Source organism: Leopardus geoffroyi, chromosome D1, assembly GCF_018350155.1.
Source record: "Leopardus geoffroyi isolate Oge1 chromosome D1, O.geoffroyi_Oge1_pat1.0, whole genome shotgun sequence".
Lineage (NCBI taxonomy): Eukaryota > Metazoa > Chordata > Mammalia > Carnivora > Felidae > Leopardus > Leopardus geoffroyi.
In genome coordinates, this window is record NC_059329.1 from 99,566,759 (window position 1) to 99,631,695 (window position 64,937).

Below are 64,937 nucleotides of genomic sequence, written 5' to 3' on the forward strand. Positions count from 1 at the left end.
AGGAGGCCCCTGGTTCCCAATATCTTGCACCGGACAGGACCACCCTCTCCCACTGGGAAGCAGGTGTGGAAGGGCCGTGGACTTGTTGCATACTGGGACCCCGAAGCAGCCTGGCGCAGCTCCTTCCCAGACCCTATGGGCACAGAACCACATGGAAGTTCAGCACTGCCCCACATCCAGGCTGCTGCAACCACAGGTCCCCAGGACAAAGGCAGTACAGAGCACAGGGGACCAGGCGGGAGAGCCCCGGGTTTCCTTCCATCACAGCACCTCAGTTTCCTCATCAGAAGGACATACACAAGTGGGGGAAGGCCGAGGTTTCTTCTAGTGTTTTATGAATGTAGGATTCCACTCTCAGCTTCATTCAACTCATTCATGAGACAGAATACCTGGAATTTTGCTCTGAAGGTCAAGTATATTTCCCTGTGCTTTTTGTGAAAAATGCGTTGGACAAGAAGAGTCAGTTCCCTGTGACCGCACTGATCTTTTATTGCCCTTATACATTGAGAAGACATGGCAGGCCAGAAAGGCCTGTCCCCAACCACCATTTGCTGAGCCTACCACCCGTTTGTCCCAAAGACCTGAGAGCTTCCAGTGGGAGCTCAGTTCAGTCCGTGCTCCGAGCCCCCCAGGCCCGCTCACCTTAATTGCACTGCCCTACTGATGCTTCCACTAGCCCAACCCTAAGATACACACTTGCACACACATATCCAGCAGCAGAAGGCGGCTTGTCCAGCTTCCTTCCAGGCTCCCAGTACATGGGATGGCATCCTGTGGCACCTGTAACACAGGTTCCCTTGTGAATGAGCTGCACCGAAATCTTGCAAAGAGGCACCTGCACCCCCACTTCCTGATGGCTGCCCCTGAACCAAGGGCCAGGGCTCAGCCTCTGACCTGGGTGGTGGTGTCGGGGTGACTTGGAATACATACCTGGCCCTCTCTGGGAGCCAGCCGGATCACTGAGGCACTGTGGGGGAGGAGGAGGCCACGTCACATGTGTTTCTCAGCTCTGAGAGCAAAGCCCAGAAACCAGTACACGTGTTGGACAAGACAGGGTCATTGCTCTCAGTCAGAGCCACCGCATGGCCCAGGCCAGCACAGTCCCAGCTGGTTCCCTGCCTCCACCACCCTGGGCCCTGGCCCTGTGGGCTCCTCACCTCGTACTTCTAGGCGGCACTCACACTGTGCCTCGCCTTGTAAGTTGGTGGCCCTGCAGACATAGACGCCCCCATCAAAGGGGCAGGTCTTTCTGATCTCCAAGGTCAACACTCCCTGCTTGCTGAACATGCGGAAGCGGGCATCTTCTCCCAGGTCCAGGCCATTCTTGAACCAGGAAACCTTGGGCTATAAATCAGGTAACGGGAGGGAGGGAGACCATCTCAGGTTGACAGGAGACCTGGCAGGAACCTGTTTGTATTCTAGGGGTTCCCGCTGGAATCCAAACTATGCCTAAGCAGGGATTGAACAGGGAGCCAATGGAGAGTGCCGAGGCCCTGCTCAGGGAGAGGAGCCCGGCCCTGCGCCCTGGGCAGTAGAAAGCAGGGAAAGGCTGGGGAGAGGACTGATGGAGGTTGGAGCCTCCAAACCCTGCCTCCTGAGTCTGCCTGGACCAGGATCCCAAACTGTCTACCTTGGGGCTACCCCGGACAGCACAGCAGAGGGTAGCATTGTAGCCAGCAATGACTGAGCGGTTCACCAGAGGGCGAGTGAAGCTCGGGGCCTCGGAGAAGTCCAGGGCCTTGTAGTTGGGTGGCTCATATGTGATGCCTGTGGGTGATAAGACTTCGCACCAAGAGTGCCACACCACGCTAGGCCCCATCCCTGCTCCTACCGCCTCCCTGCCCCAGCTCCTCCTGGGGGTGGGAGTAAAGGTACAGCACCTGGTCTGGGGATAAAGACAGGCTCCTTGGTGGTGGCCGCGTTGTCACTGGGTCCCACCGTGTTATGGCTGAAGACCCGGAAGTAGTAGCCGTTGCCAATGATGAGCTCCGAGACGACACAGTGAGTGCGACGGTAATGTTCCAAGACAGTGAACCACTCCTGGGGGTGTGGAGGAAAGGGAGGGTCTCTGGGGGTCAGGCCCTACTCCCTGCCAGGGGCCTCTTTTGGGTACCCCTGGTGTCTGTACCCCAACTGTGGAGGGAACCAGATCAGAGAGGAAGGATGAAAAGCAGACCCATTCTAAGGTCAGGGGAGGAAGCTGGTGCCCGGGTGTGCCCGGCCCTGGGGAGGGTACATATGGGGGGGCCCAGAACCCCAGGCTCACCATGGTCTTCTTGTCAGCTTTCTGTACTGTGTAACCCAAGATCTCTGTGTTACCATCATCTTGGGGTGGCTTCCACTCCAGAACCACATTGAAACCCCATGCCTCAGTGACCCGAATATCCTGGGGAGGGCTTGGCTTGTCTGCAGGAGAGAGACCAGCCGGAACAGACCTCCTGAGACAGCTGGAGTATGAACAGAGGGCCCTGGGAGGCCCCCTCACCCCCGCCAGCCTGGACCTGGCCTGCCACCTTCTGCAGGGTCTCTGGGCATCTCAGAGAGGGGGCCCCAGTGCCACGCACCAACGACCCGCAGGACCAGCGTGGCCTTGTCCTCCATGTTCTCGATCCGCAGCATCACCTCGTAGGTGCCAGAGTGGGCGCGGCGAGCAGCCCGGATGAACAGGATGGTGTCCGTGGGGCTGTTGCGGATGCTCACCTCCTCGCCTGCCAGTGGCTGCCCCTCTTTGGTCCAGGTCACCTGAGGCCGGGGCTTGCCCTGCAAGGAGGGACAGCTCACCCCCAAGTCTGGCACGACTGGGTGGCATCTCAGGGTCTGGTCAGCCCCTGAAACTCCTCTACCCGCTAGGCAAGGACGACACACCAGGGCACAGAGAGGGGGACCAGCCCTACCTGGAAAGGAATGAGGAGGTTCACGGGCTCCCCGACCTTCCTCTGGATGGTCTGGCGCAGGTGCCGGGGCACCTGGAGCCGTGGCCGCTCTGCGGGTGCCAAGTGGGCAGCTCAGCAAGGGAGGGCTCAGCCCTGGGGAGCGCTACAGCTCCTCCCCTCCCGAGGCAGGGCCCAGAAGGCTATGGCTGAGGAAAATGCCCTGCCCTCAGCTCCCCCTATCCCAGCCCCAGATGGTCTACGGAACCCCTGCTTCTATCTCCACCTCACCACACCGCTGTAAGAGGCAGGGATCGGAGAGGGTGAGCAACTTGTTTGAGGTCACGCAGCTAGGAAGTCACAGGCCAGGATGCAAATGTAGACTTTTGGACTCTATCCCTGTCCTGCAGACTGTTTCTGCCCCAGTCTGCTGCCTCTTTCTGCTTTGAGAACCAATCTTTACATGATTGATCCTTTGCTGGGAATAGAGGAATGGGGAGTGGATCCCAGATGGCCCAATGACGCTAAATTATGAACACGGGGACAATACCTACCTGTTGAACTGAGAGGCTCAGAGAACAAAGCTCAAAGGCCTACATTTTCCCTGTCCCAGAACTAGGGGTTGATGCAGAAAAGGCCAGGGAACCCTCTCCGAATGTTTGCCCTGGGCCTGGGGCGTGAATAAAGGCTCAGACTCTCCTGTCCCTCTCTCCAGTAGGGTCTCCCGGGATGTCCCCACTTCCGCCGACCCCAACGGCCAGGATGTCAGCGGCAGGTCTGCCCTGTGACTGTGCAAGGGCCACTCACGCAGTATCTCCTGCACCGTCACGGGCTCCTTGGTGGCGATGGGGGCCCCGGGCCCCGCCATATTGTGCGCCCGCACACGGAAGAGCAGCCGGGCCCCCGTGGGCAGGTCCTTCACCAGCAACGAGGTGCGTTCTGTCAGCCCCTCCAGGGCAGCTACCCACTCCGAGCCTGGCCGGGGAAGCCCATGGGCAGCATCAACATCAAGGGCCCGCCCCACTGCCCGCCCTCCGGTGGCTGTCTGGGGCTTCTGCCGTAAAGAGGGGTCGAACAGGGTGACAGGTGCCGGTCCGAGGGGGGCAATTCAGAGGAGGGTGCTGGGTGAGGGCCCGGGGCTGGGCAGGGGCACTCACAGCCCTCCCGGCAATACTCCACACTGTAGCCATCCAAGCCTCCGGCTCCCACCCGCTCCGGGGGCCGCCACTTGAGGGAGACGGTGGTGGCTGAGACATCCTCCACGGCCAGGTGGGTGGGCTCACTGGGGGGGCCTAGGCAGAGGCGGAGTCAGAGAGGGGTCTGAGTGAGCCTACACCACTGGGGGAAACGGAAGGGCTCTGACCCAGACCCTCAACTGGCCACCGGTCACGCAGGGACACTTGCCCTTAGTCTGGCTTATTCGAGGGCTGTCAGAATTATTTCAGCTCCCACTAAAAGACCTGTCTCTAGATAGGCTTACAAACAAACACAGCAATTACAAAAGAGAGCCTAGGGCTGCCTGGGTGGCTCAGTCGTTAGGCGGTAGACTTCATTTCCGCTCAGGTCACGGTCTCACGTGAGACTGAGCCCCACTTCAGGCCCCACGCTGGGCATGGAGCCTGCTTACGATTCTCTTTCCCTGCCTCTTCTCTCCTTCTCAAAAAAAAAAAAAAAAAAAAAAAAAAAAAAAAAAAAAAAAATAGAGCGCTAAATAGGAATAGATACCCAAAAGAGCACAAACATGCTTAGAAGGAGTCCCTTCTGTCAGACAACACAGGAAATGCTATAAATGTAAGTTAAAGAAAAACTAGCTGAAAACGAGATTTCCTGGCACTGTATGATCGGGCGAGTTGACTAACAGCTAATAGTTGACTGACTGGAAGCCAGTCTCTAAAGAGAGAGGCCTGGACCCTTCTCCCCACAGTCCCCCCCACCCCCACCCCTTGCCTCCATCTCCCCAAGCCGTGCTGGGTCCTTGGGCAGGGGGTGGCTTCTGCCCATGCCACAGACAGCCACCGCCCCCCCCACTCCCACATCCTGGTAGGGACAGCTGTCCTTGAGAGCCTGACACAACTATCAGCATCCCTTCCACCCTCTCGACCCCCATGACTCAGATGAGGAAATGGCGACTTCAGGGCAGTGACCCCAGGTGGCCCTCCTGGGGGTGGTGGAGACAGACCCACGCCTCTTAGACCCCAAGGCGCCCAGTGCCCTCACCCTATCCCATATATGACAAACCCTGCTTGAAGGGAGTGGGGAAGAGGGGACAGTTAACATTTATTGAGCACCTGCTGTATGCCAGATGTTCTGCCTGCGTTATCTCATTTCACCCTAACCTCAGTTCCATGAAGTAGATACTGTCGTTATCCCCATTTTACAGATGTGGAGAGTGAGGCCTGAGAGGCACCAACAGAGTGGTGAGAGGCTCAGCTCCACCCCTACCAGCTAGGTGACCTTGAGCAAGTCTTCTAACTTCTCAGAGCCTCACTTCCTTCCTCTGTGAAATGAAAAGGATTATCCCCGAGGGAGCCTTTTAAAAAGGGCCCGGATGTAAATGCCTAGTGGGGTGGCCGCCCACAGAGCAGCTGCTTCTGACCAGGGAGAGCGTGGGGCAGTGCCAGGCCAGGCAGGCTCACCAATAGGCATGAAGGGCTGGGAGGCAGGGCTGGGCCTGGACATGCCGATGGCATTGACCGCGTAGACTCGCATCTCATACACCACGCCCTCAATCATGCGCCTCGCCTCGTGGCTCAGCTCCCGCAGCAGGTCAAAGTTCAGCCGCATCCACCGGAAGCTCTTCTTCTTCTTGCGCTCCAGGATGTAGCCTGATGAAGGGGAGACGGGAGCTCTGGTCTGGGGCCCAGCCTGCCCCACAACCCCGGCCCTGAGCTCTATCCCCGTGCCCTGCACTCACCCAGGACTGGCTGCCCCCCGTCGTAGGCAGGCGGCTCCCACTGCACGGTGCAGGAGTCCTCACCCACATTGCTGATCTTGGGGGCCGCGGGGGGATCTGGCACATCTGGAGGGATGGACCCACATCAGCCCTGCCCAGGGCCCAGGGCCAAGGCTGCCTGCCCCCACCACCCCACGGATGCTTCCAGAATGCAGTTCTGATCGTGTCACCAGCCTGTGACCAATGCTTTTCATGGCTCCCCACTGCCCACATTCACCCCATGTCCTCATCCCAATCCTCTCCATGGAGCTGAGAGCATGCCCGTGATGTTTGTCATGTGGCTAAACGAGTAAATGGACGGGCCTCCCTGGTGGCCCCAGGCCAGCCAGCCTCACCGATGACCTTGACTGTGAGGTTGACCTGGTCCTCGCCCACGGGGTTCTTCACCGTGACAACGTAGACACCCTCGTCTTCCTTCTCTGCCCCCTCGACAGTGAAGATGCTGCGGTCCTTGGTGGTCTCCACCCGCACCCGGCCCTCGGTCTCACACAGCAGCTGGGGTGGGGGGGGAGGGGAAGTGGGGGAGAAGGGCCAAGTCAGACACCACAGGCTTTGACAGTCCGTGCAATGGCCAGAGATAGGAACAGAACTCCGCACGGGGTCCCGGGAGCAGATGTAGCTTGAGTGGAAACTGCACTCTTGTGAGCACCGAGTCCAGACAGCTTTGTTTAGCGCTCGCCGTGGGCAAAGCACTGGGGCCAGGGGCTTGGGCTCTAGGTCTGGCTTTATCACGGAGCTTTAGGCAATCACCGATTTTCTCTGTGCCTCAGTTTTCTCATCTGCCAAATGGAAATCACATGATCTTACAGAGCTGAGGATCCCGAAAGACCTCAGGTGGGTGGAGGGGTCAACTGTGCCTGGAGGAGGAAGAGCTGACCCGAGTGGTGCCCAGGCAGCTGCTCTGACAGAAAAGTGCCAGGGAAACCCCCTCTCCAGTCGGGAAGAAGTACAAAGTCAAGGTCGGCCCAGGGAGACGGGAGCCTTGGGAACAGGCGGGTTATGAGGGCCTCCCAGCAATGTTCAGGGAACTCGTGCCTGACCGAGGCATGAGGATCCCACGTAGACCATGCCTGGGGCAGGAACACAGCTGGCCAGACGTGGTGGCTTCACGGAGACCTCACCAAAGGGTGGAAACCGTGTAGGCAGAAAATCACGGGAGGCAAACGAGCTGGATCCCACCATCAGCCTCACTCACCTTCTTGTCAAACACCCACTCGTCACTGTCACCTGCATCCTCCCCTGGGGCATCCAGGGATGGCCCTGCTGGGACCTTGTTCTTTTGGGAACAGAGCAGGAGGGAAGCAGGGGGAAGAGGGGCTGACTCAGCCTGGAGGGTATCATCCCTGCCCAGCGGCCCCTCTGGCCCCCCTTTGCCCACCCACATTCTGCTGCCCACCTTGCCCGCCTCCCAGCCAGCTGAGCCTCTGCACTCCCAGTGGGTAGCCAGTTGTAGGGTGTGCACTTGTGGGGTGGGGTGGGGAGCCGATGCCAACACCCATTGGTCCCACGCACCCATTTTACAGATGGGGAAGTGGAGGAGGGATCCACAGTACCTGTGTGAGGGTCTTCTGCCAAATCACAGTGGGAGCAGGGTCCCCAGAGATAGGGACATCCAGGCGTAGTTTGTTCCCGGCCACAACCACAATGGTATCCGGCTTGCGGCCCGGGCAGTCCAGGTGGATCTTGGGAGGTTCTGGGAGGGAGATGGCATAGGTCAGAAAAAGGGGCAGGGGCCCAAGCCCCACGAAAGAGGCGGAAACTGGAAGGAGTCCATGCCCCTGGTGGTTGTTTTTTAATCAATTCGACTGACATGTAATTTCCATTCAAGAAGATGCCAAGATTTGAGCATACGGCTCAATGAGGTGTCACAATTGTATACACCTGTGCAACCACCACCAGGTCAAGATCTAAGACCTTTCCATCCCCCCAGGAAGTTCCAGGGAGGTCTGTAACATCGGGTCGCCTACTGTAGCATTTCTCAGACTGCGCTTAGGAGGAACACCAGTGTCTTGCCAGAAAAAAGAAAAGGAAGTTTCCACGGCCAAATCGATGAGGAGGCCCTGGATTAAACAAAGTTAAGCACATTTCTTCACCACAGGATTTTCCAGAGCCTTTGAGATGCTTCTGAGTCAGCAGGAGGTGGCCCAAGTGTTCCGTGATTCTCAAACTGACTTCACCATGGAACCCTTTTTGTTTCCCCCCTAAATTCTCAGGTTAGTTAACATACAGTGTGGCCTTGGCTTCAGGAGTAGAATCCAGTGGTTCATCACCACTTACATATACCTTTTTTAATGCTTATTTTATTTATTTATTTATTTATTTATTTATTTATTTTTTTGAGAGAGAGAGAGAGAAAGTGCACGTGTGCAAGCGGGGAAGGAACAGAGAAAGTGGGAGACAGAGAATCCAAAGCAGGCCCAGGCTCTGAGCTGTCAGCACGGAGCCTGACACGGGGCTTGAACTCACAAACCACAAGATCATGACCTGAGCCGAAGTCGGACGCTTAACCGATTGAACCACCCAGGTGCCCCTCCAACCATGGAACCCTTTTTAAATTTTTTTTTTAACGTTTATTTATTTTTGAGACAGAGAGAGACAGAGCATGAACAGCGGAGGGGCAGAGAGAGAGGGAGACACAGAATCCGAAACAGGCTCCAGGCTCCGAGCTGTCAGCACAGAGTCCGACACGGGGCTCGAACTCACGGACCGTGAGATCATGACCTGAGCCGAAGTCGGACGCTCAACCGACTGAGCCACCCAGGTGCCCTTCCAACCATGGAACCCTTTTGAAATGGAGTATCCCTATTCAATGAATGAACTTAGTTTGGAAAGCCCTGACCTAGAGCATGCTTCAGCCCGGACTACCCTCCTGAAGTTAGGATAGATACTTGATGTTTAATCTAAAAGAAGGAGGGGTATTTCTAAAAGCAGACAATTAATAACGAAACCTCACATCTTCTCGTCTCATCTTTCCTACACCCCGTGGAGGAGGCACGTCAGGATTCCCACTTCAGAGAATAGGAAACTGAGGTGCATAGAGATTATAATTGGCCCACGGTTCTGACTGACAGAGCTGGGGCTTGGGGCTTGGGGTCCCCACTCCAGCTTCCTTGCTCTTCCCTCTGTGAGTGGAGAGGGACATGGGTGGAGTGGGCATGGGGAGGAGGTCCCGTGACTCACCTTGCCTGGGCACGAAGTCAATCTTGACCTCTGCAAGAGAAGGGAGAGCATGCGGCACGGGGCTGGGCACAGGCAGAGCCCGGCGACGGGGCCCCCACCTGGCCCAGGCGCCCGCTCACCCATGAAATGGAGTTTTGCTGACAGGTTGCAGGCGAAGCCCTCAGGCACAAAGCTGTAGTCCGCCTCGTCGGCAGGCGTGACGTCGTCAATGGTCAGTTTGTGGACTCTGCAGGGATGTGGTGGCTCAGGGGAGCCCACTGGACCACACACCCCAGTCTCGTGGTAGTCAGGGCTCCAGAGGGCCCCTGCCCCGCCTTAGCTCAGTGGGGTGCTGGTATTTTAAATGCTCTCTTTCTCTATTTTTGACTTTCTAGCTCCCTCGCGTGTTTTCAGAGGTAGGCAATGTACAAGTGCCCCTTGGCTGGGCCTTTAGAGACTGATCGGGGGCTGCTGTCACTAATCTCTGTGACCTTGGACCCAGCACGGGCCGGTGCAGATGCTCGAGGCATGAGTAAGAGAGTGGGAGAGAGTGAGGGCCCTTGGCCAGAGCTGGCCTGGCTGCCTCCTGCCCTGCCCTGGCCATGACCTGCGGGGAGGGGGCCGGGGGAACTCCCAGCCTGTCTGTCTCTCTCACTACTTCTCTCTTTCTGTCCTCTGCCTCTGCAGGATTCTCTTCTGTATGCTCCTGTCTCTCCCTCTCTCTCTGTCTCTCTATCTCAGTCTGTGTCCTGTGTCTCTTTGTGTGTCTCTTCCTGTCCCTCTCTGTCTCACTGTCTCTATCTCTCTCTTTCTCTGTCTCTCCCTGTTTTTCCCTGTCTCCCTATGTGTCTCTAGTGTCTGTCTGTCTGTTTCTCCCTCTGTCTCTCTCTCTCTCTGTCTCAGTCTCTGCTCTCCCCATCTGCCTGCCCCCCTTTGCATTGGGGCCCAGCTCTGCACACTCACCGCCCAATGTGGGACACCTTTACGCGGCTGTCAGGCACCAGCTCCTTCCCGTTCTTCAGCCACACGCCCCGCACGTTCTCATCGGACACTTCACACTTGAACACCGCCTGGTCCTTTGCACCCACGGTCAGGTCTGCGATGCTCTGGTACACCTCCAGCTTTTTCTCTGGGGGGCGGAGGGCAGGGCAGAGCCAGTGAGCCGGGGAGGGTGTGTGTGGGTGTGGGCGTGAATCCGTGTGGAGATCACATGGGCATGTGAAAACCCGCGTGTGCACGCGTGAGTGTGATTCATGTGTGCCTACGATGATGGGACAGGGTGCACAAGGAAGCTCAAGTGTGTGTGTAGTGCGGGGCGACACTAACCAGGCCCATCTGGCCCTCCCAGTACTCTCTGAGGTGGCCACCTCGGCACCCCCATTTTACAGATGAGAATGGCGAGGCTCGGTGTGTCAGAGTGACCTGCCCAAGGTCACACAGGCCTCCATCCTGGGTTTGCCTGATTCCCAAACACGGCCGGGGGTGGTGCTGGGGCCGAGGGCGCCCAGGGCCTTGCAGCCTCCTGTGCTCCCCCCCACCCCACCCCCCGGGGCCTCACCCTGAACGATGAGCTCGGCCAGCGCCTGGCCCCCGCTGGTGCGCAGCGCGTAGTGCCCCGCGTCCTCCAGCGTCGCCTCGTTGATGATGAGGTGGTGTCTCTGCCCGTCCTTCTTAAACCGGTATTTGAAGGTCTCCTCCCTGGTCAGCTCCACCCCATCCTTCAGCCTGGCCGGTGGGCGGGCAGTAAGTGCCGAGGCCTCCTTTGGGGATGCCCGCAGGCCCCCCAGCCCCGCCTCTGGCACTCACCACTTGACCTGGGCCCCCTCCTCAGACACTTCGCACTCAAACTCCACCCGCTGCCCCACCATCACCAGCTGGTCTTCCAGGGGCCGAGTGATCAGCACGGGGGGCTCTGGCGAGCAAGGAGAACGTAGATGGCCGAGCCCTGTGCACCCTCCCCGCAGGGTCCCAGCCTCCCAGGGGCCCCGGTCCAGGCCCACCTTTGACGAACAGCTCGGTGCTGCACTTCTCCCCGCCCACCACGCACTGGTAGGCCGCGTCATCGGCCAGCGAGCACTGGCTGATGGTCAGCGTGCGCTTGGCACCCACGGACTCGAAGATGTACCTGTGCCGGGGGCCGGGGGCGGGGCATGGATGGACAGCCGTCACTCACCTCGTGTGTCCCAGGTGCCCCGTCCAACCCCCTCCTCCCGTAGAACCGTGCCCCCACTCCCGAGCCTTCCTTCCCGGAGCTGGGCCTTACTTGCTGTGGAGCAGAAGGGGCCACGGGAGCATCCAGGCGGGAGGAAGCGAGACCCGGAGCAAAAGGGCGAGGAACAGAGACAGGCAGAAACAGAAAGATGGGCAATTAGACCCAGGGAGAGGAAAATGCGGAGAGACACGCAGGGCAGAAGCCGCACAGAGACAGAGAACACGGCAGCGGCCGGCCGTGAGAGGCACGGAGAGCAGGCTGGGAGCCTCCCTGCCCCCGCTGCTCCCAGGACTGCACCTGCCCCCCCATCCCCAGCCCCACCGCACCTGCCGCTCATCTGGATCTCCTGTCCATTCTTCAGCCACTTGACCTCGGCGTCGGGGTCGGCCAGCTCCACGGTCAGCCGGATCTTGTGGCCCTTGCTCACCTGGTAGGCGGGCTCCAGCTTCTTCTGAAAGGCTGAGCACCTCCGTCAGCACCCCCACTGCCCTGCCGCCCCTGCTGCCCCAGAAGGCTCACACGCATCGCCGTGGCTGGTGGCCGTGCCACTGGGCCGAGTCCTCCCACCACACTCTGCCTGTGTCCCCCATTTTCTCTATCTCCACTGTGCCTGTCTCTTTATTATCTCTGTTCTACGTGTCTGTCTCCTCTCTCTTTGTCCTTCTGCCTTCCTTGGGGTCCCCTCCACCTGCTCAGCTCAGGGATAGAGTTAGCGGCTCCCAGAGAGACAGAAGCTTGGCCGGAGAGGGAGACAGCAGCCAAAGGGACCTTCTCTCCTTCTTGACTCTGCTTTACAGCACCCCCCAGGCTTCTACTCAGTGAGGAGGGCCCAGCTGTGCTCTGTCCTCTTCTTGTGGTGTCTCTGGTCTAAGCTGACTCTTACCTTTTCGTGTGTGTGTGTGTGCACGCACGTGAGTGTGTACGTGTGCCCCCTCCTCTTGCATGGCAGCAGAGGGCTAACCTGTGCTCTTCTTCTCGTCTCGCTTCATGCCCTTGAGCCTCTTGAGCATGCCGCGCAGGTCGGTGATGCCGTGCTGGAAGGCGATGCGCTCATATTCGGAGGGGGATGCCTGCCGCAGGATCTCCCACACGTCCTCCTCGGCTGGTGCCTCCAGCCTTGGGTCCCTGCGTCCAGCAGAGAGGCCTCAAGGGAATCCCCTCTGGCGGCGGGGGGGGGGGGGGGGGGGGGGGGGGGGGGGGGAGGGGCGGGCAGGACTGTTGCCCCCTGCCCTCCCCTGGGATGGGGCTTCCTGAGGCCCAGAACCCCTCTGGTGGTGCCGCTTGGGCTGGCTTTGGACCTCGAGTTCAGTATGGGGGAGTCCTGGTGGAAGTGGGGGTGACAGGGGCGCAGACTTCATCAGGCACTCACCTTAGGTTCCGGAAACTGCTGCTCCAGGCAGGACAAAAAGGCAGTGGACCATTAGAGGCATGGGCCACCTGCCCACAAAGGCTCCGGGGCCACAGCCCATGGGCCTTCACCCCTCCCTTCTCCCCACGCCCGTGTCCCTCCATTTACACAGCAGGGCCTTCCCCACACAGGGCCTTGTTTGTTTCTCCTGAGCTCTGGCAGGTGAGTATCTGGAGAACCAAAACTCAGAGACGCCCCAGGCAGTGGGGATCCATACTCAGGTCTGTCTGATTCCCAGCCCTGTCTGTCACCAGGGTACAGAGTCCCACCAACATCCTGTTGCCCCCAAACACCGGCCCCCGATGCTTACTCTCTAGGCCGCGGCAGCATCAGCCACAACGCAGGGTCCAGGAGAGAGAGGGAGAGGACACAGAGTCAGCTGGAGGGGCTGGGGGAGAAATCCCTGCAGCTTGGCGCCCCCTCCCAGCTTCTTGTGAGTCCCCAGAGTCTACTGAGGCAAGCTCTCATGGACTCAAGCGTCAGGGGTCGTGGGGGACCCTGGGAGGATGTTAGTTCACAAGATATCATGTCTGCAGAGCCCTCTGACTCTTCCCAACACCAGGATTATCCAATTTTTTTTTAATGCTTATTTATTTTTGAGATACAGAGTGAGACAGAGCACAAGGGGAAGAGGGACAGAGAGAGGAGACACAGAATCCGAAGTAGGCTCCAGGCTCTGAGCCATCAGCACAGAGCCCGATGCAGGGCTCGAACCCACGAACAGTGAGATCATGACCTGAGCCAAAGTCACCACTTTACTGACTGAGCCACCCAGGCACCCCTAGGATTATCCCATTTGACAGACAGGGAAATTGGTTTAGAGAGGTACAGTAACCAGCTCAGGGCCACACAGCCGGAAAACCGCATTGCTGGGATTTGAAATGGGGCCTCACCATCTGCCCAGGAGCTGCTACCCAGGGGCTCACCTCTTCTTCAGCAGCGAGCTGAAATCCAGAGTTCCAGCGTCCTCGTGGCTGTCACTACGGAGAGGGGCCCCAGTAAGGACCTCCCCAACTGGAAGAGGCTTGGGGAGGTGGGGGTGGGGAGAGGTACTGGGAGAGGAAGGGACACTGTCTGGATGGGGGGCTCCATCTCAGACCCCCGAAGTCTGACAAGCATGGGCTGGGAGAGGGGTACCTGATCCGCCGACCACTTCCAGCCAGGCTCCTGTGGGGTTAGAACCAGTTCCTTCAGCTGCCCGGGGGAGCTTGCTGTCCCCCATCACTATCAACTTCAGCTCTGTCCCCCTACAGCCCCTCCCACATCATTCCCAGCCCTGACCCCGAGGGGCTTGATCCCAGCACTGGCCTCCCCGCCGTCCCTGAGAAGAGATGACCACTCACGTGCGGCGGAAAGCTGATCGGAGGTCCAGGTCTCCAGGGCCAACGGCCTCTGCGTTCAGAGAGGGAGATGAGACAAGGAAGGGGCTTCAGAAGCCTGGGGCGAGGTACACCCCAGAAGCCTCGCTCACCCCGGAGTCTCCGAGTATTACAGACCTGCCCATCCATGACCCTTGAGAGCGGGCATCTGCCCCAGGACCCCACATTCTGAGCCTTTCCAGAACTGAGGTACCAGGGAGTTTGGGTAGTTGTTGGTCCCCAGCCCCTTAGCGGTGGCTGATCTCCCACTCAGCTTCCAGCTCACCCTTCACCTGTTCACCTGTGCCAGGAGCCGGGACCATCTCACCATCCAGGTGAGATCTGGACTTGGCTGTCAGACCCCACCCCAACCCTGGGAACCTCCGTGGCTTTCTCTCGTGCCCCTGCATGAGCAGCACTGGGCATGTGGGCAGCGGTTGTCCGGTTGGGACTAGACATCCTCCTTAGTGTTGGGAAATGGAGGCAGACGTGGGGGATGAGACCCATGGGGACCTGATCCCAGGACGCCAGGGCTCCCCTCACCATGGACAGTGAGACTGAAGTTGCAGCTGTCAAATTTGTCCTTGGTGGAAACCTCACAGCGGTAGCCACCTGCAAAATTAGTCTGGGCATCTGTAATGTGCAGCTCAAACAGGTAGACCTGTAGAAGGAAGGTATCAGGGGAGACCAGGGACCGGAAGAGAAGGCCCTTCACTCCTAAAGGAGACTGGGAGTGGCTAATGGCCACCAACATTTTCACCCCTCAGGGTTTAGTTAACCTGTGGGTAAGGGTTTTGTGTAAACAGGAAAAAGAGCCCCTTTTCAAGACACATGACTGCCATCTGCTGGCACAAGGTGGTAATAAAATATAAATCTGTGATGGCTACGAGGCAAATGACCTTCACTTAAGACAAGGCACTTTTGTGCAGTGCACAACCCACACAACTGAACATGTTGGCCCTGCCCTGCCAGAGGAGCCTTTGCCTGGGCCAAGACTGTGGAAGAGTGGGAGGAGCAGAAGCTGGGAGTCAAAGCACAGGTTCTAGGCCTGGCTCTGAGTGACATCAGACCAGCAGCAACAACCTCTCAAGCTTCAGTTTCTTTGTATAATGAAGGGCCCCTTGAGCTCCAATACTCATCCATCCAGAGGGTTCACATCTTCACTGGCTGATGCCACCTGCTCCCATGCTTCATGAGGTCCCTCAGCCTTCCTGGGCCCCCTGCCCCCACAAGTTTTATTATGCCCCCTTAAGACTGTCACGCCCTCCAAGCCCGGCATGTCCCACAGGTCTCCTGGGCCTCCCCATTGTCCCCGGGTGCCCCTGGCTATCCAACCTCCTTCCCAACTTCCCTAGGTCTCGTTTTTGCACCTCCTGTGTGCCTTCAGTCTCAGGGTGACCCCCAGGCTCCCCTGTGCCCCCGGTGCCTCCCAGGGGCTCCCAAGCCCTCTTTCCAGGGGGCCCCTGAACCGTGCCGTGCCCGCAGGCCCCACCTTGCTGGTCCGGTCGTAACTGTTGTGCAGCTGCAGGTGTTGGCCCACCTTGCTGCTCAGGTCCACCCACTTGCCCTTGAACCACTTGACTGTGGGCGGTTTCAGGAGGCTGGCGCCGGCCACGCGGGCTGAGAAGGTGATGCTGCCACCTGCAGGGAAAGGGCGACAGGCTGGGCCTGGGCAGGTGCCCTGCTGTGCGCTGCCCCACCCCACCCCGGGGTGCCGCAGCCCACACTCACCTGCGGTCACCTCGCCATCCTGTGGCCGCATCACGAAGAGGCCGATGGGGTCATCAGAGGCACCAGAGTCATCGGGGGCTGCTGAGCTTGACCCTGTGAGCAGAGGCCTTTGTGACCTGCCTTGGGACACCCCATCCGCTGGCCTTCACCGTCCCTGCACCGCCCTCCCTGCACCGGCTCACCTTTGGGACTTGGGGAGCCTCCTTCCTCCTCAGTGGTCGAGGCCAGTGCTTCTCCGGAGCCTCCAGGAGCCTCAGTAGGGGCAGGAGCAGGGCCCGGCACAGGCTCTGCCTTCTCTAGAAGGGAAAGGGTGGGGGGTCGTGGAGCGGCTTCTAAGCAGAGAGCCCTCCTCTTGCCCCTGGTCCCCCTCAGTCTTTGCAGGCTGGTCACATACTGCAGTGTGTGCATCTGGCCTCCTCACCCTCGCAGACTGCGCGCCCACGCCCTGGTGTGTCGGCCCGAGCGGCTGTGGGCTCCGTTCCTCCCCTCCTTTCCCCAGGGGCTCCCTCCACACCCGCAGCAACCAGGGGCTTCCCTGCCAGCGCACGCAGCCCACCGAGTCCCCATCTGTGAGAAGGCGTCTGGAGGGAGGGCTGCGTGGTGCCTTATCCATCTCAGAACTTTCCCTACTTCCACAATGACTGGAACAGGCCAGGGAGACACATGGGGACACTCAGTGAGGTCTTGCTGCAGGAAAGGGAGGAAGGGAATTCCTGGCAGACGGCTCAGCCAAAGCAAAGGCAAGAAAGTGGAAAGGCTCCTCCTATACCCTGGGTGAGGGAGAGATGGCCAGGCTGCCCCAGAAGCTCAAACCTAGGGAAGGCGGACCAGGGTCTTACCTGCTTCTATGACCTTGAGGTCAAACTTGACCTTGGAGGAGCCAGCGATGACTGCGTAGGGTCCCTGGTCGGCGGGGCCCACGTCCCGCACTGTCAGAGTGTGCCTCGTGCCCTCGGCTGCTAGGCCATACTTGTCACTGGCGCTGATGTCACTGCCCCCCCGCTGCCAGCGCACCTTTACTCCTGACCGCTCTGTCTCGGCCTCGAACACAGCAGGGCTGCTGGCTGCCACTTCCACTGACCTTGGCTTCTTGCTGAAGGCTGAGACTGAGATAGGCCAATGGAGGCTGCAGGAGCCACTGGCTGGCCCAGGCACCCCATCCCTGCATCCCTTCTTCCTAAAGCACTTTAATGCATCACCTCATTTAATGCTTCAGTGGCTCTATGAGACAGATGCAATTATTATGCCCATTTCTCACATGCGGACACTGAGGCTCAGAGAGTTCAAGTGACTTATCCAACATCACACAGCCAGTAGGCAGAAGAGCCAGGGCCGTGGTCCTAACCTCCACACAAGAATTTTGTTAGGTATGTCCTTGGATACCTGACCCTTCCTTCCTGGGGAAGCCCAACTCCCTCTCTCCCCCACCATCTGGGGCCCTTGGCAAGGGGCAGGTACTCTGTCCACTTCAATTGTGGCTAAATTTGTTCTCCAAGGGCCTCAGGCTGAGAATCAGCAACTGAGATAAAGCTGGCCTGGGAGGCGCTGGGGGCTGGGGGGCTGGGTCCCTGCCCTGAATGACCTTGGTAAGGGCACAAGCCAGGACCAGGTCCCTGGCCTGTGACTTTCTCTGCCCTTGGCCCAGGATCAGGGCTTCTCGACCATTCTCTCGCAGAACAGAAGAACTGGCATTTTCACGCCAGGTGTGAGGGCCACAGGAATGCAGGCTCATAAAGCGGAGACTATCACAACTGGAGAGAGCCAACTCAACTCCTCCTTATACAGATAGGGAAACTGAGACCCAGAGAGGGCAAGAGCTTGCCCAAGAGCATTCAGCGAGACTGGCTCAAGTCTAGACTCAACTTGGGCCCCTGCCTGTGGCAGCCTTTTCCCAAAAGGCAAGCCCAGGCCTAATCTTGCTGCAGAAGGAGATGGGATGGGGATAGGGAAGGGATCCTCTTCTCCCGAGACTGGAGTGATGGCCCACTCTGTACCCCCGGACCGGGTTCACCCTCACTCTCATCAGAAGGATGGGAAGGAGAAACCAAGAATCAGAAAAAGACCCAGAAGACAGCCCCCACTCTCAGGAACTCAGGAACTCAGGAACTCACTCAGGAACCCCCCAATTGTAGATGCCCCAGCCCTCCTGGCCCCCCACCCAGCCCCATCCCTAGACCTGCGGCTACCTGGCTTCTTCCCCGGCTCAGGCATCTTGAGAGAGATCACACCAGGATCTGAGCAGTCACAGGCCACCCAAGGAGGATCTGAGCAGGACCCGTCCCCCACACTATATAAGGGGCCCTCCCCCTCCCCAGGATTTCTTATCTGCCTCTTGCCCAACCACCTGCTAAATATAGACAAATTCCAGAGAGCGAGGCTCTCCAGGGCGATGGCAGGGCCACACTGTTCCCGGCTATCTCCTGTCCCTTTCCCCTCGGGTCCAATATGATGGCTTCTGCCCCTCTAACCCTTGGTAAGCCTCAGGGGCACCCCAAGCCCTATCTATATGTTCATCTGACAGGGAGATTGTATGGTGAATTGACACAGATCCAGATCCTGGGGCCGGGCTGCCCTGAGACCAGGCACTGCCCTTTCCTTAACCTCAGTGCCTTAGTTCCCTCATCTATAAAGTGGGGTGATGAAAGCAGCATCCACTGTGTAGGACTGTTCCATGAACGAAGTGGGTTTATAAATGGAAAGGCGAGAGCAGAGCCAGGCACACAGGAAGTGCTGAATGAAAATATCTCTCCTACTGCGGCGCACAGGGCCCTGGGCTGGCCTCGTGCTGCAGAGTCCTGGGTGGGCTTAGTCCAGGGCCATGTGGGGAGAGAGCAGTACTGGGGGCTGGTGCCACCCAAGGGGAAGGGCTGGGCGGGGTCTGCAGGTAAGGGTATTGGGGTAAACCTCAAAGCGGAAGGCAGAAACAGAGATGGCTCTTGCCAAAGTCACAAGGATTCACACGGTAAATACTGCCAGAATATTCTGAATTCCCATCGCCACCCCCACTGTTCCTCTATGAACTTTAGCCGTCTGTGACTGCCCCCCCTTCCTACCCCCCCACCCTCCCACCCCGTCACCCATCGGTTGCTACACAGAAAGAAGCAAATTACACGTGACTTTCTCCAAGCAAGGTCCAATATCAGGAAAGGCCATTTGTCCTTCCTGACCCCCATGGGAGGAATTCTGTACACGAACATTGCCACGTGGTCCAAACTTACCATTCCTGTAGACACGGAATCCATTCTTTTCTGCCTCTGTGGAGTGCTTTCTAACTACTTTTAAACTGTATTGCATTCCCCTTGGCCTTCTCAAAGAGGACGGAACACTGTTGACCCTCTCTTGGGGCTTGGAAGCCTGAGAAGGGAGGTCACAGTTTCGCTCTCGGGGCAAGGGTGCATTTGGGGGTGTTTGCGCCGATGCTAATGGCCCCAGAGCCGGGGTTCTCTGAGGCCTGCTGGCTGCTTTGGGCCGTTTACTCAGTCCCAGGTGGTCTGCTCCCCCCATCGTGCTGTGGTTGCAAACAAGATGCTTCTAGGCTCATCTTTTTCTGTTTCTCCCTTGTTGTGGACTAGAAGCCAGAGAGCGCAAGACAGCAGCTATGCACTAGGGCCCTGCCAGCATGGATGCTGTGAGGACGCCTTGGGGCTTAATTCCTGCTCCTGGCCATGCTCCACGGCACCCCATTCCAGACACGTTGAGCCTTTCTGCTCCACGCTGACCTAGCACCCACGTGCAGTGGGATCTGGCCCTCCCCTCTCCTAGCTGTGTGACCTTGAACGAATCATTTGACCTCTCCAAGACTCAGTTTCCCAATCTATAAAATGGGATGATATCCGACTCTGCTTGTCAGGGTTGACAATGTAATAAGTGGCCAGAAAATCCAGTGTGGCAGCCATTATCACTAATCATCCCCATTGGGCCCATAACCTGAAGAGTTTCAGCCTCACTGGGGCATTTTTAAAAGCCCACTTATCGGGGCGCCTGGGTGGCTCTGTCGGTTAAGCGTCCAACTTCGGCTCATGTCATGATCTCACAGTTTGTGAGTTCGAGCCCCACGTCGGGATCTGTGCCGACAGCTCAGAGCCTGGAGCCTGCTTCGGATTCTGTGTCTCCCTCTATCTCTGCCCCTGAGCTGCTCATGCTCTGTCTCTCTCGGTCTCAAAAATAAATAAAAACATTAAACAAAAAAATTTTTAAAAAGCCACTCATCAGGTGCAGAGGACTTTTTAATGATTTATTCCCCTGATAACAACCAAGGACCTGTCGTTTCACCAGCTCTGACCCCTTGCCAGGCGCTATGTGTCATTTGTCCTGATGTCCCTACCCAGCACTGGCAGTAAATGCCCAAAGGATGTATGAGAAAAAGAGAGATCAGACGGGGTCACCCAGACAAGATGCACCAAAAAATCATAAAGGAGACTCTGTGCTACGAGAGGACTCACTGAGAATAACTTTAATAACTGTTCCTTGAGGAAGCTAACGAGGGAGAGGTGTGGGAAGGGAGAGACGCTTAAGAAGGAGGGTTCAATTTATACAAATCTGATGACTTTGAACTCCCAAGGAAGCACCCCAGATTGTACTAAGCAAGGCTGACCCTTGGCTGCGGTCAGACGCCCAGGTGGCCCCCTGGAGCTGGGGCTGGAGTCCTGGTGGGAGGTGAGGAGAGGCCGTGGGTAGCGGGCTTGGAGGAGGGAGTGGACGGGTGAGTCAAGGCCCGGCCCGCCACAGTCCTGCCCCTGGCCCCTGGGAGCTTGCCTCCCTGTGTCCGGGCCGGGCGAGGGGTTAATGCTATGGCCAGCGGGGAGGCCTGGCGGGCCCAGCAGGTTCTGTGGGCCTGGGCTCAGTGGGGCGGGTGGCGCCGCTCGGCCAGGCTCCCGCGGCCCAGCACCTCCCCGCTGAACTGGTAGGTGAGCTTTTTCTTGACCTTCTTGACCTCACCCGTCTTGCCATAGTTGCGCAGGGCGCGGGCCATCTTCTGGTAGGTCATTTTCTTGCGGTTTCCCTTCTGGATGCCCCAGCGGTGTGCCAGCGCCTCCTTGTGCTTGGACGAGAACTGGAAGGTGCCCTTGTCCTTGTCCACCCACCAGATGCTGTCCTTCATGTCCCCGCTGCGGAGCAGGTCGAGCAGGAACTGATACAGGCGGATCTTCTTTTTGCTGCCTGTGGGCGGGAGGTGGTCAGTGCCCTAACACGGGCACCCGCCCTCACCTCCCCCTGATGTGGGTCCCCCTGGGGGTGGCTGGTCACTGGGGAGGGACTGGTGGTGGGGGGTGGTCTACCGAGGAGTGGGCTCCCTCACCCCACGCCTGGCACTCACACCCGCTCACACCCGTTCACACGCAGCCCGGGGAGGTTCAGACACACATACACCCTCCCGGGCTCGGTCACAGATGCACTCTCATCGACACACGGAGAGGTACAGATGGTCTCAGACGCAGTGCGCACTTTAGCAAACGTTGACACGCTCACAGATACGGACACCACACTCAGCTCTGTGGTGTGACTGCTGTGCCCTTGGCTGGGGTGCATGGGGCACATCTACGGCCGGGGTCAGGGCTGGGCCGGACGGCGGGGCCGCCCTACCTGTTTCCCCATGCAGGAGGCCAGGCCCTGGCTCCAGGCCATCAGCCTCCCCGTCAGACACCTCCAGCGGGGGGCTCTGCCTCTCGCCCTCCTCCTCATCCGAGCTAGGCTGTGCCGGGGACAAGGAGGGGTATGGGAGGCACATCCGGGGTAGGTAGGAGACCTGGAAAGGCAGGGAAAGTGGGTTGAGGTCAGTGAGGGCCGGTTCACAGCTCAGAGCTGCTGAGGAGGGGCCATCTGAGCAAGAGAAGTGGGAGTAAAGAGGGGGGCAGGCCAGCAAGGGGCAGAAAGGTTTGGGAGAAGGCTGGGGAAGTTGGAGGTCAGTCGGGTTACAGGGGTCAGGCAGGGTCAACTACACACGGGGAGTGGGTTGTGGGGGACCAGGGGCTGCTGGAATCAGGCCCTCCCTGGGCTCCCAGTTCGGAGCCTCGTGGCCAGGGGAAAGGGCACCCTTTCTTCATATGCGCAAAGGTGCCATATGGCCTGGCATTCTTGGGATCAGAGGTGGCAGTGAAGAGGGGCCAATGGGATGGTCGGGTGTGGGAGCGACCGGGATTTAATAAGTGGGTGAACAGTGAGAGAAGGGCCAGCAGAGGTCAGCTAGGGGTGGTAGAGGTTAACGGAGGTCACTGATCGGGATGGGGGCGTCCGTGGGGCTGAGGAGGGTCAATAAAGGGGGTCAGTGGAGGCCAGTGGAGGTCAGTGTCCAGCGACTAGGATCCACGAGGGGCCGGTGGATGGGGATCACAGTGGGGATCAGGAGGGCCGTTGAGGTCAGGCAGCTCACTGGAGGGTGGGAATTATCGGGGCTCTGTCCATCGCGGAGCCAGGGGAGATAAGGGTGTGGGGTCACGAGGTCAGTCAGAGGGTCAGGAGGCAGCCGTTGGGGCTCCGGCCGCCGTTGGCGCTGTGGGGCAGGAAGCCGAGTTGAGTAAGAGCCTGTGTCAGCTTCCTGTGAAGCGCCGGCCTCACCACAGGCCGGGTCCCACGGGAGCCGCGGCCGCACGCACCTGGTGGCCGATGCCCGCGTGGGTCGGCGCCATGGGGGTGTCGAGCACGTGCATCTGCTCCAGCTCCATGTGGCGGTAGAGCTGCTGCAGCTGGGGGGGCTGCACGCTCTGCAGCTCCGTGAAGTGGTTCTCGGTGAAGCTCTCGAACTCGCTGTGCACGTGGTGCGGGTGAAAGTCCCAGTAATGGTCTGCAGGGACGGCCAGGCGGCGTGCCGTGAGCCCAGGGTGCGGGGCGGGAAAAGGTGACCACAGTGGAGAAAATAGCGATGTCAGGCCACAGGGGGGCTATTGGCACAGGCCGGGCCAGGCTCCGGGTTGACATTCGTTCGCCCCCGCCCCCCACCTCGCTATTTACCATCCCCATTTTACAGATGAGGACACCGAGGTGTGGCAAGGCCGCCTAACATGCCCGCAGTCAGAGGCCCCGTCGATGGCAGGCCTGAGCCAAAGCCGGCATTCCCGGCAACCCTTTTGTCCCGTTCCCGGCAACCCTTTTGTCCCGTGTCCAGGCGGTCACAAGGACACGGGTCCTGGCTCTGCCATTCACTTTCTGTGTGACCTCAGGCACATGCACGGACCTCTTCGGCCTCAGTTGACTCACTTGTAAAATGGGGATAAAAGTTACTGGGAGGATACAAATGAGTTCACATTTGTAAAAACTCCCAGCCCCAGAGCAGGCCCTCGGGGGATGCTGATTCCCTCCCTCCCAGCTCCTGCGAAAACCGGTGGTTCCTGAGCCCATAGTCACACGCACACGGTCTTGTCACATGGCCCAGGTGTGATGACAGAGTCACAAGGCTGACATTCCTCACACACCAGAACTTGCCCAGGCCCACGGTGCTGCCCCTTCAAAGCCATGCCCTTGGACAGCTGCGTCTGTCTTCCAGTGAGGTTACCAGGACAAAGGGCTCTCCTGGAAACTCCCCCATAGGTGCTTTCAGAGTCTGTGGTGGGGTGGATTTGAGTTTGGGGAACAGCCACATGCCATCGGGAGCCCTGGCTCGGGACTAGGACATGGTTTCTCTGGGCATCTTTTCCAGGAAAAAAAACCAAAAACCTGCCACATGTCTGTGGAGTTTCTGGAGATAGTCTGGGGTCCAAAAGAAGATGTGATAAAGCAACAAGAGGGATTTTCTAATGTGACCCAAGAGGGAGTATACAAGATGGTCGGCCAGAGTAGCATCTCTGGGACAAGTGCACAGCCCTACATGGGGACCACCACCAGCCCCGTGTGTGTGTGTGTGTGTGTGTGTGTGTGTCTATCTTCGTCCTTTTTTTCTCGCATACAAGCACATATTTACTCACACATCCCCAAAATATGTGTTTTTTTGGCTTTCGACTGCTTATCAGAAGACTTGCTTTCTAATCTTGCTCTGTGGTGGCATTCCTGTGTGACCCCAGACAAGCTATTTTATCTCCCTGATCCTCCAATTCCCCAATCTAAAAGTAGGGACCCGACTGGGTAGTGAACCCACAATCCAGGCAGCCCACACTCCCACCTCTACAAGGCTACATGGCACAGAAGAGAGAAAGTACACGATTTGGGAGCCAGACAGAGCTGGGTTCAAATCCTGCCTCTGCCATTTTCTGTCGTGTGCTATTGGGTGGGTCATCCCACTTCTGCAAGCCTGTTTCCTCATCTGTAAGATGGGGCTAATGATTACACCCATCTCATAGTCTTGTTGTGAGGGTTAAATCAACAAACGCCTTCAAGGTGCTTAGAATAGAACCCGGCACAAAATTAGATCCAATAAACATTACCTGTTACTAATACAATTAATGTGTTATTCTAAAGAACCCGGATTAGCACTTGAGCAAGTGGCCGATACTTTCATACATATTTATTTATTTCCTCTTCTTCCTCCTGTTCCCTGCCATCTCAGTGGTCCAGAGAAATAGTTTTGGTGAGCCTGGCTGTCAGTGTCTCCCAGAGGCCAGAGCTGGGCCCTCAGCATTGTACCATGAGGACAGTGACTGGTTTCGTCCTCGCCTTATTCCCAGTGCCTGGACACAGCAGGCACTCAACGAACATTTCCTGAATGAGTGAATGAATGAATAAATGAATGAATTCTAGCCTCCTGAGAACTCTCCCTGACTCTCCTCCACAAAATTATCTAAACCTGAAGGGAAAACAAAACAACACTTAATTTGTATTTTCATCTTGCAGCAAGTAAACAGGACCCAGAAGCTCTCCCCTTGCCCAGGACAGTTGGCTCTGTGCTTTAGAGATGGGCTGTTTTGGGGGCTCTGGGATTTGGTGAGCCAATCCAGGCTCCTCTCTAGAGATAGATCAGCCCTCTGGCCCCACTCTGGCCCCTCCCATTTTCACCTCCCCCACCCTGGGCTGAAGTCCAGATCTTGGCACAATGCTTTATCCTGCCCACCGACCTCCACCCTCAAGCCCACTACACTTCCAGGGTTCAGGGGACCCCGCATGCCTGCAACCCTCCAGGTGTGGAGTGAGGGGCCCCCGACTGCTCTTTCCCTCCTGCTCCCCACCTATGCTCTAGCTTCGCATGAGACCCATGAGCTCATTCTTGGAATCCCAGCCTGAGGCCGGCATTTCCCATGGAGGTCTCAGTACACCTTCACCAGAGTTGCTCTGGGGGGTTTGGGCCCCTCCTTGGAGATCCAGTGAATCAGAAGCGCTGGGAACTGGAATCTAACGGGCCCTAAGGAGGTTCTTGCACTCACTGACACTCTGGAACCCTGCCCCAGGGTCCTCTGAAAGCTACAAATGGGACTCTTGAGCTACAATTAGTTTCAAAAGGCCCAACGGAAACCTCGCCTTTACCCTTGATTTGGGTGTTCAGGCAATTATGTAATAAACGCTGTCTGGTAGACAGAAACGTTCTGAGTATGGGGGCCTCTGAAGGGACACAATACAAGGAAGCCTTCATAGTGCGAAAGTCAGCACTCTTGGGCTCTTTGGACCTCATTTATAGATGACTTCACGAACACATTGCTTTATCCCTATTTGTCCCTTCAATGGGTTCCCTGGGTCATCCTGCACCATGCCTCCTTAGCACAACACTGCACCTCAAAAGAATATAATTCCATTTGCATATCTGGAGTTAGTTCTGGACCCTCCTTTTTATAGCCTATTAGGCCACCCAGCACATAGTAGGCCTCCATAAATATTCGATCAAATGATCCATAAGAGTTAGCTTTTAACATGTATTTTTAAGTACTGGGCACTATGCTAAGTACTTAATCCACATTTTCTCATGAATCCTCACCCCAACTCTGACAGGGTGGCCACTATAGTATGATCTTTCTTTTGCACACGAGGAAACAATGACTCAGAGAGAGTAAGTCCCTTGTCCACAGACAGCCATTGGTAAAGTCATGATCCAAACCCACCTGTGTCTGCCTCCAGGGACTGAACTACCAGTATACCATACAACTTCTGAGGAACAAGACTGTTAATTAAAGCTTTAATTAAGACCGATGGCGGCACCGACTTTATCGACTGCTCTTGTGCACCTGTCTACCATCATCCACCCCTCACCCATCATTCACCATCCGTCTTCCACCCATCCATCATGCATTCATTCATCCATATTCACCCATCCACCCATCAGTGTCTGTCATCCACCCATCCATCATGCACCCATCAGTTGCTATCCATTCATCATCAATCATTCCCTTCATTCATCCATCCATCATCTAACCTGCCAGCAGTGACCCCATTCATCTTGACCTCTCATTACCTGGGACCAAAGTCTTACCCACCCATCTCTATTCTTCCTCAGTATATTTGGTGCTCCTAATACCTGTATGTCACCAGGACAAAAATAAAGTCATATTCAAAACAACACACATACTCAAAATTAAAGCCTTAAGTGTCATTCAGTTGACTTTATCTCCTCAGAGCAGGAATCCCAGCCTTAAGCCCAGGGTTCTCCCCAGGGAAGCAGAAGTAAGATCAAGACAGAGAAGGAAGATAAGGAATTAAGACAAGGGCTGATAAAAACAAAACAAAACAAAACAAAACAAAACAAACAAAAACCTTCTTAGGAAATCACAGACCACTGGACAAAGGGTCCTGAAGCCCAGCCTTCCCGCACATTGTTCAGATTAAGGGAACCGGAAGCCCCGAGAGTGGAGAGCTCCAGGCTTCATCATACTTGTCACTCTCTACTTTGTATCCTAATTATTAAAGTTTTCGTTATTCCCCCTGTTAAAATAATAAATCTGGTAGGACTTGTGTTTTATTGATTCCATAGCACCTAGCAATGTGCCTGGTGTACAAAAGATGCTTTGTATATATTTATTAGATGGATAGGTCCACGAGAGATGGATGGAGGGTTTGGCAGGTAAAGGGAAGGACGATTGGAAAGCTGAACGAGTGGAAGATTAGATGGTTGTGAGAACACATCGGTGGATGGGTGGACGGCGCGTGGTATGAAAGGATGGAAGAGTACATGGAAAGATGGAAAGATGGAGGGAAGGAGTCATACGTTGGAACTCTGGTTCCTTCACCAACCCCATTGCAAAGAGCAAATCCTATCACATCCATTGCGATGGCTGTTATCAAAAACAAAAAAAAAAAAAAAAAAAAAAAAAAACTAACCAGTGTTGATGAGGATGTGGAGAAATCGGAACCCTTCTACACTGTTGGTGAGAATTTAGCATGGTACAGCCACTGTGGAAAACAGTATGGAGGTCTTCAAAAATGAAAAATAGAACTACCATTTTACATTATGTATTTTACCACAATTAAAAGTAATAATAAATAGTAAACCTGACGAGCCCTGCCTTCAAAATCTATCCTGAATCTGTCCACTTCTTTCTCTCTCTATTGCCACTACCTTTGGCCAAGCCACTGTCATCTCTTGCCTAGATTATGCCAGAAGTTTCCTCCCAGTGCTTTCTCGCTGTTCTGATTGTGATCTTCTCTCCATCTATTCTCCCACAGCAGCCAGAGTGACTTTTTAAACAGCTTATTCAGTGGAACTAGTAAGTGTTAGGAGAAGAAGGCACTGAAAACTTGCAGGGAGACAGAACTCAAGTAAACGAGCAGAAAAACAAAAACAAATTAGCTTACATTCAAAACAGAGGACATAAAAAGGCATCCAACTTCAAAAGAAAAACTCTAGTGACCAGAAGATAGAGAAATGCTTTCAAATTCTAAGGGAAACAGGATTTTCAGCCTAGATTTCTATACCCTGTTAATCATAAAGATATGAGAAAAAAAGCAAACAACAAAACCGTACCTCCCACACACCGTCTCTTAGGAGACTGTTGTCAGAAGAATAACAACTCTTGGGGCACCTGGAGGGCTCGGTCAGTTAAGCATCTGACTCCTGATTTCGGCTCAGGTCATGATCTCACGCTTCGTGAGTTCAAGCCCCGCGTCGGGCTCTGTGCTGACACTGCTTGGGATTCTCTCCCTTCTATCTCTCTGCCTGTCTCTCTTTCTCTCTCAAAATAAATAAATCAATAAACAAATAAACATTGGGGCGGGGGGGAGGAAAGAATAACAACTCCTATCCGTGTTACATAGCGCTCGCTATGTGCCAGGCACTGTTGTAAGGATTTTACATACCGTGACTCATTCAATCCCTACAGCAATCCTATGAAGTAGGTATCATTATGAAGAAGTTGAGACCTAGAGAGGTGAAATGTCTTGCCCACGATCACCCCAGATAGTAACGGGGAGATGGGGTGTGAATCCCAGTAGCCTGGCTCCAGAATGAGGGCACTATCTCCTTGCTAGCCTGCCCCTCATTCTCCTTTTCAAGGACGAGCAAGCACAGGTAGTCAAAGAACACCATATGGCTCAGCTGTGAGTAATCTTCACATGGTCATACTCCTGGAAAATTCAGATACTGATTTAACAAGAGTTACTGTACAAAGAAAGACAAATACTCGTGATCTCACTTATATGTGAGTATGTGAGTATGATCTCACTTATATGTGGAATCTAAACCAAAAAAACAAAACCCCAAACTTATGGACAAGGAGATCAGATTTGCGGTTGCTAGAGGGCCAGGGTCAGGGTCATGGGAATTGGAGGAATGTGGTCAAAAGGTACAAACTTCCACATATAAGAGGCACCTGGCTAGCTCTATTGGAAGAGCATGTGATACTTGATCTCGGGGTTCTGAGTTTGGTTCCCACACTGGGTGTAGAGATTACTTAAATCAATAAAACTTACAAAAAGAAAAAAACCTTCGGGTTATGAGTACTGGGTCGCAATGGTGACCACAGCTAGCGATGCTGTATGGTAGACAGTAAAACCTTGGTTAGCGAGCATAATCCGTTCCAGAAACATGCTTGTAATCCAAAGCACTTGTATATCAAAGTGAATTTCAAGATCATGTGACATTCAGTGTCACGTATGACTCGTATTGCAAGACATCGCTTGTATATCGAGTTAAAATGTATTAGAAATATTTTCTCGCTTTGTGGAACACTGGCAGAACAAGTTACTTGCAGTCCAAGGTTTTACTGTATTTGAAAGTTGCTATGAGAATAGATCCTAAAAGTTCTCATTACAAGGAGAAAAACTTTTTTGTATCTATATGAGGTGATATCTACATACGTCAGCTCATTATGCAGTACGCCTTAAGCCCGCACAGCATTGTGCATCAATTACATAATAAAATGGAACAAAGTTACTGTATAATCATTTGGGTATGTGTGAAGTGTGGGTGAGTGTGTGTATGCTCTGAATGACTACAGAGCCAAAGTCTCATCTTTCATAGGACAAGATGAAAAATTCAAGCCAGACTCATCTCCACCCAGCGTATAGAAGGAACCCATTAAATGCTTATGAGTGAATAAACGAATAACGTACTAAGTCTCTATTTCAAATCTTCGTGTGTACATTTACTTAGTGCTGTGATAGGAAGACTGGACAACTAGCTTTCATCCATCCCCGCCGGGCCACTATGTCATGAAGAAGTGCCGATGATAAGCTTTAGTAAAAAGCAGCAGCTTACAGAATAGCATGAGGCTACGATTCCATTGTTGGGTGAGCAGAATGTGCATATGTGTATGTCTGCAGTGACAGATGTACAGGAACATAAATGTGGAATAAAATGTCTACAAGGATTGACTAAGGTGCCATCAGTGGGGAAGGAAGTTGGGAAGAGGGAAATATTTTCCTTGATAAAGCTGTTGTTGATTATTTTAATAATCAAAAATTAAAGGTTTAAAATTTATTTAGATTTTCACCACACACACACACACACACACACACACAATTCAGATCATGTCATTCCCCTGCTCAAAACCCTCCAATGGCTTCCCATTCCCATTGTTTGTAGGATAACACCCAAACTCCTGCCATGGCCTTCAGGCACTGTGTGATCTGTCCTCCGCAGGTCCCTCCGGCTTCCCTTGGTCTCCACTACGCCCTGCGTGCCCCGGCCACCCAGGCCCTCTCTCAAGGTCAATGCTACATTGCATTTGCAGTTCTCTCTACCTTTGAGTGCGTGTTCCTTCTCTTTACTCAGATTTCACCTCAACTGCCCTCCTCAGAGGCCTTCCCTGACCACCCGAACGAAAGTAGCCCTTAACACAGGCACTCTGCCTTATGTTACTTTGCTTTTTAGAAGACTGCTTATTGCCTGTCTGCTTAGTTGACTGCCGCCTTTTCCCTCACTGGAATGTAAGTTCTGTGAGAGCAGTGGCTTTGTGTGGCTTGCTTATCACAGAAACTCCAGTGGCTAGAATGGTGTCTGGCCCATGGCATGCAATCAGAAGCTATTTGGTAGTTGGAAAAATGGGGTATGAGTGGGCCTGAGGAAAGATGGTAAGTGTTGGGAGGATGAGTGGGTGGCCGCAACGGTGAGTAGTGGAAGGGGTGGGTGGCTGGTTGGTTGACTGTCACCTAGGTCAGTTGAAAATGACGCAGTGGATCTGTCACAGAGCCCTCTGTGTGTCTCCCACTCTCCCAGCTGCTTCCTCTCCCCCAACTGGGGGAAGGAGTAAAGCTAACATACTCTGACCCGAAAGCTCACTGGGCCTTGTGCTCAGCCCCTCGCACCTTTTGTGCATTAACTCAGTGAATCATTACACCTCTACGGGGTCAGTGTTTCCATGCTCTCACTTCCACATATGAGGGAACAGGGGCTCCCAGACGTTAAGTCACTTGCTCTAAGGTCACACACACTGGTGAGTGATGGAACCCAGGTCCAACCCCAGTGCTTTTTTAATAAGTTCAACCACCTAAAAATGTAGACCCAGAGGACATGCAGGAACTAGTGAAGAATGTGGGGTGTCTCTACTCTTGGGTCTTCATTAGGAAAGGACAGAACAGGTGCACAGATCAGCAGAGATGCCCAGATGGGCGATGGTGGGGCAGGGTGTGTGTGTGTGGGGGGGGGGGGTAGGGAGTAGGGTGTAGGGTGGGGAGTAGGGGCCAGGACACCCGTGGACACCAGAGGAGTCTCCGAAGGAATCAGGGCATGACCAAAACAGGGTGCTCGGGCATCTAATCAAGAGTCATTCCTAGAGCCCCAGCCCTGATATAAGGGACCTGCCTGGGCACCGAGCCAGGAAAGCACAAGCACTTTCTCTAAAGTGCTCACTTCATCAGCCCCAGCCCCTGGTCTAGCTGGTTTCTAGATGCGTGCACACACCCTCATATTACAAGAGGGGACACTAAGGCTGCAGCGGGCCCAAAGGAAATGACCCCAAACCCAGTGAAACTGAGTGGAGGTTAGGCCAGAGGGGAAAAGGTCCCTAATGTTGGAAGCAGTCCCGGGCCACGCTGAGTTTGCTGTGACCTGGCCGTCCTGCTGCCTGGAGCCACCAGGGGGAGCCAGTCCTCAAGGCCAGAGGGACCTTCTCGGGTCCTGAACTGCTAGGGGCAGGGGTCACCAGTGCTGGTCTCTAGGTCACAGAGACCCACCATTGATCCAGGCTGGGGGAGATGGGAGGAGGGGGTGGGTGAGGGAGACTTTCTCTCTAAATTGGCTTTTCCACAAAGAGATCGTTTTGCTTGCAGAATCATAAATAAGTTTTAAAGGATGACAAAAAAGGATGCTTTACAACCTTCCTAGCCCTGGGATTCTGAAAGAAGTCTGTGTGTTCCCCCATGAGGGCTGGAGGCATATCTACCACTTACTTCCAGGACATGGCCCCCAGGTGTGGCCTGGCAGTGTGAAACCTTCCTCTGTGCTGTGGCACCCTACCTGCCTCTCCCTCTGGGGCTGCGGACACCCCAGTGCCTGGCCTGCCCCGGTTTCAGAATCCTAGAGAATCCCCCAATGAAGACCTGCTAACTAGGCCTTCTCACTTGGGCTCAGGGGTCCCATGGAGACACCGAGATCCCCTTTGGGTGTCCTCTCATAGTGCCCTGTCCAGGTGCCAGCCACCTAATGCCTGTCCCCATCTACCCTGAATTTGCTCCAGGGTCGAGGCTGGGCCGGGGGATGGGCAGCGAGACTGGGACAAAAGGACCCTTGGCCCACACTCCGTCGTCACTCCCACCCCAGCAAACTGGGGCTCTAGCCCCTGCTGAATGAGGGGGACCTCAGAGCCTTTCCCTTAGTGAGCAGTTCTCAAACAGGGGTGATTCTGCCCCCCAGGGGACATTTGGCAACGTGTGGAGACATTTTTGGTTGTGACTGGTGGTGCTTCTGGCATCTAGTGGGTAGAAGCCAGGGATGCTGCTAGACAGCCTACAATGTACAGGGCAGGCTCCCGCAACAAAGACATTCTCCAGCCCCGAATGTCAATGGAAGTTAAGGACACAGCAGGGAGCAGAGCTGCCCCACGTGGAGTTCAGGGCAAGGGGGTAAGGACAACAGAGAGGATGAAGGGGCCTGGGGGGAGGGGGAGAGGAGAAAGCCCTGGACCTGGAGCAGACAGACTGGGTTCCACCCACCGGCTGTGTGACCCTGTACAGGTCACTTAGCTCCCCAAGCCTCCGTTTCCTCATTTGTGAAAGGCCACAAGGACTGGACCGGACGATAAACGTGGGCGAAGCTACCCTCGTGCCCTGGCACACCAAAGATGCTCAATAAATGCAGGCTGGGGGTGTGGGGCGTGGGGGTTTAGAGTAGTAAGCTCACGTCCTTTGAAAGCTAGTTTAATCCAATTCTCAGGATCCCAAAGAAGCCTTCCCTTCTCCCTCAGTGCCCAGGCCGGGCTGGGGACGCGGGGGCGGGGGAGGGCCCTGTACTCACCGCTGTGGCTTTCTCCATCACTGCTGAGATAGGGGTAGTATTCGTGCGTCTGGCGTTGGTACAGGTCCGTGTCATAGGGAACCAGGTCTTCCGATGGCTGCTGAGAGAGGAGGCAGTCAGGACTCAGATGGTTGCGGGACAACCGCAGTCAGGTTGGCAGCCCCCGGTATGTTGGGGCCACACCACCCTCTCACACTGAAGGGACCGCATCAGGCCTACAGCCCTCTCTCCGCCTGACCTGGGAGAGGCCGCAGTGGGGACAGGAGAGCAAGACCCTCCGCTCCTGCAGAAAGGGGCTGACAGGGACCCCCAAGGTCAGAGGTCAAAAGAGGACCAAGGCTGAGAGGAGACCATGGCCTCCCCGCACCCCCTCCCCTGCACAGCCACACTCCACACGGACACCTGCACCCCAGGTCCCCATCTCACACAAGAACTCTCACATCCACACCTCCAAACGTACAGACGCTCCCGTGACACGCACACTCCCACGTGTGAACTCACACCCACAGTCTACCCACGCTCACCCTCACCCTAATTCTACAGGTCACTCACATTCACACACACTTGTGGTCACACTCACACGCACTGTTGTGCACTCACCCTGTAGGCACACGCAGTCACTTGAATTACCGCACGTATCCTCACACTTGCCTTCAAGCACCTTAAACACAGGCTCATACCCACACCATCATGGCCGCGCACGCTCCACTTACACACCCACTCCCATAGCACACATGCTTTTCCTCCGGCCAGTCTCCACAGCCCACGCCCGGGCCCAGGCACCCTCATGATGACCAGTGGCCGTTCACACTCATGGATTGTGTAGTGCTCTCCAGGCAGGCTCGGGGGCCATGGGCCAGCTAGAGCCTTGGTCCTCTCCCTCTCCCTCCTCCGTCCTCCTCTGACACACCCACTGGGATATTCCCTTCCCTCCCCTCCCCTCCCTCCCCTCACCCCTCATTGCTCCCCCCACCCTTCCCTGTCCTCCTCTCCCCTTCCTCCCGCCCTAGCCCCTCACTCCTCCCTGTCCTCCTCTCTACTCCTCCCCCTCCTCCCCCTCCACCCTCACTCCTCCCTTTCCTCCTCTCTACCCCTCCCCCTTTTCCTCCTCCCCCTCCACTCCCCACTCTTCCCTCTCCCCCTCTCCCCCTCCTCCACTCCACTCTTTCCTCTCCTCCTCCTCCCCCTATACCCCTCACTCCTAGCTGTCCTCCTCTCTACCCCTCCCCCTCTTCCTCCTCCCCCTCCACTCCCCACTCCTCCCTCTCCCCCTCTCCCCCTCCTCCACTCCACTCTTTCCTCTCCCCCTCCTCCCCCTATACCCCTCACTCCTAGCTGTCCTCCTCTCTACCCCTATCCGTCCTCGGCCTCCCCCTCCCACGCCTCCCTGGCCTCCTCCCCCTCCTGCCCCTCCAGCCCTCACTCCTCTGCATCCTGGTGCAACACAGGGACACGCACACGCAGAGTCTTCACAACTGTCCTCAGGCTTCTCCCCACCCCCGCAGTGTGCGCGCAGGGATTGCACAACAGTTACTCAGGCCCTCAGAGCTTGGGTTGGGGGCCAGGGCTGCCTTGGGAGCCCACCTTCCCAGGAGTGCTCCCTTCTCTGAGGGGTCTGGCATAGCAAACCCAGAAGCTGTGCCTCCCGCCTAGCTGTGTCTGGAGTTCAGGGATTGAGAGGTCAAGGGTCAGAGACGCTGTGGTCCAGCTCCTGGGCCTGTGGCTTTCTTGAGGCGGCCTTGGCTCTTCCTGGGACCACCTCCGTTACCCCCTGCCTGCCCCCTCCTCTCCTTCTTGGTGATGGGCGGGGGAGGGTGGGACGGGCCCAGCTCCAGGGCCGGCTGGCTGGGGTGGTCTGTGTCAGGCCAGGAGCCCAGCACTGGGTTTCCAGGCAGCCCAGCCCAACAGCAGGATGTCAGGCCTGGGGTGCCTCCCTGGGCCCCGAGGCCTGACTTGGGGTGGGGTGGGGGGAGGGAGCAGCCTCCAAGCCGGGAAAGCTGAGTCAGGTGGGCAGGCCCTGCCAAGCCCTTCCCGGCTCTCCCAGGGCTCCCCACCCTCGCTGAGTGGGGATGGGGTGTGAGAGAGAGGGGTCTTCTCTGAGGGGCCCAGGTCTGCATCTGCCTGAGGCTTTAACTGTCACAGAGAGCAGGAGTGGTGGGGACCTGCCCTTCCCCTCCAGGGGTCCCTTGGGACTCCTGCTGCTTCACCTCTAGTCTCTGCCCCAGCCTCAGCCCCCGCCCGGAACTCCGGTATCCACTGACCAGGTCCTGTCCCGGCACCCTTGTCCTCAGCCCCAGGATCGGCCCAGCTCCAGCGCCTGCCCTCCTCTCCCCCGCCCTGGCCAAGGCCCCAACCAAACTGCCGTCCTAGTCTCTGCTCTACTCATTGCTGCCGCCCAGCCCCTGCCCCTGCCCCTGCCCCAGCCCCAGCCCCTGGGGAGAGCCGGTCCAAGGCCCAGATCTTTGGGTCAACAACCATGTCCCCTGTGCCAGGCTCCAGACTGGGCACCGGGAACCCAGACATAAGGCGGCCTTAGTCTCCAAGAGCATCTGGGGCCATGGACTGAGACATCTGGCCTGTTGCCTCCTGTCCTTTAAGCCTTTACTGTCCTGGGGACTGGCTTCCCCCCACACCGGTCTCCCCATCTCCTCCTCCGCCACCTCTCTACCACTGCCCTCACCATCCCCACCCCGACACCCTGCCCAGGAGCTTCAGCCTGCCATCCAAGCCCCTAAAGCACCCAAGTCTATAAATAACCCGTTCAGGCCCCACCGATCACAGCCCCACCATGAGCCCAGCCCTCAGCCCGCCAGGGCATGCTCTGAAGAAACCAATGGCCCCCTCGCTGGATCTCAGACTAGGAGCTCCAGGGAGGAAACACCAATTTCCCACTGATAGCTAACCGGGAGGGCAGCTGGCTGGGGGGTTGGAGGGCAGGCGGACTGGCGTCTGAGGGCCGAGGGTCGAGCCAGTAGAGGAGTCCCAGTACTCACAGGGGGGACGAGGGGAAACCCTTCCATTTTGCACGCCTGTAACATCCAGCCGATCTCCTAGCCGGTCAGGTCCCCTGCTTCGGTGGGGGCCAGTGCGGAGCCCCTCAGGATGGGGCGCCCCGTCAGGGGCTGGGACGAACTCAGGGCGGGCACAGGGCTCAGGCCTGCCCCATGAGCTACAGGAGCCCTGGGTGAGCCCCCTCCCTTGACATTGCAGGGCCAGCGCAAGTTCCTGATTTTATCGAAGGGCCTGCCACTGGGAGATAGTCCCCTTGGGGTGACATCACCGCCCCAGCCCGTTTGCATAAATCTCTTGCGCGACAGGAAGTCTCTGGCCGGCTGGGGCAGGTGGTGCTCCAGGGGCTGGCCTGGGAGGCTATGGGGGCCCGGCCCCCTGCCCAGAGGAAGCTGGAACTGTGAGGGGCGGTCTTGGAGGCTGGGGTGGGGAGAAAGAGTGGGAGGGAGGAAGGCCAGCTCTACCACAGGGAGGCCATTGCTGCCCCCACGCCCTGCTGACGCCCCCTAGCCCCTAACCCTACAAATGCCCTGTGCTCTTGAGACCCCCATGTGGCCATCAGTCACTTGCTTGGGGTCAGAGCTGGTGGTGGTGGCTACTAGGGGCCTTCACTTTCTGGGGTCAGCCTGGCTGGCTGAGAGCTCTGATCTAGCAGAGTGCCAGGCCTGGCTCTTCTGGGTCCAGGGTCCCCAACACTTATGTTCTATCCAGCCTGGGGCTGGGCTCTAGGGCAAGGTCCTCAGCATAGTGCTATTTGTCCCTTCCTTCTGAGTTCCTTCACACCAGCTTCCCTTCCATCAGAGGATGGTCCTAGGTCCTTACTCCTTCCCCCCCCCCCCCCAGTTTCCTGAGTACCACTGCTTCTTCCAAATCCCTAGGGGCTCTATTCTCAGCCCAGATTTCTCAGTTTCCCCACTCCTTGCCAATGCCTGAATGTCAATCTAGTCTTCCCAGTTTACACACCTTTCTTGTTTGTCCATCATTCATTTTCCTACCATTCTATTTTTTGTCTATATGTCCATCCATCTATCCCCCCATCAAGCCAACCATATGTTTATTTATTTATCAGTTTATGTAGCCGTTCATTTATTCTTCCATTTGTTAGTCTATTCATCCATCCACTCATCTGTTTATCTATTTGTCCATCTAGCCATCTATATGCTCCTCTACTAGCCCATCCATCTGTGATTGACCCATCACTTTATATTTTCATCTTTAAAAAATTTTTTAGTATTCATTTATTTTTGAGGGGGGGGGGCAGAGAGACACAGAATCCAAAGCAGGCTCCAGGCTCCAAGCTGTCACCACAGAGCCCGAGGCAGGGCTCAAACTCACAAACCACAAGATCATGACCTGAACCAAAGCCTCCTAAGCACCCCTATATTTTCATCTGTTTATCCACTGTATATCCAGCTCTCAATCTGTTCATCCACCGGTCCATGCATCCACCCATCCACCCATCTACCCATCTACCCATCCATCCACCGATCTACCCATCCATCCATCTACGCATCCTGCCAGTATTAACTAAGCCCCAGGCTCTATGCTGAGTTATGGGAAAGTAGGTAAGTACTGGACAAGATCCCTGTCTTCAGAGAGCTCCTGATCTAGTCTGGAAGCCAGGGACGAATAGAGACATTTTTTGATCCATTGACCTCTGGTGAGTCCACTTCGCTGCAGAAGAACTTCTTGAGCATTCTATTTCCTCCCACGTGTAGTCTTACCCTCTGCTTTATATCCTCTTCCCACTAAGACTAGCCTGCCTCTTCCCATCAGTGGAATCCCAAGCCCCCAAGTGTTTCTTCACTGGCAGCAAAGACCAGGGATTCACAAGGTCTAGGTTCACCATTAAATCTATTTCACTTCCATTTTCACTGATTTTTTTTGCATCTGTACTTGGGACTCTCCAAGAGGTCCAGGTCACAAGTCCTTAGGACTCCCTAGGAACATGACCGAGGCCCCTCCCCAAGAGTAGGAGACAGGTGGCTGACTTGACAGGAGTTCCATTCTTACTCCCCATTTCCCCATCAAGAAGGCCACGTCCCAGCTGACTGCATGTGTGTGGGGTGGGTCTACCTCATGAGAACCAAGTCCTGCTTGACGTGTTCATTCTTCATTCATTCAGTCATGTCTTGGTTTGTTTTGTTTATATGTTTATTTGTCTACTAATTCTTTCATTTCATCACTAACTTTTTACTGAAGGCCTTCTATGTGCTGGGCCTGGTAAGGGGGCACAAATATGAAGAGAGCACGTCCTGGGCCCCCAGGAGTTCACAGGCTTGCAAAGAGAACACACAGAGAACACACATGTTAAACAGATAGTATGGTTCTTTCAAGGGGTGGGGGAACAAGAGAGAGGTGCTACGTGCATCGGGGAGTGATTATTTTGGTCTAGACGATAGGTAGGGAAGCATGCAAGGGAAAAGGAGTGTCTAGCTGAGGAACCAGCCTGGGCAAAGGTAAGAAGGTGGAAAAGAACGAAGGGACAGTGAGCCTTCATCCTGTGACTAGAAACAAGACAAGAAACCAAAGAGCCTTGAGTGTCAGGCCAAGGAGACTGGGTTGCATCCAGGGATAGATGCGGAGCCTTTGCTGTTTGTAAGCAGGGAGTGTGCTGCTCATTTCCACCGGTGCAGGCAACATGCTGTGTCAGCTACATGTTCCTGAGGCCTGAGTCTTGAGGGGCCCCAGGAGAGGAAAGAGATTCCATTATCCCAAGTCTGGCCAAGCCCAAGGGGCCTGGATACAGAAGCCCCAAAAAGATCCAGGGCCCAAATCTCTAAAAATGGGCAAAATGACTCTCACTCTCTGTACAGTAAGTCACAATATCTGTGTCCATTTGAATACCAGCAAGCCCTCTTTATCCTTCCTCCCACTTCCCCTCCTCCCAAAATGTACCAGAGGCCTCCTCTCTAGACCTTATACCCCTAGGGATCCTCTGTTATTCAAAGCCCTCCGAATAGTAGCACCCAGATTCTAAGCAATTCGGACCCAGAAGGGTCTGATAATCAACCACCTAGGATCTCGTAAAAGGGTGGGGAGGACAACACTTTTCTGAGTGCCCAGCACTGTGCTGGGTCTTCCACCCTTGTGATCTCACGTAACCAAGACAACGATCTGTTAAACTGAGGCCCAAGAGGTCAGTGACTTGCCCAGGGTCAAGTGTGTGAGTGGAGAGCTGGGGCATCAGATCTGCCTTTTGGGTCCCCATGGGGAAGGAAGGAGCAGAAGGAAGAAGGGAAAAAGGCTGAGAAGCCAAGCACGGAGGGGGCAAGAGGGCAGAGAGGGGGGAAAGGGAGGATGGAAAAGGAAGAGGAAAAAAAGGGGGAGAAAGAGTGAAAGAAGGAAGCAGAGAGAGGTGAGATAAGAAAGAGAATAGGCAAGGGGGTGGAAGAGGAGGGCAGAGGGGAGAGGGAGAGGAGAGGGGACAGCCTGCTCCTCCTGCAGGGGAGCAATGGGCCCAGAGAGGGTCCCCGACTTGCTGGAGGTCCACAGGATGCATCGTACCTGGGCTGTGGCTCTCATTCTCATCAGTAAGGAATGGATCTGAAACCGAAAATCTTGGAGGCTCCAGGGAATGAGAGGAAAAAAAACCACATTTTAAAAATTATTTTATTTTTTAAATAGGTAACATATGCACATGGTACAAAACTCAAAGGCACAAAAAAGGGACACAGCTGCCCAGTTCTCCTTCCAGAGGCAACCCTCCCCGTTACCTGATTCCTGTGAATTTTTCTAGAGATAGTCTGAGTAGACACAAAAAGGCAGGTATACTATTTTGAAAACTTTACACAAAAGGTAGCACACTAAACACATTGTACTTACCTCTGGTTCTATTTTTCCCCTAAATCCATTCCACGCCCAGACATAGAGAGCTGTCTTATTCTTTTTAATGACTATAGTATTTCACTGTTTGAATGGACTCTAATTTTTTTTTTAATTAAGCTCTATACCTGACGTGGGGCTTGAACTCATGATCTCGAGGTCAAGAGTCATGTTCTACCAACTGAGCCAGCCAGGCACCCCTGGACTGTGATTTTTTTAATGTTTATTTATTTTGAGACATAGAGAGAGAGAAGGCTAATGGGGGAAGGGAAGAGAGAGGGAGAGAGAGAATCCTAAGCAGGCTCCACATTGTCAGTGCAGAACATGACATGGGGCTAGAACACACGAACCACAACGATCATGACCTGAGCCGAAATCAAGAGCCAGACACTTAACCAACTGAGCCAACCAGGTGCCCCTGGACTGTGATATTTTTAAATCACGAGAGATCTCATTCATATAAAAGAGTACACAAAACATTTCTGTATAGTTTAAGGAGCAAAAATAAAACTAACACTATGTAGCCTCCATCCAAGTCAAGAAATAAAACCTATCCAGCACTCTAGAAGCATCCTCCAAAGGTCCCCTTACAGATCTCTCCCTGTGTCTAGAAATAACACTATTCTAACTTTTTTAGTAATTATTTCCTCACTTTTCCTTATAGTTTTGCCACTTACCTAAACATCTCCGCAGTTTAGCTTTTATCTTAGCAGACTTTAACCTCATATAAAAAGAATAATGGTATAAATATTCTTTTGGGTCCTGCTTCTCTTTCCTACCTTCAGGTTGCATGTAGCCTTGGTCTGTTTTCATTGCAGTATAATATTCCATGGTTAAAAATCTTATTTAAACAGTTTTTCATTGGGGCACCTGGGTGGCGCAGTCGGTTGAGCGTCCGACTTCAGCCAGGTCACGATCTCGCGGTCCGTGAGTTCCAGCCCCGCGTCAGGCTCTGGGCTGATGGCTCAGAGCCTGGAGCCTGTTTCCGATTCTGTGTCTCCCTCTCTCTCTGCCCCTCCCCCGTTCATGCTCTGTCTCTCTCTGTCCCCAAAAAAATAAATAAACGTTGAAAAAAAAAAAATAAATAAAATAAACAGTCTTTCATTGATGTGGACATTTGGGTTGTTTCCAGTCTTTTGCTATTACAAATCATAATACAATCTATAAAATTTTCTAGTTTGCACATATCCTAGTGTGTGTCTTTGTTTTTTTTTAGGGAAGCTAGAGGGAATATAGGGAAGGTCTGAGTTACACGTTTCCTGGGCTGGATGGACTGGTAACACTGACTCAGAATGTCTGCTCTTATGCTTTTTGCTTGTCTCTAAAAAAGCACCGTTCAACACAAATAACAGAACGTCACTTTCTGCCTTCGATGAAAACAATGTAGGAGAAAGGCCCACTACTGTGGAAGTAAATGTTTGAAGGGAAGTTAAATGCTATAAATTCTCCTTTTTCTATATTTAATTTTTCAAGGTTAATCTTGATGGTTAAGAGATTGGTACTAGAAAGAAAATCACTACAACCGGGACGCCGGGGTGACTCAGTCGGTTGAGTATCCGGGTCATGATTTCGGCTCAGGTCATGATCCCAGGGTCTAGGGATCGAGTCCTGCAATGGGCTCCATGCTGGGTATGGAGCCTGCTTAAGATTCTCTCTCTCTCTCTCTCGTTCTCTCTCTCTCTCCTCTGCCCCTCCCCCCACTTGTGCACTCTCTCCCTGTCTCTCTTTAAAATAGAAAAAGAAAAAGAAAATCACCACAACTAAATGGAAGCTGAATGACCTCCTTATAGACACTAATAAATAGTATCAGAATATCTAAAATAGAAATTAAAAGCCTTCAATTATAAGTAATATTGAAAATTACATATCTGTCATATCCTAACTCACTGTAAAAAAAAAACAAACAGATAATTTAGATTCTATAACATAGGTGCACAGGAATTTTTGACTCCCTTCTTTTGATGTCAAAGGAGATGTGTTTTTTTTTTTTTTTTTATCGAGTCCTAATTGATGCATAATACTTTATTAGTTTTAGTTGTATTGCATTTAAACAAAATTTTTTTTAGGGGCACCTGGGTGGCTCAGTTGGTTGGGCAACCAACTTTGGCTCAGGTCATGATCTCACAGTTTGTGAGCTCGAGCCTTGTGTCAGGTTCTGGGCTGACAGCTCAGAGCCTGGAGTCTGCTTCCGATTCTGTGTCTCCCCCTCTCTCTACCCCTTCCCTGCTCACGCTCTGTGTCTGTCTCTCAGTAATAAATAAATGTTTAAAAAAAATTTTGTAATGTTTATTTTTGAGAGACAGAGACAACATGAGCGGGGGGGGGGGGGGGGAGGGGGAGGGGCAGAGAGAGAGAGGGAGGCACAGAATCGGAAGCAGGCTCCAGGCTCTGAGCTGTCAGCACGGAGTCCAATGCGGGTTTCGAACCCGTGAACAGTGAGATCATGACCTGAGCCAGTTGGACGCTTAACCAACTGAGCCACCCAGGTGCCCCTAGTTGTACCGCACTTTACATTTTGAGAAAGAGATACTGTCATATTGCCCTTGATGAAAGTTGTAACAACTTTCCCTCCTACCAGCAGCATATGACAGTGCTATTTACCCACTCCATAGGACAAGTGGGCAGCCCTGTGGAGTGCCAGGGAGGCCAGGCGGGCCTGGGTGGTGGAGGGCCAGGCGGCCCTTTGCCCTCATTGGACTGGGTTGCCGAGGGGGTAGACTGGGGACTATTGCAATCTCAGGGTGAGCAGGCAACAGGAAACGTGGGTGCTGCGTCCTCGAAGCTGACAAGACCTTGAACTTGCAGATCCCTTAACCTCATCCCAAAAGAGCTCTAAAATAAGGGAATGGCGCCCCGTCCCCACAGTCCCAGCAACTGGTCTCTATGGGGACTGACAGAGTATAGGGGAAAACTGAGGCCTCAGACCAAGCACTGGGAAAGTTGACCAAAAAAAGCTGAGCCCGTGTACAGAAATGGCCGTCTTGCAACTTCCTCTCATGGTTGAGACACTGGGGGAGGCTCCTCGGGCCCCAGTCTGTGTCGCCTGGGCCCCTCAGAGCTCCCCAGCACTGGGCTGGCTCTTTAGGGCCTGAGAACGTCCAACAAATATTTACTCAGGGCCTCTGTGGGCCAGGAGACCCAAAGAGGCAAAGACTCCTGCCCTTGTGGGGTTTGTTCTGGAGCAAGAAAGACAGGGCTGAGCACGTCTTTGAGGGCAGCTCACTGCAGGTTAGCAGGTAACAGCACTATAGGAAAAGAGCGGCCAGCTGGCTAAGGCAGGGCAGGCCATGCTCACCAAGAAGGGGAGATCTGAACAAACTCTGGGAGCCAGTGAGGGAGTGAGCTGAGCAGACCTCTGGGAGAAGAGCTCTGGGCAGGGACCCCAGCTCTGCAAAGTATGAGCCAGGACCAGCAGGGGGCTGGTGTGCCGGGAGGGGAGAGTGTGAGGGGCTGGGGCAGGCAGGGCTTAGTGGCAGACCTTGTGTGAAATTTCATTGCGACTGAGTGAAAAGGAGGTGCCCGCGAAGGGTGCCTTGTCCCAGGCGCTCAGAAAGTGCTTGTGAGGGACGCCTGGGTAGCTCAGTCGGTTAAGCTTCCGACTTCAGCTCAGGTGGTGATCTCACAGTTTGTGAGTTCGAGCCCCACATGCAGCTCTGTGCTGACAGCTCAGAGCCTGGAACCTGTTTCAGATTCTGCGTCTGCCTCTCTCCGCCCCTCCCCTGCTTGCACGCTCTCTCCCTCTCAAAAATAAATAAACTTAAAAAAAATAATAATAAACTTTAAAAGACAAAGGCAAGGGGAAAGAGCAGGCATTAACTGGTTCCACCCTCACATAATCCTATGAGGCAGGCATGGGAAAAGAGGCTCGAGGCTCTGGTGGGGGGCGGGGGGTGTACCCAAGGACACACAGCTGGTGAGTGGGTGGGAGGTGACTGCAGTGGTCCTGGGGCTGCTGTCCTTTCCTCAAGTCTCTCCCATGGATATTTCTCTGCCTAAAAATCCTCCTTGGTTCTTGCCTGTCCACAGGGTGCAGTCCAGCTCTGTCGCCTATGCTGGAGCCCCCAACGCCCAGGGTCCAGCCCACCTTTGCACCCTCTCCCATCCATGTGGACCAGCCCCACCCCCACCTCCAACCAGAAGACACTACTCAACATTCCCAGAACCTCTTTCTCAATCTCCCAGGCCTTGCTCACAGGCCCACCCCTTCCACACCCTAAGGCCTCTGTCTTTTGTGGGCTCTCCTCCTCTAGGCTGCCCTCCGGACACATCCTTCCCCCTTACCTCCATCTCTCCCCAGCCCCCCCGAATCTCTCCTCTTGCTCTGCACCAACCCCTGCCTCCAGCTCCCCAGCCCCAGCAACCAAGAAGCATCGAGTAGCCCAACCTCCTCTAAGGCCCAAATCTCGGCCATCCCTCCTCACCCCTGACTCTCGCTGACCAGGCCTGCAGCCTGGGAGCTCACCTCCCGGCCACATCACTCAGTCTCCGGCACCTCAAACCCACCGCCACCCACAGTGACTTCCTTCTGCTCACCACGGCAGCACCTCCCAGCACCACCCCCCCCCCAACCCCGTTTGCTCTCTGAAGAGAGGATGGCTTCTCCTCCAGGTGTAGGCCCCTTCTCCATGCAGCCCCTCCACCATCCTTCTCTCCCTAGGTACCCCTGGATCCTTCCCCACGATTGGCTGTGTGGCCTCTGAGCAAGTTCCTTCCCCTTCGGGAAGCTCAGACAACTCGATTCCACAGAGGGGTCAGCGAGACTCGCCTCCCAGAATCGTTCAAAGGACTGAAAGGATAATTTGTCGGTCTTTACCTAATATACAGGAGGGGTTCATTTAGTGCCCGTTTCCCTCACTGGCCTCCACACACGCTTACTGGGACCTGTGAAGGTTTAGGAGTGTGGCTCTGGAGACCGTGATTTGAATCCTGTCCCTGCCCTTTAGTCGCTGTGTAGCTGAGGGCAAGTCCCTTCTTAGGGCCTACGTGTCCCCACCTTTAAAATGGGGGCAATAACAGGCTGCACCTCACGAGGTTGTGAGAATTCCACAAAACAGCATGTATGATGTTCGTGTGCGGGGGGGGGGGGGGGGGGAGTGTGCACACCCGGCGTTCTTCCACAGGGAGGAAGGCTCACCCTGTCCCTGCGGGCTCAAGATCTCAGCAGAGGTCCTCTTCACAGCTTCCTTGGGAAAAGAGAAATGCGGGGAGCCAGGAAGCTGCTGGAGGAGAGCCCCATGACAATAGCCCCCCTCCCTCCTCTGCCCCCCTGGCACTTCTCTCTCACCCTCCCTGTGTGAGCAGTCAGCTCTCAGGAGGGGAAAGCCAGACAGAAAAGGGGCCCAGGACTGGAGCAGGGACCCTGAGATTGGATGAGAGGGGCCCTTTGAAAAGAAAAAGGAAAGGTAATAATTATACAACCGTCCTCATGGGCCCAGCACATTGGATCCTTACAGCGAGGCTATGGGACAGGGATGATCTCCATTTCACAGATGAGAAATGGGGCTCAGAGCGGACACTTTTCCGGGTCACAGGACTGAAAGAGCCAGACTCAGCACTGGACCCAGGCTTGTTTTACCCCAAAGCCTGTGCTCTGGGCCCAAGGCTGCCCAGTGTGTATGCCGTGAGTCCTTGGGAAGAGGTCTCTGTGCATATGACAGGAGGATCCTGAGGCGTAGGGCTAGGGAGAAACTTCGACTTCCGAGCTGTGGCCCAAGGCCAGTTTGAGGCCACCCAGGGGCCCTGGGTGGGGGTGGGGTACCACCCAGCGTGCGGAGCTAAAGGCGCGGGGCCTGGAAGGAGTTAACTGCATGAGGGGCCTGAGTGAATCAGAGGCTCCGCAGGCTGCGATGGAAATTCCCTGTGCATGGCGTGTGGTCACCCAGAAAAGGGAAATGGTGCTTTTCGGAGCAGGGGACGGCGGGGGCTGGAACCCGGGAGCAGACGCCTGCCCGGGTGGGGCTGGCGAGGGTGTTGTGACCAAAGACTCCTGGCCTCAGGCTCTGCTTAGGCTCTGGGTGGGAGAAAGGAGGTAAGGAGCCACCAGGCCAGGGCAGGCCTGGTCATTCTCCAGTGTGCCCATGGGCCCTGACGGATGGGTAGGAGTTCACCAGGCCCAGAGGAAGGAAGGGCACTCAGGCCGTGGGAACTACAAAGCACAGGAGTGTGACTCAGCATGAGAGTCTGTCCCCCATCCTTTTTCTGGAGAACTCTTTCCTGTCCTTTGGGCCCATCCCAAGTGATACCCCTCTGCACCCTGGGAGCACCATCACTCCCTATCTGTGTCCCAAGGCCTCAATTTCCATCTGGGAGCTCTCAGAATTTTGTAACTCATCTGCCTTCTACCCAGGACTGTGGCCAGGGTCATGTTGTAGCTTCAGAGGCAGCTTGCACCCAGCATAGAGCTGGCACCAAGTAGGTGCTTGGTGTTTGTGAAAAGCCAATTTCACAGGAAGGGGCTCTGAGGCTCAGAGAGGTTAGGAGAAACTCAACCAGCAGCTGGCTATGGCAGAGCAGGGCTCAGGCCAGGGCTTCTGCTCAGCTGGGACTTGGTGGGAGGCGGGGGCACTGGGCACTGACACCTGGCCAGGGGTGGCCATCTGACAACTATGCCGTCCAAAGCCTGCTTCTCTCTCAAGCATCAGACCAGCCCTGCTTTCGCTCTTGTCACAGTGCTAGGAGACTTCAGTCCTGCCAGTAGGGAGACTGGGGTACAAGATGGAACCAAAGGCAGTCAGGGAGAAGAGGGAATAGGATGTTAAGAAACCTTGAATCCCATCCAGAGGCTCTCTAGCTATGGGGCCTTGTACACGTGGTTTCCCCTCTGAGCCTCGGTTTCCACTTTATGATGGTGGTCTTGGGATAGGCTCGTTCTGGGGATGGAAAGATCTGACTGATGTCAACTGGAAACCTCTGCACCAATGTGAGGGAGTTGGTCTGTTATTAGTAATGAGTGTCACTTATGTGGCCTGTTGTCTCTCCTCGGAGTGGTCTCCTGCTGCAAGGCCATCCAGCCTGCCACTTCCTAAGCCGGGTGTGCCGCGGCCTCAGGCCCAGTGTCCCTCTGCACCGCACGAGGGCCTGTCCCCCACACCAACCCAAGGAGAGCAGTGGCTGGGTCCTCCTGTCCAGAAACATGCCCTCCAAAGTCCCCGGGTGCCCCAAGTTCCACCGTAGCACCCCAGATTCCTTGGCTCCTGTGAAGATGCGGGACGCCCAGAGAAACCACCCTCAGGAGGGATGGGCAGCATGGTGGCAGCCATTGGCGTTGGAGCTTTTCCAAGCACGAAGGGGAACTGAGAAGTGTGGGAATGTGCCTTGGGCCTGCCCAGGGTGGGCGGCCGGGCCCGGGTAGGAGGGGCTGTTCCAAGGAGTCCAGACCGATGGGGTCCTGGGGGTGCAGAGGAGAAGGGACCCGTCGGCCTGTGACAGTGGGGTTGGGCGTCACCGTGAGGTGCCTGCAGGTTGTCCAGACAGAGCTGGCCGGGCAGCGGGAGGCTGGGGAGCTGTGTGGAGAAGGAAAGAGGAAGCCATGGGGAGAGGGGGATGGGCTGCTGGGGATGGAGTGGGAGTGGGGGCTGGGGGGCCTGGAGCCACTTGGCCGCAGCCACTTCACTTCTCCCGGTTTCGGTTTGTAAATAGCTGCCGGCTCCGTGCAGGCGGGATGGGCCCTGCCCCTTCTGTGGCCTGTGTCCAGGGAGGCCCGGGCCTGAGTAGCTGCAGCTATTCAAAGCCTGCATTTGAGGACCCCAGGAGGCATGGAAGCTGGCCCGGCCTTTCTCTGGGTGGGCAGGTTTCGGTGGGCCCAGCACTGGGCAGCCCCAACCTGTGGTCACTGAGGTAATGCAGCTGGGGCAGAACTTGATGACTTGGCCACACTGAGCTTATTTATAACTGGGCCTCCGTGGGCAGAGGCAGCTGCTGAACCGCCAACTCAGCACTTGGTGCCGGGACAGGATAGTGGGGGCCAGGCCAGCCCGATGGTCCCTCAGTCTGGGCCTCGGGGTCTTGGGATCCCCAAGGCCTCTTTGGCTGGAACCAGTGCTTGTGCTGTCTGTGTTGCACAGACCTTGAGATTTAGGGCTTGTACTTGTGAGGTGGGCACCTCAGAACCTCCTAGACCAAGAGGGTGTCTGAACTCAGTGGACTGGTCGGTTCCCAGGGGGCTCATGCCTTGGCCTTCCTGGAAACTCTTCCTGCAGAGGTCAAGCACTGTCAGCAAAGTCACCAAGAAGCAAAGTCATCTCCCCTCCCATTCTTGCAATAGCAGTGCTTAAAAACAAAACAAGATGCGTTCGGGAAGAGGGCAATGCCAACTCCTGAGGCCTGGCCCTGATGGTGGCACTCCAGACACCTGACAGAGGGGGAAAGATGTGGCTCCCTCCTGAGGCTCCCGTGTCCCACCACACGGGTACCCATCTCCTTCTTAGACAGGAAGCACTGGCCCTGCCCCCACCCTCCAAAAGACCACTTCTGGAGAGGTGTCAGACCCCTTCCTAAGGTCTGTGGGAATAAAGCGGCTCCTAAAATCTTTCTCCCACTTTTGAATCCTTCTGGATCAATCTTGTCACCTACGACCCTCTGTCCCATCAACACCTCATCTCCCAGACTTGGTCCTGGCCTTCCCACCTCCAAGCCTTGTTCCAGTCTGGCCCCCGGCCTGGCATGCCCTTTCCTTCCCCCTAGTCTCTCCAAGGCCTATGCCAAGCCCTGCTCTGAGGGTCCCAGCCTCCGTGCCTACCTGTCCCCAAAGCAGAGGCTCTTGAAATATGAAATTCAAGGGGGATGTCAGAATTGGAGCAGAAATGGGCGAGAGATTTTAGATCATGGGGGCCACAATCACTACACAAAAGAGGAAGCCGACGCCTGCAGGGGGTCAGGGATGGCCAAAGGCACTCAGTGAGCAAAGAACAGAGCTGAGACCAAAACTACGCGCCCTGACTCCTGGACTGGAGCTCCCATCCCTGGACCTCTGACCTCCTGGGCCCCAGCTTGGCCTTGAGCGATGGCCCCACCTGGCCCCTCACACTTGGCAAAAGCTGTTGGGTATGGGAAGGATGGGTTGGTGTGGGGGTACCTCAGGCCATCCACTGCCCAGGTGTGAGGCCTGGCCTGGCAGGCCTACTCAGGCCCCTCTGGGCAGGGTTGGGGTGCCCAGCCCAGAGCCGCCCGGGCTGCAGCTGCCCCTGTTTCCACATCGGCAGTAGCAAGTCCGGGCCTGAGAAAACAGGAAGCGCCCAGTCACCACAGGAAGCATGTGTGCGCAGCCTCCCCACCCCCGGCCCATTGCAAAACGCCAACAGCCCCATTACCACAGGCACCACACAGTGGCGGGCAGAAACGCTCCAGCCGCCAGGACTGCCGAAGAACCGGACAGACAGACTCCAGCCCTGACTTGCCTGGGCCAGGCCACGGGGTGAATGTCCAGCCGTGGCCTTGAGGAGCCCAGGGTCCCCTAGGGTTCAGGCCTCATGCCTGACTCTGGATTCTAGAGCCTAATCCCAGACTGGCCTAGGCTAGGCCTGCTTTGGCCATCATTAAATCAGAATATGGGGTCAGGGGTCACAGGGAAGCCATTTCTCTGACTCGGGGGGTGGCACTGGAGGACTCTGTGCCTGTCCCTCAGACCCTGACAGGGCCTGATGCCCAAGCCTCGCTGACCCAGTTGGCCTAGATCCCACTGCCCCCACGACCTCAGGGAGCCATCTGCTGTCCAGTCCACGCCTGCCACGCCCTCTGCCCAGCCCCAGCCCTTCCCAACCGAGACTTTGCTGGCCCCTGGGGTCCTGCCCAGGCTACCCTCAGGAGACTAGCGCCCCTCCTCATCCCGCCCTGCCTGCCCCGACTCACCTCCCATTTCTGGCCACCCGGCCTCAACCCTTGGAAGGAGATGGGAGTGCAGCAAAGCTGAGGCCCGGTGCCTGGGGAGGCCTGTGCTCCTCCAGCCCCGGGGACGGCAAGGAAAAGAGAAGAGAGCAGAGCATTTCATGGCTATAATAAATCAAAGGGGGAAGTCAGAGCAGGAGAAATAAGAAACTTCCCTACCCTGGGCACAGGGACCTGCCAGGCAGCAGCCCCCAGCACCCCCACGGTCTTCCCTCCTCCCTTCTGCCTCCCTGGCCAGGACCCAGATCTGGTGCTTGCTCTCAGGCCTCGGGGCCCCACCTGCCCAGAGATCTCCTGGATGCCCAACAACCTTTCTTGCTGTGCACCCTGGATCCAGGCACCTCTAGGTGGGGCTTCAGTTTCCTCCTCATGGACTCAGAACTCCATGGGGCGGGGGGGAGGTGGCGGGGGTGCTGGCTTGGAGAGTGTATGGTCAGGCTGCCCAGCAGAGAGGGCTGAAGATGGGTAGTGCCCCTCTGGACAGGATGAAGAAATGAAAGAGGTGAAGGGAGGGAGGAGAGGCATTCTGGGAATTCCTGGTGGACAGTCGGGCTCAGCAGGACAAATGTCTGTGAGAGGGGACTGGAGGGCCAAGGCAAGAGGCAGGAGTAGGGAACAGAGGTGGGGAGAGCCCTGTGTTGTGAGAGCAGGCAGGGCCTTGACTTCAACTCAATTCCACTCAATTCCTGCACTCTCTCAAACCAGACCAAGGGGCCCAGGGGCCTGGGCGCCACTGTTTGTCCCCTCCCCCCATCATGTCTTCCTGAAGTGTCCACTCAACAGAGATACTGGGAGGGGAAACATTTTTTTCAGGCAGGGGGAAAGCTCACATATTAAAAAAGGAGAATGAGGGGCGCCTGGGTGGCCAAGTCAGTTAAGCATCTGCCTCTTGATTTGGGCTCAGGTCCTGATCTCATGGTTTGTGACATTGAGTCCCGCTTGGGGCTTTGGGCTGACTGTGCAGAGCCTGCTTCGGATTCTCTCTCTTTCTCTCTCTCTCCCTCTCTGCACCCCTCCTCTGCTTGCTCTCTCTCTCTCTCTCTCTCAAAATAAATAAACAAATTTTTAAAAAAAGGAAGATGCAAATCTGTATGAATTTTTAAGATAAAATAAGGAATTTCAGAAACATTTTGCTAGTTTTGGGGCCTCTATGAGCCATGCACCCAGATACCAAGCAGACCCTCCTCCAGTGGCATTGGGGTGCATTGTGGAGACTCAGCCTGCCTCCACTTGAAGCCCTCCTGAGACAGTGTGCTCACTCCCTGACTCCAGGGGTCTCTCTCTCACTGCGAGCAAGTTCTCCTCAGCCCCAGCCCTGAGTCTGCACACGATGTCTCCTGGACAGCTACCAGCCTGGAGCTCAAGGCTAACAGAAGAGCCTGGCAGGGCCCAGGATCCTTCTGAGCCTCTAAGATCACGCTGCTTCATTCACGACCTCGTCAGGCAGATAAGATAAGAAATTGGCAGTGACTGTTGGGAGTCCAGGCTGCCGAGCCAGACAGATCCAAGAGCATGCAGGGTGTGACCGTAACTCCCACCCTCAGTTTCCCCACTTGGAAAATGCCTACCTAGAAAATTTGCAAAGAAAGACAAAGGAGATCACAGGGTGATCGTGGGGCCTGCATCACACAGTGGCCTCTGACACTCTCATCTCCTCCCAGAAGCACCTATTTCCTCCCTCCTTTCCCTTTCACCTGCCTGAGGTGGGGTGAGAACTTCTATTCCCTGCTCTCCTCTGCACCCCTACCCCCCAGGGCCCTTGGCCTCGCTCTGACCTGTCCTGATCTGGGAGAGTGTTAGCGCTGAGGTTCCCAGCCCTACCCCAAGGGGCTCCCTCTGTGAGATGAGACTTTGAAGGCCCAAACTCCTGCTCTGACAGGACTCCCCATTTCTGTTCACACCTCCTGCCCTCGCATAACACCTCACTTTCATCCTCAGACAGCTACAACTGTTGTTTTTTAAATTTAGTTATTTATTTTGAGAGAAAGAGAAAGTACGAGCAGGGGAGGGGTAGCAAACGTGAGAATCCTGAGCAGGCCCTGCACTGCCAGTGGGGAGCCCGTTGCGGGGCTCGAACTCACGAACTGTGAGATCATGACCGGAGCCAAAGTCCGTTGCTTAACCCACTGAGCCACCCAGGTGCCCCATCCACTTTTGTAACAACTGGTGGCATTCACTAGGCGCTTTACATACATAACAGGTCAGAATCCTCACAGGTATTCTTATCCCCATTTCAAATATGAGGCAACTGAGGCTCAGAGGGGAGGAAGGTCAGCTGGCCAAAAAGCAACAGCTCTGAGGTGAGAACTTGGTTCTGTCCTCCAACCCAGTGGAAATCCTATGCAAACCATGAGGCAAAGCAGCAGGTCTTTTGGGGTGTCACCGCTGCCCAGGCCCATGGTCCTGGCCCATTCCCGGCTCCCCTGCCCTGTCCCCATCACCACAGTCTCTTGCTTCTCCTGGTCTCGGTTGTAAGATGTCAGAGTTGGACACATTCCGGCCTCAAGTGCCCACGAGAGCAAAGAGGTTATAAAAACAGAAAGGTGAGCAGTCTGCTGAATCAAGGGCTCTCCTTGGCTCCCTGCCCTGGGAATTCACACCCAGCAGTGCACTTAACTCCCTAGGGAGAAAGCCTCAAGGGAGCCGTGTTCCCTGCTAGTGAGAACCAAAACATTGGTGCCAGACCTTGTTGTAGAGCAACAGAGACCGTCCCCTGGCTAAGTGAGTTAACCCTAAAATGGAGAGAAAAATGCCTCTCCTGGCCTGGAGAGTTCACAGAAGGGAAGTTTCTTTCTAAAAGCCAAGAGCTCAGCCCCTCTTCATGCATGGTCTCATTTAAGCCCCATAACAGTTCTGACAGGTCGGTGCTATTATTACTCCCATTTTACAGATGAGAAATCTGAGGCGGAGGAGTCTTCCTAAGATCACACAGCCCTGCAGGGGCTTGAACCCCAGTCCTGTGTAACTGCAAGTCAGGTGCATTTATACTGCCTCAGAGAGGTTCCTCTTCCTTTCTCCTAGGAACTGTTCTCTGCCACCACCAACCCGCAGGGTCAGGGGCCCTGAGTGGCGAGTTGAACCATGACTGGATGGCCCTGCCCAGCTGTGGTGCAGTCCCCAAATGCCTGACTGCCCTTGCTTCTTGGGTTGGGCTTGTGGATGGCTTCCTGGGCACGCAAGGGGTTGGGGCCAGCTGCAGCAGGGACTCCTCCAGGCAGTTCCCCAGGCATATTGTTTGCGGCCATCCTACCCTGCAATCAGGTAGGTGTCTGTCTCTTGCAGAGGGGTGTTATAAGTTCCTGTAGGGGCCCTCCCGGCAAGGCAAGGAAACAGAGAAACCAGACTTGAGCTTCTCTCTGGTTTAAGCACCTTCCAAGGCCCTGGCAGAGGCCTCTGCAAATTTATATTTGTGATTTTGTAGTCTTTTTCTTAACGAGGACCTCAAATTGTAAAAGCATCAGGCTCCACACAACCTAGCTCTGTCCCCACGCTGAGGACAGTGGAAAGTGTTCCATCCTCCTCTGGCTCCCTGGCTCTGAGGCAAGCGAGACCCCCACTTTCCCATCTCTGCAACGAGATTGAAGCCGGGAGACAGGCGGGTACAGCAGGGGCAAGGAGAAGGGATCAGGGTCCCCATCCTTTACAAAAGGCTCAGATCTGCAGAGGGTTTTCACCAGCCTGCATTTGTTGCATCTCCAACAGCTTCGCGGAGTAAATGGAGCCTCCTACCCCCGTTTTCCAGTTGAGATAACTGAGGCCGGGAACAGAAGGTGCAGGCCAGGAACAGAAGGTGCAGGCCAGAGCCTCTCCCCCACGGGCCCCGGGGGGCTCCGCCCAGGATGCCGAGCCAGGGTTGGAGGGAGTAGGGGACAGAGGGTGCGGGGACGGCGCAGCGGAGGCAGTGGGGAGGCGGCGGCGTCCCGCACTGTCTCACCGCAGGACCGACCTCGGCGCTTATCTGCTCGGGCAGCTTCCGCCCCCCACCCCAGCCCCCGCCGCAGCCCGGGCCCCCGCCCCCGCCTCCGGAGGGCCGGCCCGAGGGCCCCTCCCCCGGCGCCCGCCCCCAGGGAGCGCCGAGCTAGCAGGGCGCTGCCCGGCCGAGCGGAGAGGGGCCCGGCCCCCAGATGAGGCGCCGGAAGTGATCAATAACCCCGGGGGGGCGGGGGCGCCTCCTGCCTCCAGCCCGCCGCGCCAGGCCGAGCGGGGGTCCCCTGGGCAAAGCTGGGAGAGAGGCTGCGAGGGAAGAGGAGCGGGGTCCCCTAAAGGCCGGAAAGCTGGAGGAGAGGCGGGGTCGGTCTGCACCGGGTTCGGAGGGACACGAGCCCGCCCCCCGCCCCCAACACACACGCACAAGTGCACACGCACACACTAGCAACGCCCATGGGCGTCCCTGGCACAGATGTGGGAGGGAAGAGAGAAGTGGAGACACCTTAGAGAAAGTGAAAAGTAAGCCGCAAACGGGAGCAGACGCCCGCCACGTGCAACTGGCAAAGGTTAAGCATCAAAAATACATAAAGAACTCTTGCAAATCCATAGGGGGGAAAAACACAAAATATCCGGCAGAAAAATTGATAAGCGACGTGAAAAGGCATTTTAAAGAAGAGGAAGCACATGTGTTCAAGTGAACATCTTAAGAGATGTTCAAGTTCATTGGTAGTGAAGGAACAACAGCGACGACCACGGTGGGATGCTATTTTACAGCACTGGAAGGGCAAAAATTAAGCCTGACAGCACCCAGTGTTGGAGAAGAGGTGGAGCCGCACAATCTCCCGTGCATCGCTAGCCAGCAACTCTGTGTAACCACTGGAGAAGACAATCTGGCCTTATCTTATAATGCGGAGACGCAGCAGATCCCCACCCCCCAGGCATAAAATCAAGAGAGACCTTGGCTTGTGCTCCAAGAGACCTGGGCGGGAACGTTCAAAGATACACTGTTCTTAATAGCAAAACTCTGGGAGTAACCCAAGTGAACACTAAGGAGAGCGGGTAAATAAATTACAGTGGATACATCCACACAACGATAAGGCAGTTCAGCAGTTAAGCAAGCAAATGAACCAGTTTCACATAATGGCATAAATGCATCTTAGCACCATACTGTTGAGTGCAAAAGCCAGTCCCAGAAAACAAATACCCTTCCTGTGAAGTTCAAAACCAAGGCAAACCATATCTCTACAAATAGCAATGTTGGCTCCTTCCTTCTAATACTTTTGTTATTAGGAGATGACAAAAGACTGAAGAGTAATACTGAGAAATTATGAGAACCTATAAAAAATATATAGTTGGTTTACCAGGTATCAAAGGAATACATAAAAACAATTTGCCTTCCTGTCAGCTATCATTGAATCGTTCAGAATGTAATGGGAAATATCCTATTCAAAATATCTGAAAAAAATGCAACATATCTTAAAGTAAACTTATTAATAGTTATGCAGGGCCTATATGAAAACAATTGTAAGAATCACTGAACGATGTAAAAGAAAACTTTAGAACAACTTTTATTTTCCTTAGCTTTAAAAAGAGCCAAGGGCCGCCTGGCTGGCTCAGTCGGTGGAGCATGTGACTCGTGATCTCGGGTTGTGAGTTTGAGCCCCACGTTGCGTGTAGAGATTACTTAAAAATAAAAGCTTAAAAAAAGAGAGAGAGAGAGAGAGAGAGAGGCACCTGGGTGGCTCAGTCAGTTAAGCGTCTGCCTCTTGATTTCAGCTCAGGTCAGGAGCTCATGGTCTGAGATGGAGCCCTCTGTGGGGCTCTGCATTGAGTGTGGAGCCTGCTTGGGATTTACTCTCTGCCCCTTCCCTGCTTGCTTGCAAGTGCACAATTTCTTTCAAAATAAATAAACAAACATTAAAAAAAAAAAAAAAAACTTGAAAAGGAAAGATCTTGAAAACCTGATCATCACAAAATTCAGCTTCCCCCAAGAAGGAGACAGGGAGATGGGATGGGGGCCGGAGTGACAAGTAAACAAATATATCAATAAACACATAAATTAAGTAAAGGAGGGCCTGCAAAGGCCCAGATGGCTGTGCATAATGCAGAAGTATCTGCATTTGTGCTCCTGAAGGGGAAAGGGAGACATTAAAGCCATTTGGACTGACTTTTATTCAGGGTATAGGCAAGAGGTTGTCTTTCTTTCCAGAAGCCCATATGGAATGGGGGGAAAGGCCTGTGCATGCAGGGGACAGGGCTAAAAAAAACCCCTAAGACACACAACACTGAGGGCCTTCAGCCTGGACAGATCCAGAAGGCTTCAGGGAAGGCTTGTAAAAGGGCTGAATTTCAATCAACAGAAATGGCAGAAGGGGAGAAATATGCCAGGCCTGCCAGGGGGTGGGATGGCGATTACAAAGGGGGTTATAAAGGCAGAGAGACCAGACAGAAAGAAGTGAGGCTTGGCTGCCCAGGAAGGGTTGTGCTATGAAGCTGCTAGTGCCTCGTCTGGCCAGAGCTCAGGATCTGGGGGGTAAAGCACCCCAGAAACTCACTAGGGGGCTGAGGCTGCTCTAAGAAGGGTGACTTGAGAGAGGGTTAAGGTCAGGGGTTCCTTAGGGGCAGATTCAGTTGGGAGAGGCTGAGCCTGAAGCCGCTGTAAGAGTAACAGGCCTCATTTCACAGCTGTACTCACGGGCAAGGAGCTCACCACCCTGAGCCTCAGAAGCCTCTCTACAAGAGGTTGCTGCCAGCCTGTGGACCCAAAGAAAGCCCTGAAAAGGAGAAGGCCTCTGGAAGCAAAAAAAAAAAAAAAAAAATGTGCATCAACCCCCACCCTAGAGTGTCTAGCCCTGTGCAGCCAGAGGAGGGGAGGTTGTCAGAACATTGACAATGCCAGACCTTGATGGTCTTGCAGCCCCCACCTTGTCAGCAGGCCCAGGCCCAGAGGCAGTCCTCCCTTCTAGAAATAGAGGGCTGAGACCTTGTTGTTGAAAAGGGCCCCCACTAAAGATACCAAAGCCAGGAACGATGTGTTAAAGTCAGACCCAGTGAGGTCGGAAAAACGGATCTGCAGCCCCCCCCTCAGAGGCCTCCCAGCCACACAGATCCGAGCACTGTCTAGGCCCATCCACCCTGCTAAAATTTTTCTGCCCAGGGCCACGACTCAGGAGGTCGCTGTGGCCTCCAAACCGATTGATAAATGTGTTGGAAAACACTCATCCGTCATCTGTGCTCAGCAAGGAGATGGTCCCCACCTTGTGTCTTTAAGTTATCTGTTCATTGCTATAACATTTTCTTTATACCCATATATCCACACATGTAAATAATTATAATACCTAAGCCTTAAAGAGAACTTGTCGTATGCCAGGCATAGTTCTAAATGCTCTGTGTGTATTCCCTCATTTACTCCTGACAACAATCTGACACAGAAATCCACTTTACAGATGAGGAAACTGAGGCATAGGATGTCAAGTAATTTGCTCCAGGAAGTCTGGTACAAGAATCTGGCTGTCTTAACCATAAAGCTATGAGGTCATCAAATAAATCAATAAATAAGTTGAGATTTTATGTACACATGTATATACATTTGTACATAATTGCATAAATGTGATCATATTCATGTTTTGACGTGCTTTTAAATTTTGCTTTTATATTTTTCCTCCCCACCCATCCATGGAATCCATGTTATCACTCAATGTTTGATCTTCTATATTTTTTATTATTCACAATTATACATAGTCTTCTATATACTGATGCCTATAATCACATATATTTAGACAGGGTTCCTTTTGTCATTATTTTAAAAGAGCAGATCATATTAAATAAATATTTCTGCATCTTTCTTTTCTCACCTGGAAGCCCCTGGCAGATCTAATTCATTGCTTTTAACAGCACACATCAGTCCACACACCGTCTTTTCACCTGGTCCCCTCTGCTCATGGTCCTCTTCTAGAGCCCCCCAGTGTGCTTCTTTACTCCATTAGGGAGTTTGATGGTGGAAATTCCAGGCTAGGTGAGAGGAAAGGACAGTGAGAAGGCAGCCAGGTGACGTTTCTGGCTGGGTCTTGCCTTACCCTCTTGCTGGGGGCCAGCAGCCCTCAGCCCCCAGAGGCAGGAATGCTAACTTGACTGTCTTATTGTGAAATCATTTGTATATTGTGAAGTGCTTTGCATATGATTAAGTGATTTGCATACGGGGGGGCGGGTGCATCTTTGACATCCCAGAGCAGCATCCCTGAGCGGCTTCCTCCCTTCGCAAAAAAACCAACCCAGGGCTTCCACTTCAGAACTCGCCTATGGGCTTGGTGTGGTGAGACAGACACGGGGCTTTCAGAGGAAAGCTGATCCCGCCTGGAAGGAGCTGGAGGTCCAAGAAAAGCACACATTGGAGTGTGGTCAACAGGCATCAGCTGCAGTATGTGAGTCATGTGCCCTCAGAGCCCCCAGTAGGCGAGAGCAACACAGGACAGTTGAAGGGAACCAGCATGGGTGACGAATGAGGGTCAGAGGTTTGAAGACCCCTACCCTGTCGCAATCTCTGCCCAAATGGGTATCCACGTGCCCCATCCTGAATATTATACAGTCTTGGCTGATTCCCAGCAAAAGATGCAATGTGGAACCTCCAAGCCAGACTCCCACCTCCCTGGAAGTGAGAGGTGCTGTCACATGCTCTGGGCTCAGGGACACCCAGGGGGAAACCTGGCTCTGCCATCTGTGCCACTGCGTGACCCCGGGGCTAACAGTACCCACCTCAGTGGGGCAGAATGAGGATTCAGTGAGATAATGCAGATGGAGTGAATGGCACGCAACAGTGTCCAGTAAATTGTAGATATAATAATGCTATTTATTGTTTGCTGCCCTAGTCTGAGGTTAGGCCTACCTTCCTCCAGGTGAGGCAAGCACAAAAGGGAGCTGCCCCAGGTTTGGGGTTCCAAGCAACAGTGTCAAGCCACCACGCATTGGACCCCAAAGGGTTACAAGCCCTGGAGACAAAGGCCTGAGGTTCCCAGTGAAAAACCAAAGCATAAAAATAATTCGATGAGTAAGAATAAAATTCCCTCTTCTGAGGTTCCCGAGGCTAGGCCCCTCCCTGCGGCGGGCACTTCCCCTTTCCCTTGTTCATGGAGGAGCCTGGCCGGTTTGACTCACAGCAGGAGCGCCCAAGCCAGGCACCCACCCCGACCCCGGCCGGGCTCCGGGCTCCGGGCTCCGGGCTGCGAGGGCTGGCAGCGGAGCGCGCCCTCGTGCGGCCGTGGGCGACACTGCAGCCCGAGAGAGGAAGCGGCGGCCGGAGCCGCAAGCCCAGCCACCCAGCGGCTCGCGGTCCCTGCGGGGCCGCCCTCTCCGCCCCGCCCAGCGGGGGCTGAGCGCCTCGCTCCTGGGGCTCCCACTTCCGCCGGGCCCTCCCCTCCGCCCCCGATCCTCCCGGGCGGAAGTGCGCCTGGGCCTCCCGGGTCCCCCACGGCCGCGAGACGGAAGCGCGCCTCGACCGCCGCTCCCCTCGACCCTGCGGCGCGCCGCGCGTCGGGTTCCGGACAGGTCCCGTGTGACGTGGCCGCGCTCCGGGGGCGGCTCCGGGCTGGGGGCCGGGCGGCGGACCGGGCGGGGCAGACCCGGGGCGGGGCGCGGCGCCGCAGCTGGATGGCTGGGGCCGCCCGGAGCGCCGCCGCCGCCGCTGCCGCACGGTGAGTGACCGCCCGACCCTCGGGGCCCGCGCCCCGGGCGGGACGCCTCGGCCGATCCCCCCCACCCCACCCCGACCCCGGCCCTGCCGCTCCCGGGCAGACCCGGGCCTCTGGCGCAGAGCCCGGGAATTCAACTTCCTAGGGCTTCTCTTCTCCCCTGTCGCCCTGCACGTCGCTGCCCATCGCTCCCTCGCTGCCCATCGCTCCCTCGCTTTCCTCCTCCGTGTCCGTCTCCCAGTCTCTCTGGCTCTCTCACTCCTGACTTTCTCTTGCTTTCTCCTTTCCCTCTGCTCTCTGGCTCTCCGTCCTCCGCTTCCCCTCTGCCCAGACTGTGGTCCCCTCACCTCTGCGTGCCCTGTCTTGGCCTCAAGTCCGGCCCGGCCCAGTCCTGCCTTTGGACCCCGTGGAGCCCAGCGGGTTTCCTCAGTCTCTCGTAAGGGCCTGTGGAGGTCCTGGACGCGGGCATCTTTTTCAGCCTCCCACGGCCATCAGGGGATGAGGAAACTGAGGCAGGGACATCGCCAGCTCAAGGTCACGGCCAGATGAGGCAGGGCAGACCGCATTTAAACCTCATGCCTGAGTTTCCAGATTGAACTTCTCTCTTAGTTGACTCACATCCACATCCTGTGATCCAGAGGCTGGGAACCTTCCTGCTGCCCGGTGCCCCATGTCTCCTGCAATATAAGGAGGGCTCTCCCTGCCCCCTCCCTGCCGGGCACAGTTCACCTGCATCAGCAAGCTTGAGGCCTTCGCAGCCTGTGCGGGAGGCAGTTCTGTTATCCTACAGAGGAGGAAACTGAGGCTCAGGTGCTGCAGGGACTTTGCCTACACTCAAAAAGCCATAGCTGCAGAGCACAAAGTTTACGGCAGGTCTCCGAAGCGTGTGCCCTGCACAGCTGTGAGGCAGTTCCTAACTGAAGGATCTTTCTCTTCAGCCCTACGTCCTGTCTGACTCCGTGCCCTGGGGACAGTGGGCTCATTGCCTAGGGAGAAGCTCTTGACGGTTCTGCCCTAGCTCAGCTGCTCGCTTTCCCCACCTGCGCCTCCCAGTGTCGCCCATCAAGCTAGACAGTGCCAGCCTCAGTCCCCTGGGGCGTCCTCAGTGGGGCATGTCCTGGCCGCGGGGCCTCCCCTGGCAGCTAGAGACACCCGACTGGGCTGGGCCTGCCGGTGGCTGAAGGGAGCCCAGCCAGCGCCTCACCCCGTCATTAGGGAAAGTTTAGCCCCAGGCAGACGTGCTGACACACAGTCTGCAGCTGGCTCAGAAGGAAACAATGTGTGGTCCTTGGGAGTGGGGTGTAGAAGAGTAGAGCCCCTTTACTCTGTGAACCCATCACTGGGATCAGAAGCCCTGGGCAAGGCAAGCAGGAGAGTGGATGCCATGGCCGCTTGTAGGGAGGAGGGTTAAGATGCCACGTTTGCTAAGCAGGTGTGCGGCCAAGGGTGGCAGCTCACGTAAGAGGCCTTTGTGTTTTTCAGCACGTGGCATGCCTGGATGTCCCTGCCCTGGCTGGGGCATGGCGGGCCAGAGGCTCCTCTTCTTCACTGCTCTTGTCCTAGAGCTCCTGGGAGGGGCTGGGGGTTCCCAGCAGGCCCTGAGGAGCCGGGGGCCTGCCGCGGCCTGTCGTCTAGACAACAAAGAAAGCGAATCCTGGGGGGCCCTGCTGAGTGGAGAGAGGCTGGACACCTGGATCTGCTCCCTCCTGGGCTCACTCATGGTGGGGCTCAGTGGGGTCTTCCCACTGCTCGTGATTCCCCTGGAGATGGGGACTATGCTGCGCTCAGAAGGTAGGTGACCCTCCTCTGGTGCCCAGGGCAGCCAGCAGCGTGGAAAACATCGCTGCTCTCCCTGGTAGAGTGGGGCCTCACGTCCCAGGTTTCAGTGTGTCTGAGGTGGAGGGCGGGGACACATGTAACTTCTCACTTTGGTCCTGTGAGACCAGGGTGTGCCATGCTCTTTCCTTCGTTCATCCTTTGTTTGTTCCGAAAGAATCAAAGTCAGCAGACGTTCACCAAGAAACAGTATAGACACTGGTTGGAAATATGAGTGCCAGGCTGCTTGGGTTCAACCCCTGGCTCAGCCACTTTCCAGCTGGGTGGCATCGGGCAAGTTGCTTGAGGCTCAGGCTCCCAACCTTAAAAAGGGGCATAATACGGGGCACCTGGGTGGCTCAGTCGGTGAAGCATCCGACTCTTGGTTCCAGCTCAGGTCATGATGTCATGGATCATGGGTTCAAGCCTGCATCGGGCTCTGTGCTGACAGTGTGGGGCCTGCTTGGGATTCTCTCCCTCCCTCTGTCTCTGCCCCTCCTCTGCTCATTCTGTCTCTCTCTCAAAATAAATAAACTTGAAGAATAGTTTTTAAGAATGGGCATAATCCTAGTATGTACTTCATAGGTACTGCTGTGAAGATGAAATGAGCTAATATTGGTAAAAGCACTTAGAAGGCTGCCTGGTGCAGGGGAAAGGGCAGCGTGTTCACAGGCCGTGTGCCGGCTACAGGGATGCGGTGCCTTGCCCTTCAGTCTCTGCTCATAGTGCAAAAGACCCTCCTACCAAGGGCCCCTGGGTCAGCCTTACCCAGGTAGCCAGCCTGCCTCTGGGGAGGGGATCTGGGAGGCAGGGCACCGGCATGGGCAGAAGCTGCCCTTTTGTGCCAGATACATGTACTGTCCACAAATGACATGTTGTGATGAAAACCAAAGAGACTAGATGGGTAGCTGCTAAAACTAGGTGCCTGCTGCCTCACCCAGGAATGCAACATGCTAGGTCTGGACCAGACTCCTGGAATCTGTTGGAAATGCCTGCTCCAGGGGTTTCTGCCGCTTGCGAGGCTCAGGAGCTGTTCATTCAGCAGATGGTTACGAGCACATCTATGCCCTGCGCCAGGCTGACGGCTGGTGCCGCAGCTGTGAATGGGGCCGATGTGGGGCCCTGCTGTCATGCCTGTGCCCGTGCATCCTCTCAGCCCCTCTTACCGTGTCCCGGTGAGTCAGCATAGGGAGGACTTGGATTATTAGCCCCATTTCACAAATGGGGAAGCACAGGCATGGAGGGGTCCTTTGATAAGGCTGAGGTCACACAGCCTGGAAGCGGCAGCTTTTCCTGGGATTCCACCCGATCACCAAGCTGCCTCTGCCCTCTGGGCCTGTTTCTCTACAAACCAAGAGTTTGGACATAGTCTTCTTAGGGCACTTCCAACTCTGGATGCTGCAAGTCTGCAAAAGTCCCCAAATCTCTGCCACTTTTCCAAGAGTGACCGTGGCTGTGAAAAGAAAAATTCCCACTCGGAGAGCACTTGCTATATGTATTGCAATTTAATTGCCCCAAGATCCCTATCAGATATAATTATCCCCAGTTTACAGATGGGAAAACGAATCCCAGAAGTTACCTGCCCAAGGTCACCAGCTTGTGGGTTGGGGAGCTGGGACCTTTTGGACTCCCAAGCCCAGTCTCCTAACTGTGAAGCACTAGTTAGTGCTCCACAGTCATCCAGCAGGTCGTGATGTATTTCCTGTTGAGCACCCAGCCAGTGCTGGGCCTGGGGGTGGGGGTGGGGGGGTGGGGTCGGTGCTCCAGGAAGGGCAGGAGGCCAAGTCCAGCCTTCTGGAGGCTTGCAGTCTGGTTGGAAAAACATAGCGCCCAGTAAGCTGGGTGGGGCAGAGGTCGGGCCTGCGGTTCTGGTAGATCAGCCCCAGGCCCCGAATCTCTTTTGTAGCTGGGGCCAGACGTCTGAAACAGCTGCTCAGCTTTGCGTTGGGGGGACTTTTGGGCAATGTGTTTCTCCACCTGCTGCCTGAGGCGTGGGCCTACACATGCAGTGCCAGCCCTGGTGAGTGAGGCTGCAGTTGGGCAGGAGGGCAGAGGGAGCTGGTGCCCATGCCTAAGGTTGGCCTAGGCCCTACCTGCTCTGCCAGAATGACTGGGAGAGGGGTTCTGGGCGTCTGGCAGGGAACGTGCCCTGGCCCCGATACCCTGGCCCCTGTGGGAGTCCCTGGGGCCCAGCTTTCCCACCAGCCATTCCTGTCCCCCTTCCCCTGTCACTGCCCCTGACTAGATCCCATTCCAAATGGCCCCCCTTCTGTGGCCCTGGCTTGGCCTGGCCTGTCAGTGCTGCCCCCTGCAGGTGGTGAGGGGCAGAGCCTGCAGCAGCAACAGCAACTGGGACTGTGGGTCATTGCTGGCTTCCTGACCTTTCTGGCATTGGAGAAGATGTTCCTGGACAGCAAGGAGAAGGAGGGGACCAGCCAGGTGAGCTCCACATCCCAGGGTCCGGACAAGCTGGCCTCTACTCTGTGGTGGTTGAGGGCCTGCAGGCCCAGGTTCTGAATTGAACCCTGAAAAGTGGGTCTCTTGGCCATTCCCTGGGGGCTCTGGGAGGCTGGGCCAACTGGGAAGATCTGGGGAGTGACGACATTGGCCCTGCTCTGGCTTGTTCTCATAGACTGATGGCGGCAGCCGTGTGGGAGGCACAGGATCAGTTGGGTCTGGGTACATGCGGCTTATTGAGCAGCAGAGAAGTCTAGCTAGACAAAAGGGGCAAGGGTCTCCCTGCCTCTGTTTCTCCATCTCTTGCTCCTTTCCTGTGTCTACCCTGGCCAAGTGGGGGAGCATCTAATGTCACCTCTCCCTCCTTCTCCTGGCCCTAGGCCCCCAGCAAAGACCCTGCCGCTGCTGCCGCGCTCAATGGAGGCCGCTATCTGGCCCAGCCGGCTGCAGAGCCTGGCGTGAGCGCCGTGGTCCGGACCATCAAAGTGAGTGGCCCGCTCAGGGTCCCCTCTCCCTGCAGCTGTTCCTCCCCACAAGTGGCAGGGCCAGCTGAGCCCTGCCCACCCAGGTCAACCTGGCTTCCTCTCCCCTCATGCAGGTCAGTGGCTATCTCAACCTGCTGGCCAACACCATAGACAACTTCACTCATGGTCTGGCTGTAGCTGCCAGCTTCCTTGTGAGCAAGAAGGTGAGTGGCGACTGCGACAGTGGGGACCCAGGCATTTCTGGGGGGAATGATGGTGCCTATGTAGACCAGGTGGTTCTACCTCCAAAATAAGCTTCCAGCTTCTGTCCTTCCTGCTCCCTCCACCATCCACACCCCCATCTAAGCCCCAAGGGCTCCTGCATGAGGCCGCCTTCTGTCCCAAGCCAAACACTCCTTTTTGGGATCACATACCTCTGCCAGGCTGCTAGGCTTGGGCCCTGCCTGCTTCTAGATGCTTCTCACCCACTTCTGCACTCTGTCCTCTGAGCTCTGACATTAGTGGTCCGCCTACTCTTGAACTGGCCGAGCTCTTTCCCCGCTCATGGCCTCCACCTCACACTACCCCGTCTGCCTGGAATGTTCTTCCTCCCACTCTTTGAAACACTGGCTCCTTATCCTTCAGGCTTCGACTTAAATGCACTTCCTCAGAGGCCTTTGCTGACCCCTCATCTAAATTAGGCCCCTGTCACTTGTGTCTATGACACCCAGTCCATCTCTTCTTCTGCAGTACTTATCACTGTAATCATGCAGTTCTTTGTGTGTTCATTCAGTCCTTGCCTCCTGCTTTGTGAAGGCAGGTTCCTTGTGTGTTGTATTCACTGCTGTATTTCTAGTAGCCAAATGGTGTCCGGCCAGAGCACTCAGCAGAATAAATATTTGTAGAATGAGTGGACGAGTGGGTGCCTGGCCCTGGGCCCAGAACCCCACAGACTCCTTCCCTGCAGATTGGGCTCCTGACCACCATGGCCATCCTTCTGCACGAGATCCCCCATGAGGTGTGTGCCAGAGGGTCTCCATGGCGGCAGTGGGGACGTGGGGCTTCAGAGGGGGTGGGGGTAGGAAGCCCAGCAGTAGCAGCCTTGGGGGCTGGGCTCCGGAGGCCTGGAGCTCTCAGCCCACCAGGCTGCAGCTTCCATCTCAGCTGTGCTCCAGCCTCCTGGGGACTGGGGTCCCAGCCTAGGGGATGTGGGCTTGGCGGGGGGCCCAGCAGCAAGGCCGGTGCAGGGGGCTCGGTGTGCATGTCCGTACCTGACCCCTGGGGCCCAGAGTGATCATCTGGACCTCCCCTCAGGTGGGCGACTTTGCCATCCTGCTCCGGGCCGGCTTTGACCGATGGAGCGCAGCCAAGCTGCAGCTCTCGACCGCACTGGGGGGCCTGCTGGGCGCCTGCTTCGCCATCTGTACGCAGTCCCCCAAGGGAGT

At 55.5% G+C, this 64,937-nt stretch overlaps 3 protein-coding genes and 1 long non-coding RNA gene across 14 annotated transcripts in view; 1 reads left to right on the forward strand and 3 right to left on the reverse strand.

Annotated features, from left to right (window-relative positions):
- Positions 1-467: 467 nt before the first annotated feature.
- Positions 468-17,955, reverse strand: MYBPC3 (myosin binding protein C3). Of its 4 annotated transcripts, none has more exons than XM_045485151.1 (35): positions 17,878-17,955; positions 16,531-16,797; positions 15,874-15,987; positions 15,692-15,784; positions 15,453-15,601; positions 14,504-14,621; positions 13,946-13,994; positions 13,740-13,769; positions 13,529-13,582; positions 12,913-12,915; positions 12,564-12,581; positions 12,156-12,319; positions 11,521-11,653; positions 11,246-11,248; positions 10,983-11,107; positions 10,789-10,894; positions 10,541-10,707; positions 9,946-10,111; positions 9,123-9,229; positions 9,004-9,033; positions 7,377-7,516; positions 7,019-7,099; positions 6,159-6,318; positions 5,785-5,889; positions 5,507-5,695; positions 4,028-4,162; positions 3,678-3,845; positions 2,895-2,983; positions 2,565-2,760; positions 2,267-2,406; positions 1,881-2,040; positions 1,631-1,767; positions 1,158-1,344; positions 931-967; positions 468-780 (listed from the first exon to the last, which is right to left on the reverse strand). In XM_045485151.1, exons 1-34 carry the CDS (start codon positions 17,900-17,902, stop codon positions 957-959), a joined length of 3,819 nt encoding a protein of 1,272 aa, XP_045341107.1. In that variant the 5' UTR covers positions 17,903-17,955; the 3' UTR covers positions 468-780; positions 931-956. The 4 variants fall into 4 exon arrangements, with proteins under 4 accessions (XP_045341107.1, XP_045341105.1, XP_045341106.1 ...); XM_045485149.1 differs by having other exon boundaries at positions 2,514-2,760; XM_045485150.1 differs by having other exon boundaries at positions 7,019-7,102.
- A 2,174-nt stretch (positions 17,956-20,129) lies between these two features.
- On the reverse strand, positions 20,130-35,692 carry SPI1 (Spi-1 proto-oncogene). Of its 4 annotated transcripts, none has more exons than XM_045485172.1 (5): positions 35,333-35,692; positions 32,430-32,526; positions 22,285-22,472; positions 21,275-21,437; positions 20,130-20,851 (listed from the first exon to the last, which is right to left on the reverse strand). In XM_045485172.1, the coding sequence occupies exons 1-5, from the start codon at positions 35,465-35,467 to the stop codon at positions 20,532-20,534; spliced, it is 903 nt and encodes a 300-aa protein (XP_045341128.1). In that variant the 5' UTR covers positions 35,468-35,692; the 3' UTR covers positions 20,130-20,531. The 4 variants fall into 4 exon arrangements, with proteins under 4 accessions (XP_045341128.1, XP_045341126.1, XP_045341129.1 ...); XM_045485170.1 differs by having other exon boundaries at positions 32,430-32,529; XM_045485173.1 differs by having other exon boundaries at positions 32,430-32,529; positions 35,423-35,685.
- Positions 35,693-44,295: 8,603 nt separating this feature from the next.
- LOC123601660 lies at positions 44,296-57,198 on the reverse strand. Its single transcript, XR_006714229.1, has 3 exons — positions 56,927-57,198; positions 49,110-49,250; positions 44,296-46,765 (listed from the first exon to the last, which is right to left on the reverse strand). It is a non-coding gene; the product is annotated as an uncharacterized LOC123601660 (long non-coding RNA).
- Positions 57,199-58,573: 1,375 nt separating this feature from the next.
- SLC39A13 (solute carrier family 39 member 13) overlaps positions 58,574-64,937 on the forward strand; it is a 7,988-nt gene continuing 1,624 nt past the window's right edge. The window contains exons 1-8 of one of the 5 annotated variants that reach the window (XM_045485179.1): positions 58,575-58,759; positions 60,239-60,547; positions 62,478-62,591; positions 62,886-63,010; positions 63,409-63,513; positions 63,627-63,716; positions 64,460-64,510; positions 64,807-64,935. In XM_045485179.1, the coding sequence (XP_045341135.1) occupies positions 60,247-60,547; positions 62,478-62,591; positions 62,886-63,010; positions 63,409-63,513; positions 63,627-63,716; positions 64,460-64,510; positions 64,807-64,935 (915 nt within the window). In that variant the 5' untranslated portion in view covers positions 58,575-58,759; positions 60,239-60,246. Of the gene's footprint in view, positions 58,760-60,238; positions 60,548-62,477; positions 62,592-62,870; positions 63,011-63,408; positions 63,514-63,626; positions 63,717-64,459; positions 64,511-64,806 lie in introns of all 5 variants that reach the window. The other 4 variants (XM_045485175.1, XM_045485176.1, XM_045485177.1 and 1 more) reach the window with 4 other exon arrangements.

What these genes read in the sequence shown, in the direction of transcription:
- MYBPC3 (XM_045485148.1), bottom strand. Translation starts at nt 17,902, where the DNA reads ATGCCTGAGCCGGGGAAGAAGCCAG. An exon ending in CTTCAGTCTCACTGTCCATG is followed by an intron (nt 13,995 to 14,503) that starts GTGAGGGGAGCC and finishes CTCTGAACGCAG; the next exon opens with AGGCCGTTGGCCCTGGAGAC. An exon ending in CGATCAGCTTTCCGCCGCAC is followed by an intron (nt 13,770 to 13,945) that starts GTGAGTGGTCAT and finishes CTAACCCCACAG; the next exon opens with GAGCCTGGCTGGAAGTGGTC.
- SPI1 (XM_045485170.1), bottom strand. Translation starts at nt 35,467, where the DNA reads ATGTTACAGGCGTGCAAAATGGAAGGGTTTCCCCTCGTCCCCCCTGTG. An exon ending in CCCAGCCAGCTGCCCTCCCG is followed by an intron (nt 32,530 to 35,332) that starts GTTAGCTATCAG and finishes CTCCTCTCTCAG; the next exon opens with CAGCCATCGGAAGACCTGGT. An exon ending in TGATGGAGAAAGCCACAGCG is followed by an intron (nt 22,473 to 32,429) that starts GTGAGTACAGGG and finishes CCGTCCCTGCAG; the next exon opens with ACCATTACTGGGACTTTCAC.